This window comes from Haliotis cracherodii, unplaced genomic scaffold, assembly GCF_022045235.1.
Source record: "Haliotis cracherodii isolate W230 unplaced genomic scaffold, xgHalCrac1.p SCAF_12, whole genome shotgun sequence".
Lineage (NCBI taxonomy): Eukaryota > Metazoa > Mollusca > Gastropoda > Lepetellida > Haliotidae > Haliotis > Haliotis cracherodii.
The window spans coordinates 23,349,227-23,421,315 of record NW_027266267.1 but is presented as its reverse complement, the minus strand read 5'-3'; the positions used below and the strand labels follow the sequence as shown (position 1 = coordinate 23,421,315).

General features: G+C 37.7%; 3 protein-coding genes across 3 annotated transcripts; all 3 read right to left on the bottom strand.

Annotated features, from left to right (window-relative positions):
* Window positions 1–11,513: 11,513 nt before the first annotated feature.
* On the bottom strand, window positions 11,514–17,346 carry LOC139457669 (archaemetzincin-2-like). Its single transcript, XM_071239022.1, has 3 exons — window positions 17,235–17,346; window positions 13,751–14,267; window positions 11,514–12,086 (listed from the first exon to the last, which is right to left on the bottom strand). The coding sequence occupies exons 1-3, from the start codon at window positions 17,344–17,346 to the stop codon at window positions 11,795–11,797; spliced, it is 921 nt and encodes a 306-aa protein (XP_071095123.1). The 3' UTR covers window positions 11,514–11,794.
* Window positions 17,347–37,787: 20,441 nt separating this feature from the next.
* On the bottom strand, window positions 37,788–45,414 carry LOC139457199 (uncharacterized). The gene is made up of 13 exons (XM_071238618.1): window positions 45,345–45,414; window positions 43,826–44,140; window positions 43,221–43,553; window positions 42,555–42,884; window positions 41,562–41,885; window positions 41,409–41,459; window positions 41,084–41,134; window positions 40,798–40,848; window positions 40,482–40,580; window positions 39,800–39,901; window positions 39,489–39,599; window positions 39,002–39,017; window positions 37,788–38,068 (listed from the first exon to the last, which is right to left on the bottom strand). The coding sequence occupies exons 1-13, from the start codon at window positions 45,412–45,414 to the stop codon at window positions 37,807–37,809; spliced, it is 2,115 nt and encodes a 704-aa protein (XP_071094719.1). The 3' UTR covers window positions 37,788–37,806.
* Window positions 45,415–63,725: 18,311 nt separating this feature from the next.
* LOC139457198 (uncharacterized) lies at window positions 63,726–71,464 on the bottom strand. Its single transcript, XM_071238617.1, has 8 exons — window positions 71,389–71,464; window positions 70,080–70,394; window positions 69,460–69,792; window positions 68,763–69,092; window positions 67,770–68,093; window positions 65,276–65,380; window positions 64,597–64,833; window positions 63,726–63,838 (listed from the first exon to the last, which is right to left on the bottom strand). The coding sequence occupies exons 1-8, from the start codon at window positions 71,462–71,464 to the stop codon at window positions 63,726–63,728; spliced, it is 1,833 nt and encodes a 610-aa protein (XP_071094718.1).
* Between the last annotated feature and the right edge of the window lie 625 nt (window positions 71,465–72,089).

Genomic DNA, 72,089 nt, shown 5'->3' with positions numbered 1-72,089 from the left:
GCAACTATTATATTATGTTAGGTGGAGATTTCAATGCACGCACAGGTACTGAGCCGGATTTTGTTGAAGATGATATTCTTGAATATTTAGAAAGTGATAATTCTTCCGTGTATAGTTTTCTACTCGACCATTTCAACATGGTACGAGCGTCAGCAGATAATGTGTTAAACAACTTTGGAAAAAGTTTGATAAATTTATGCAGTATCTTAAATATACATATCTTGAATGGAAGATGTGGGTCAGACTCAGAAGTTGGAGACTATACGTTTATTGGCCATCAAGGTGCTAGCGTCATAGATTACATAATCTGTTCATCTGGGTTGTTTGACGTATGCTGTAATTTCACCATTGTATCACGCACGGAATCCTGTCATCTTCCTGTCATGGCGAGCTTGTATACTTCTGTGCAGACTAAACCCGTGCAAGCTCATGGTAATAAGAAGGCTTCCAAATTCGTTTGGGTCAATGATAAAGCTGACCAATTTATGTATAACTTGTTGAGCAGTGAATGCTACTCTTTATTAGAAAAGGCTGTTGACGAAGTGTTACACAATATAGACGAAAGTGTTAGGTACATGTCAGAGGCCTTGTGCACGGCAGCAAGCGACATGAAAAGAGTGTGTACTTCTAACGCATCTAGTCAACAGTGGTTTGACCGTGAATGTGAGCTACTCAAAAAGGAAAGATGTAAATATTTAAACAATTTTAGGAGAAAAAAGGATAATAACTCATTATATGAGTATAATTATATTAGAAATAAATATAATAGTGTATGCAGAGAAAAGAAAACGAATTTTTTCAAAGAGAAACAGGAAAAACTTGAACGTTGTATGCGCGATTCTAAACAATTTTGGGCCACTCTTAAAGGGCTAAACACTAATCGTTATACTCAAAACAATATTCCAATTGATGATTGGTTTAACTATTTCAGGGATCTGTTTTCAACTTCTACAGAGAACGAGGAAAGATGTTTTGATATCGACGAATGGAATGTATTTGATAACTCTTTTTGTCAGTTAACTTCAGATATTCTTGATTCACCTATAACAAGAAATGAAATTTCAGAAAGCATTGCAAACTTAAAAAGCAATAAAGCAGCTGGTGAAGATAATTTGATTCCTGAATTTTTTAAATATTCGTCCGATATTCTCCTCCCCTACCTTGAAATTCTTTTTAACGTTATGCTTGAAAAGACTTATTTTCCAGAACAGTGGACTCTGGGGATAGTAATTCCTTTGCACAAACAGGGATCAACTAATGTCACCAATAACTATAGGGGTATAACTCTTTTGAGTGTTTTCAGTAAGATTTTTACCAGTATTATACACAAACGTTTAGTATTTTGGACAGATTCCTTTAATAAGATAGATGAAGCACAAGCCGGTTTCAGGCATGGATACTCTACAATTGATAATGTATTTGTATTGCAGACACTTGTACAGAGATATTTAGCACGAAAAGGAGAAAAAATGTATGCTATATTTGTTGATTTTGCTAAGGCGTTTGACTCAATTAACAGAAACATGTTGTGGTCCCTTTGCAAATCTCAAGGTATCAGTAGTAAAATTGGTAAATTACTATGTTGTATATATCACAATGTGAAGGTCTGTGTTCGAAACAATAACACCTTATCTGATTCCTTCTACTGTAATATTGGGGTTAGACAAGGATGTATTCTAAGTCCATTCCTGTTTTCATTTTTCATAAATGAACTTTCGATACAAATATCTGAAAATTGTAACGAGGGTATCCAACTCCATCCAGAAACTATTAAACTTTTCCTACTCCTTTTTGCTGATGATATAGTTATGTTCTCGAGCACAGTACCTGGACTTCAAAAGTTAATAAATGAACTTGAGTATTATTGTAACAAATGGAAATTGAAGGTCAATATCGATAAGACAAAGGTTGTAGTTTTCAAAAATGGAGGGAAATTATCAAAACGAGAAAAATGGCTATACAAAGGTGAAAAACTTGAGGTTGTAAGAAGTTACAAATATTTGGGGGTACATTTTACAAATCGACTTACTTGGTCACTGCATTGCAACAAAGCCGCACTACAAGCCAAAAAGATTTTAATTGGCATTTTACAAAACCTAAAACCCCTTGGAAATATTAGCTTTGAAACATTCTCTAAGATTTTCGACACTAAGATCAGTCCTATTTTACTCTATGGTGCTGAGGTCTGGGGCCTAGAGAACTATGATACAATAGAGAAGGTACATCTATTTGCGTATAAAAGATTTTTAGGAGTAAATTCCAACACTCCAAATGTTACAGTTTACGGGGAATGTGGGAGATACCCAGTGTATATATTCAGTTACATAAAAGTAATAAAATATTGGATAAAATTGCTTAAAATGCCAAATACCAGATTCCCAAAGAAATGCTATAACATGATGATTCTTTACGATAGCAGAGGTAAAAATAACTGGGCCTCGGGTGTCAAAAAGATACTCCAATCTTGCGGGTATGAGTACATTTGGAGAGAGCAACATGTAACAGTACCAGATCGTTTCATATATGATTTAAGACAAAGGCTAAAAGATATGTATTTTCAAAAGTGGTACTCTTCACTAAACTTACATAATAAGTTAAAGCATTACACCTGTTTTAAATCATTCATTCTGACCGAAAGATATCTTTTGGATATAAATGTTAAGAAATTCCGAACAGCACTATCCCGTTTCAGATGTGGTTCTCATGACCTTCTAATAGAAAAAGGTAGACATTTAGCGATACCAAGGGAAAACAGATTGTGTAAATATTGTACTTGCAAAGAGATAGAAGATGAATACCATTTTTTGCTAGTCTGTCCATTGTATGCAAATATCAGAAAAGAATACATACATAACTATTTTTATCTGAATCCTAGAATAGACAAATTTTATATCCTCATGTCATCCCAAAATGAAACAGTCACAAAATATCTTTCAATGTATATATATCATGCAATGAACATCAGATCCTCTGCATTATAGATGTGATATTTTGTTACGATATATGTAATTCCTATTGCACCCATTGCTACTGTATGTATATATGTACTATAGGCCTATGGCCTTTTCAGTACTTGAAATAAAGATTGATTGATTGAAAGCTTGTTATATGAGTATGAATGTTTGTTGTGTAAGTTGAAAAGCTTGTTATGTGTATGAAAGCTTGTTATATGAGTATGAGAGCTTGTTATCTGTGTATGAACAATTGTTATGAGTATGAATGCTTGTTATCTGTGTATGAACACTTGTTATGAGTGTCAATGCTTGTTATATGAATATTAATGCGTGTTATATGAGTATGAAGGCTTATTATATGAGTATGAATGTGTGTTATATGATTATGAATGCTTGTTATATGATTATACATGCTTGTTGTATGAGTACAAAAGCTTGTTATATGAGTATGAAAGCGTGTTATATGAGGATGAAAGCTTGTTATATGAGTATGAAAGCTTGTTATATGAGTATGAAAGCATGTGATATGAGTATGAAAGCTTGTTATATGACTATAAATGCGTGTTGTATGAGTATCAAAGCTTGTTATATGAGTATGAAAGCGTGTTATCTGTGTATGAACACTTGTTATGAGTATGAATGCTTGTTATATGATTATAAATGCTTGTTATATGAGTACAAAAGCTTGTTATATGAGTATGAAAGCGTGTTATATGAGGATGAAAGCTTGTTATATGAGTATGAAAGCTTGTTATATGAGTATGAAAGCATGTGATATGACTATGAAAGCTTGTTATATGACTATAAATGCGTGTTGTATGAGTATCAAAGCTTGTTATATGAGTATGAAAGCGTGTTATCTGTGTATGAACACTTGTTATGAGTATGAATGCTTGTTATATCAGTATGAAAGCATGTTATATGAGTATGAAAGCGTGTTATCTGTATATGAACACTTGTTATGAGTATCAATGCTTGTTATATGAATATTAATGCGTGTTATATGAGTATGAAGGCTTGTTATATGAGTATGAATGTGTGTTATATGAGTTTGAATGTGTGTTATATGATTATGAATGCATGTTATATGATTATGAATGTGTGTTAAATGAGTTCAAAAGCTTGTTATATCAGTATGAAAGCACGTTATATGAGTATGAAAGCATGTGATATGAGTATGAAAGCTTGTTATATGAGTATAAAAGCTTGTTATATGAGTATAAATGCGTGTTGTTTGAGTATGAAAGCTTGTTATATGAGTATGAAAGCTTGTTATATGAGTATGAATGGGTGTTATGTTAGCAACAAAGCTTGTTATATGAGTATGAAAGCTTGTTATATGAGTATGAATGCGTGTTATATGCGTATCAACTTGTTATATGAGTATGAAAGCTTGTTATATGAGTATGAAAGCGTGTTATATGCGTACAAAAGCTTGTTATTTGAGTATGAAAGCTTGTTATATGAGTATGAAAATATGTTATATGAGTATGAAAGCGTGTTATATGAGTATGAAAGCGTGTTTTGTGAGCTGAAAAGCTTGTTATATTAGTATGAAAGCTTGTTATATTAGTATGAAAGCTTGTTGAATGAGCATGTTATCTTGTTTAATGCGTATGAAAGCGAGCTATATGAGTAAAAAAGCGTGTTATATCAGCATGAAAGCTTGTTACATCAGTATGAAAGCTTGTATCAGCATGAAAATTTGTTACAAGAGTATGAAAGCTTGTTATATCAGTAGGAATCCTTGCTATGTGAGTAGGAAAGCTTCTTGTGTGAGTATGAAAGCTTATTATTTGAGTATCAAAGCTTGTTATATGAGTATGAAAGCATGTTATATGAGTATTAAAGCGTGATATATGAGTATGAAAGCGTGTTATCTGAGTAAGAATGCGTGTTATATGAGTATGAAAGCTTGTTATATGAGTATGAAAGCATGTTATATGAGTATGAAAGCATGTTATATGTGTATGAAAGCATGTTATATGAGTATGAAAGCTTGTTGTCTGTGTATGAAAGCTTGTTATATGAGTAATAAAGCATGTTATATTAGTATGAATGCGTGTTATCTGAGTAAGAATGCGTGTTATATGAGTATGAAAGCATGTTATATGAGTATGAAAGCGTGTTATCTGTGTATGAACACTTGTTATATCAATATAAGTGCGTGTTTATATGTGTATGAAAGCTTTTTACATGAGTAAGAATGCATGTGATGTGAGCATGGAAACTTGTTGTATGAGCATGAAAGTTTGTTAAATGAGTATGAAAGCTGGTTGTGTGAGTATGAAAGCTTGTTATATGAATATGAAAGCTTGTTATATGAGTATGAAGGCTTGTTATATGAGTATGAATGTTTGTTGTGTAAGTTGAAAAGCTTCTTATGTGTATGAAAGCTTGTTATATGAGTATGAAAGCTTGTTATCTGTGAATGAACAATTGTTGTGAGTATGAATGCTTGTTATATGAATATTAATGCGTGTTATATGAGTATGAAGGCTTATTATATGAGTATGAATGTGTGTTATATGATTATGAATGCTTGTTATATGATTATGAATGCTTGTTATATGAGTACAAAAGCTTGTTATATGAGTATGAAAGCGTGTTATATGAGGATGAAAGCTTGTTATATGAGTATGAAAGCTTGTTATATGAGTATGAAAGCATGTGATATGAGTATGAAAGCTTGTTATATGACTATAAATGCGTGTTGTATGAGTATGAAAGCTTGTTATATGAGTATGAAAGCTTGTTATATGAGTATGAATGGGTGTTATATGAGTATCAAAGCTTGTTATATGAGTATGAAAGGTTGTTATTTGAGAATTAATGCGTGTTATATGCGTACAAAAGCTTGTTATATGAGTATGAAAGCATGTTATATGAGTATGAAAATATGTTAAATGAGTATGAAAGCGTGTTATATGAGTATGAAAGCGGGTTTTCTGAGTATGAATGCTTGTTCTATGAGCATGGAAGCTTGTTGTATGAGCCTGAAAGTTTGTTATATGAGTATGAAAGGTAGTTATATGAGTAGGAATCCTTGCTATATGAGTAGGAAAGCTTCTTGTGTGAGTATGAAAGCTTATTATTTGAGTATCAAAGCTTGTTATATGAGTATGAATGCTTGGTATCTGAGTATGAAAGCGTGTTATATGAGTATGAAAGCTTGTTATATGAGTATAAAAACGTGTTATAGAGTATGAATGCTTGTTATATGAGTATGAAAGCGTGTTATCTAAGTATGAATGCTTGTTATATGAGTAGGAATGCGTGTTATATGCGTATCAAAGCTTCTTGTAGGAGCATGAAAAATCGTTACATGAGTATGAAAGCATGTTATATCAGTATGAACGTTTGGTATATCAGTATGAAAGCTTGTTATATGAGTATGAAAGCTTAATTGTTATATGAGTATGAAAGCTCTTAATATGAGTATGAAAAAGTGTTAAGTGAGTATTAAAGCTTGTTATGTAAGTATGAAAGCTTGTTGTAGGAGTATGGAAGCTTGTTGTAGGAGCAGGAAAGCTTGTTATATGTGTATGAAAGCTTGTTTCTTGATTAAGAAAGCTTGTTATATGAGTATGAAAGCTTGTTTCTTGATCATGAAAGCTTGTTGTGTGAGTATGCAAGCTTGTTGTAGGAGTATGGAAGCTTGTTAACGAGTATGAAAGCTTGTTTCTAGATTATGAAAGCTTGTTATATGAGTATGAAAGCTTGTTCTGTGAGTATGAAAGATTGTTGTGCGAGCATGAAGGCTTGTTGTAGGAGCATTAAAGCTTGTTCTAGGAGCATGAAAGCGTGTTCTAGGAGCATGAAAGCTTGTTGTAGGAGTATGGAAGCTTGTTGTAGGAGCATGAAAGCTTGTTGTAGGAGCATGAAAGCTTGTTGTAGGAGTATGATAGCTTGTTGTAGGAGCATGAAAGCTTGTTGTAGGATTATGAAAGCTTGTTGTAGGAGCATGAAAGCTTGTTGTAGGAGCATGAAAGCCTGTTCTAGGAGCATGAAAGCTTGTTCTAGGAGCATGAAAGCTTGTTGTAGGAGTATGGAAGCTTGTTGTAGGAGCATGAAAGCTTGTTGTAGGAGTATGGAAGCTTGTTGTAGGAGCATGAAAGCTTGTTATATGAGCATGAAAGCTTGTTGTAGGAGCATGAAAGCTTGTTGTAGGAGCATGATAGCTTATTGTAGGAGCATGAAAGCTTGTTGTAGGATTATGAAAGGTTGTTGTAGGAGCATGAAAGCTTGTTGTAGGAGCATGAAAGCCTGTTCTAGGAGCATGAAAGCTTGTTCTAGGAGCATGAAAGCTTGTTGTAGGAGTATGGAAGCTTGTTGTAGGAGCATGAAAGCGTGTTGTAGGAGCATGAAAGCTTGTTATATGAGCATGAAAGCTTGTTGTAGGAGCATGAAAGCTTGTTGTAGGAGCATGAAAGCTTGTTGTAGGAGTATGAAAGCTTGTTGTAGGAGTATGAAAGCTTGTTGTAGGAGCATGAAAGCTTGTTGTAGGAGCATGAAAGCTTGTTGTAGGAGCATGAAAGCTTGTTGTAGGAGCATGAAAGCTTGTTGTAGGAGTATGAAAGCTTGTTGTAGGAGCATGAAAGCTTGTTGTAGGATTATGAAAGCTTGTTGTAGGAGCATGAAAGCTTGTTGTAGGAGCATGAAAGCTTGTTATAGGAGCATGAAAGCTTGTTGTAGGAGCATGAAAGCTTGTTGTAGGAGCATGAAAGCTTCTTGTAGGAGCATGAAAGCTTCTTGTAGGAGCATGAAAGCTTGTTGTAGGAGCATGAAAGCTTGTTGTAGGAGCATGAAAGCTTGTTATAGGAGTATAAAAGCTTGTTATAGGAGTATGGAAGCTTTTTAGGTGAGTATGAAAGTTTGTTATGAGTATGAAAGCTTGCAACAAGCTTCGTAGGTAAATGTTTCAATAATTCAATTACATGAATCGAAAACATTACCTATGGCAGATGTTTCAAAAGATTGGGGAGCTGGTACAGTCACAGTAACATCTTAAATGTGAGTGAGGTCTATTACAAACAGAATATAGATGCACAGGGTGTGATACGACGCTGTATTTGGAATATTCCACGCACCGTACAGCAGAGGGACACCAAGAGATGGCTTCAACAAACCCAAGCCTGTATTATGACAAGCCACCGCTTTATTCACAAGGCTACCGCACCGCCCTGTACATGACAAGAATAAACGAATCCAAGAAAAAAAGTCCTTGGTTAGACTATGTATTTATTGCATGATAACAAATGTATTATAATTAATTACTAATCACTCTCAAGTATTTTAGCTTCAATAGGGCAAAATGGTAAGATAATCACTGAATAAATAAACATCTAACTCCATCTCTCACTCTTTACCCGCAATCACTGGATCAACCTTTACATGTGGATTTGGGGCTCCTTTCATTCTGTGTATCTCGAAGCTAGTGACCATTTCTGTGTAATACCTTGTTCCAACTACCTTCCTTTTTTCCTGATTTACTGTATTGATTCTGTAATCCTAAATTGCATAAAGGTCCTGTATGTCCAATTTGTTTCACATTTAAACTAAGCGAGATGTGTTGGATATATACTGATGAAAATAAATAAGGCAACAGTAGAAACATTACTGATGAGTGGCATCTGCAGCCACAAACAATCACACTGATACAACACTGTATTACATATTCTGTTGATGGATTCGGGGGCACGAGTGGCCCAGTCGTCTAAGGAGCTGAAATTCTGTGTGCAGAGTTGCGTCCCTTGGGCAAGCCAGAAACCTATGATTGTGGGTTGGAATCCCGGTTCACCCCAATTATGTTTCTAGGTTTGTCAGCACCATACCCATGCTCGTGGGTTTCACTGAAAGTGGTAAACGTCTGAGACCTGCATCACTTCGGGCTTTCCTCCCACATTAAGCCGACACGCCGCGATATAACTGGAATAGTGTTAAAATTGGCATAAAACCCAACTCACTCACTCACTGTTAATGGATTCAGCCAATCAGAGTCAAATTATAAAATTAACTTGAACTCATATCTATTTTCCTCACATCTCCATTTCTGAATGATTAGAGTGAGGGAGTTTTACACTTTTAGCAATATTCCAGCAATATCACAACGGGGGACACCAGATATGGACTTCACACATTGTACCCATGTGGGGAGTCGAACCCAGCCTTTGTCTTGACGGGCCAACACATTAACCACTCAGCTACCCCACCAACCTGACTCACTCACTCACTCACTCACTCACTCACACACACTCTCTACAATTAACTCATAATGAGATCAATTTAACTTTCTCTGAAACAGTAAATGCTTGAATACATTATTATTAAAACAAAAATAACTTATTGCACTATATACAGTTATTTGTTGCTGATACACTGAAATACTGAACCTTAATCAAAATTAAAAACAAAACCAATTATTTCAATTTCAATTTCTACCAAGCTATTGGTAGGCTAAAATATAAAAGGGGGCGTGGGTGGCCCAGTCGACTAGGGTGCTGCATTTCGCAGTGCACAGTTTCGTCCCTTGGGCATGCTAGAAACCTATGATTGTGGGTTTGAATCCCAATTATGTTTCTAGGTTTGTCAGCACCATGCCTGTGTTCGTGGGTTTCACTAAGTGGTAATAATGGTCTAAGACCTGCCTCACTTCAGGCTTTCCTCCCACATTAAGCTGACATGCCGTGATATAACTGGAATACTGTTAAAAGCGGTGTTAGGCACAACTCACTAAAATATAAAAAAGATATATACTAAAAATAGTGTGTTCCAATTATGCTTTGAACAGTATGCCAGTTATATCATGGCATGCAAACTTCGTGTGGCAGGGAAGCCAAAAGTCATGCATGTCAGTGAAACCCACGAGCATGACAACAAAAGAAATTTAGGTTCGATCTGGGATTCGAACCCACAATCATAAGCAACTCTGACAGCAAGTTTCAGCAGCTTAGACTACTGGGCCACCTGTGCAGTTCATAGCTGGACTGGAAGACCTGAATGTCCACAGAAAAAGTCTGGTAATGTGGCATTGTTTGGACGTTTTCTCAAAAGTATCCCAATATATCAAAATATCGATTAATGAAAATAAGATCATCATGTATGTGTATAATCAAAATTACCAATGAAGATTAATTAATCAATTTAAATATATATGATGACACCCATTAGAGCTCCAGACAATATTTTGAGCAATTGAGTTTTTACTCTGGGGTATCTATTCTAAATTGTTTATTATATTTTTCATTGGGTAACCAATATTTATTCACTCATCTATCCATCAATCTATTGGGTTTTTCCCAAAATTAGTGATCAAGGTAAGATTTTTAAAAAAAACGAAATAATGTTTCAGATGTATACTGAACTGCAAAAGAAACATCACCATGGATAGATATATGAGAAACCTTATTTGTCCAAACACTGTAAATATACTTTGAGACAAATTAAAAAGATGAAACTTGGCCAAACTGATCATCAAGGTTGAAATTAAAGTGTCAAATGTTCTTAAAGTGAAACACAACTTTAGTCTCTGGGCAAATGGCATCACAAGTCAGTATCTTGAGCCCACACTCTGAGGAATGCCTGATGTAGTTCAGCTGCAGTTGTCGGCCTTGGTCGGACGTTATTCAGCCGTGTTTGAATCTCGTCCCACAGGTACTCAATGGGATTTAAATCGGGACTGAGGACAGCCCGCTGCATGGTTCTGATGCTATTCTGCTGAAGGAAGTCTCTTGTTGCTCTTGCAGTGTAGGCATGGTTGTTATCATGCTGAAACTTGTGGTTGCAGCAACGTGCCAAATGAGGTATGGCGTGTGGTCTCAAGACTTGATCAATGTATCGAGCTGCTGTGACACCATTGCCTTTCCCTGGACAGATGTTCTGGAAGACCACAGGGCCGACCCTCTGCGCAAGGCCAATTCCACCCCACACCATGATGCTCGGACCACCCCACGAGTCTCTCTCAACAACGTTCTCCATGGCGTCGCCAGACTCTCTCTCTGCCATCTGCTGTTGAGATACAGTAACGGCTATCGTTTGAGAAGAGGACTCTTCTCCACTGCTGGTGGCGCCAAATCATATTTCATTTTTCCAGACAGGGTAATGTTAAATTTTAGAAACTTTGACAAAAATTACCCAGATATTTAAATGACAACTTTTCCTGCAATGTTACTTGGGGTGACATGTCTTTTGCGGTTCAGTATATAACTGTTCTAAATATATATAGGCTTACTCTGAAAGTAAATTAGCCCGTAATTGTGTTTCAGAAATTAGCTCCTTTGAACGCGCGCTAAAAGAGCTTCCTTTGGTATTTACGCATGCCGTTTTTATACATTTGGGTTTTATACATGGGTTTTTTGTACGCAAGTTAATTAATTTGGGTTTGGGATATTTTTTTTGCGCGGGGGGGGGGGGGGGGGGGGGGGTATCTTACGCAATTATGCTGCTTAACTGTTGCTCTAGATCTGACTCATAGTAATGTCCTTGCTTTGATTAACAGATAATAGATTTCAAAGATGAAACAAGGTTCACTTTGTCATTGCATATTAGATTCATCACATAATTGCTTGATCTATGTAAATCAGCTGTTTGTTGATTCCATAGGTGGCTTGACCTTTCTCCAAGGCATGTCAATAGACAAGAGACATGTTGGGGTGTCGGCTGGTACCTTTCAAACTCTCATCATACCATTCCCTATCTTAATCCTCCAGGATTGAGATCCTGCGTCGTTTGTATTGATGACTTGACCTTTCTCCAAGACATGTCATTTAGGCAGTGAGTTCAAGGGACAACTTGGGGTGTTGGCCGGTACCTTTCAAACCCTCATCATACCATTCCCTATCTTAATCCTCCAGAAATGAGATCCTGCGCCTCAGCCAGCACACCTCATCTGGTGCGCTGCAGCTGGTCCAGAAGTCCAACATCTTCTCGTACCGTTGAGACATGGCAAAGTCACATGAGTAGTGGAGTTTTCTCAGACACACCGGGCAGAGGAACACTGGGGACGAGTCCAACTCCTGCAGGTGGTTAGATCCGTTCATCAGGCACTTGAAGTGGACACAGTGAGACAGGCCAAACAAGTGACCCATTTCATGGCACAGGGTCTTGCAGGTTCGGACCAGCAGCATGCTGTCACTGTCGGGAAGAAACAGCAGGAGTGAATGAGTGAATGAGAATAAGTGAGGAGGTTGAGTGAGTGGTTGTGTTTGTGAGCGAGTGACTTGTGGGCGAGTGACTGAGTGAGTGGGTGGTTAGGTGGATGTTAGTGAGTGAGAGAGTGAGTGGTTGTGTTTGTGAGTGAGTGAGTGGTTTGGTGAGTGAGTGAGTGAGTGAGTGAAGGAGTGAGTGAGTGAGTGAGTGGTTGTGTTTGTGAGTGAGTGAGTGAGTGAGTGAGTGAGTGAGTGAGTGAGTGAGTGAGTGAGTGAGTGAGAGTGGCTGTGTTTGTGAGCGAGTTACTGAGTGAGTGGGTGGTTAGGTGGATGTGAGTGAGTGAGAGAGTGAGTGGTTGTGTTTGTGAGTGAGTGAGTGAGTGAGTGAGTGAGTGAGTGAGAGTGAATAAATGAGGAGGTTGAGTGAGTGGTTGTGTTTGAGTGAGTGACTAAGTGAGTGGGTGGGTGGCTGGTTAGGTGGATGTGAGTTAGTGAGTTGTTGTGTTTGTGAGTGAGTGAGTGGTTCGGTGAGTGAGCATTAAGGGGCTAAAACAAGGACTTGTGAATGAGGTGAAATCAAGTGTTATGTTCACTGCATTTTTTTACTGGTATAGTTAGGCTTGGACCAGTACTTCAGGTGACTGCCAGTCCCTGTGGACCGGCAAATAAAGTACCTTATAAAATCTTTGTTACTAAACAAAACAAAACATTGGCAATTTTCACATAAGTATATTTTTTAACGAAGTCAGCTTGTCTGTTACCATTAGGATTTCCCTTGTTGAATTTTAGTGCAGGGTAATAACTTTTTGCTGTGCTTCAACGTTAAAAAGAAATTTGTAGTGATTTCGTCTCGAAATATTAAAATGAGTGAGTGAGTGAGTGAGTTCGGTTTTACGCCGCTTTTAGCAATATTCCAGCAATATCACGCCGGGAGACACCAGAAATGGGCTTCACACATTGTGCCCATGTCGGGATTCGGACCGGGGTCTTCGGCGTGATGTGCGAATGCTTTAACCATTAGGCTACCCGACCGCCCCTTATTAAAATGAAAGAGAAAATTGTGACTGAACTTTGCATAAATGACATGTAGATCACATGTGCATTGAATATGATGTTGAAAGAATTATGACCAGGTAAGTTTCATAAGTTTCATTCAGACTTACAAAAATTAGTGGGGACTGGTAATTTGCCAGTCCAACAGGACTGGCAGTTTCAAAAACCTACTTCATTTCAACAAACAAGTAAATGGTACAGAGAAAATGTGAGGGAAAAGTTGGGGACTTTTCCGTTAGTTTGCAATCTAAAACCAATATGGGGGGCACGGGTGGCCCAGTCCTCTAAGGGGCCGCGATGTGCTGTGCAGAGTTGCATCTCTTGAGCACGCAAGAAACCTATGATTGTGGGTTCGAATCCAGGTTCACCCCGATTATGTTTGTAGGTTGTGTCAGCACCATACCCGTGCTCGTGGGTTTCACCGAAGTGGTAAACGTCTGAGACCTGCATCACTTCAGGCTTTCCTCCCACATTAAGCTGACACGCCGTGACATAACTGGAATACTGTTAAAAGCGGCGTTAAAACCCAACTCACTCACTCACTCACTAAAGCCAATATGACAACAGAAACAGAGACGTATTCATGGTTTATCTTACCCTCTGTTGTCAAACATGCTAGTTTTCTGCATCCCGAAGTTGTCAAGGTAACGAGCCAGGGAGTGCACACCGCATCGCGCAGCGCAGCTGGATACCCCGAACACAAAGTTCCAGTCTTCCTCGGGGTAGAGATCACATAGAGTGATCCCCACCACACAGATTGCATCTTTCCTTACCAGTTTCACCAGTCTACTCAACACAACCATTGCATCTACCTGCAAGGTCCTGGAATAAGCGTTCACCCGTTCAGGAACGTCCCCCGTCAGCGAAATGGGAGTGAGGACTTCCACATCCATTCCAAAGAATATATGGGAGTATGATTGTACAGCGGTGAGTATTTCTGGTGGCACCTGCTCTTCATCAATGCTGAAAGGCTGGATGTAGATTCGATGTCTCACACAGTCTGGGGTGTAGTGGGTGGACGCGAGAAAGTCATGAAATGTCTGCTCTGATTCTTTGTGTTGGCTCAACCAATCAGAAGAGCTGGGTTGGTTCATTGCTTGAAATGACTTGACATCTGAAGGGAAAAGCTATATTTAGCTGACTGCTTTAAAAGAATATGCACAAAACATAATTTTTATTCCAAAGGCCTTTAAAAAATAATTTTCAGATTTCAACCTGCCTTCCTCACTCTTCACCTGACTCACATCATTATATTTATATTTTTTATATAACTCATATACAGTCAAGTCCAGGTAATCCGACATCGATGGTTGCATATGATTATGTCGGATTAACAAGTATGTCGGATAAACGAAATTTAGAAGTATCAAGGTTCGTGATCGAGAATCGGACAACTACACGATAGATAAGTTTCAAACACGTAATAAAAAATCTAAAATAAATATTCATATTGTTATGTTACATTGTTGGCGGAATATGTTTTCTAATCAAGCAACCTCTAAAGTTTTACACAAAACAACTGTTACGGACTGTATTACTTATTCAAAATACTTTAAAAGGCATAGTCTGGAATGGTGTCGGATAAAGCCGATTGTCGGATTAACGAGTGTCGGATAAACGAGACTTGACTGTATGTGTTCCTTCTTATATAAAGACCTACCAGAATTGTATGCCTCCTGTCAATCATCATCCTGTTGCAGATATATATTTTCTAATTTTGTGTGTGGTTGTGTGTTAGCTCTACAGCAGGCCTCAAAGTTGCAACTAAAACGGTCACCAATTCGACCTAAATTTCAATTTGTCTAGTCTAAAATTCAGAGGTAGCCAAATGAGTACCTAGAAAAATATCTTGTGGTGACTAAATTCTATTGCTTCACATTTGTAGACACAAAAATAAATAATAGCTGATTGTGGAAAACATGTCTGCTAATAATTGTACTCGCGTATAATTCCTCCTCAAGTCGACAATGAACAGAAATACAGAAATATTCATGTAATTAGTATCTTATTTCAGTTGACAATGCTCATTGGATAAGCAGGGATATACTTAAATAATCTAGTTACATAGATTGCATCATTGTTTGAGTCACAAATAACAAAAATCAAGTACTGTTTCCACTAATATACAATTCCAAGACTAGTGCTGTGACTTGTACATATCATAATAGTTATTTCATAAAAGATAATTTCAAATGCTTTTGGCTACCTTCAATATTGGCTTGACTTCTTGATTTTACCACTGGCTACCTGGAAAAAAATACTTGTAGCCATATGGCTACTTGGTAAAAACTTAAACTTTGAAGCCTGTACAGTTTGCATTAGTGAGTGTGTTAGCTGGGTTTACCGAGTGAGTAAGTTTGGCCTTACACCGCTTCTGGCATTATTTCAGCAGAAAACATCAGGAATGGGTTTCACACATTGTACGCAGGTGGGGAATAAACCAACGTCTTCGGCGTCATGACCCAGTTGGGCTTCAAGTTTTGAAATACATTTCATTTATATCGAAGCTTGTCAGCATGATGTGAAAGAAGCCTGTAGACAACGGACAACTATCAGATGCAGCCGTTTACCACTTTGTTGAAACCCTCTAGTTTGGGTATGGTTCTGACAAAATTTGACATATTACCAGGTTGAATCTAGGATTTATAACCTGGCAGAAGCCTCTGAGATTTGCCAGTTTAATTGATTTGAGCCGCATCATTTGATACCCAGAGACACTGCTCACAAGAACAGTGAGTGAGTGAGTGAGGATGGTTTTACGCCGCTTTTAGCAATATTCCAGCAATATCACAGCGGGGGACACCAGAAATGGGCTTCACACATTGTACCCATGTCGGGAATCGAACCCGAGTCTTCGGCGTGACGAGCGAACGCTTTAAACACTAGGCTACCTGACCGCCCCGCTCACAAGAAGAGGGGAAAGTGGGGTGGCCTAATTGTTATCAAAATTTTTAGTTCATCATGCCGAAGACTTGGGTTCGATACCCCACATGAGTACATTGTGAGAAGCCCATTTCTGGCGTCCCCAGCCGTGATGTTACTGAAATATTGCTAAAAGTGGTGTCAAACCATACTCACTCACCCACTTACAAGAAGGAATTATAAGGTTACAATTCTTAGTTACTACCAGAATCGTAACGATATAGTGATAAAGTATTGTATCCCGATACAAGGCCAACATCGAATTACAACCTCTGTATCGCGATAAATACAATAAATTACACTTAACGACACATATTAGTCTAAAAACGCGAATAATAACAGATTTCAAAGGCTAAACAAAACAGTTCAAAAACCAGCTGATGCAGGTTGTGTAGTATTTCACAGTTGGCTATAAATAGAATACTATTCACAGGGCCCTCTAGCCGATACTTTTCTGCCCTGCAATATCCCATTTTTGATCTCTGAAATTCAAATACAAATAATTCAGGGTTGTTATTCAACTGTGAAAAGAAAGAATATCAACTTATGAAATAAAACCTCTGTATCGGGATACAAATGGTATCACACCCATAGTATCGGGATACTGCCTTATCGTGGCCCACTGTATCATTTGCCCTCTAGAGTACTCACAGAAATGAAAAAAACCCTGTTTTTTCGACCTTTAGATCTTAAATAAATGCAGTTAATATACAAAATATGTAAATATTCAAACAACTAAATTAGTACTAATTGGGCCGTGGCACAAATACAGCGTATCAAATGTTTTTATGCCTTTTTACACGTAAAAGTGTGTTAAAAAGTGAATAAAACAGACTATTGTGAAACAGGGCATAACCAGGTGTAAGTAGATCAAGGTGACCTATAACACCTTGACGACAGGTGAGAACAGGTGCATAATGCCTATAGTCTGTTTCTGCTATGTCAATTTGGACTTAGTTTTATTTTTGAATGTTGCCGACAAATTACCTCCTGTAAAGTACATTTTGTATTGTTCACTGAGATCAAACTAGCAAATCCAGACTAGTACTTTTCGAGTTGTTTTGTTATTTCGTATTTACAGCTACGTAACACTTTGTTTCGATTTTTAAATTGAGAAAAACAGGTTTTTTTTAATTTCCGTGAGTACTTTAGTTACTACCTAGTATGAAGAACTTCACCAGGCTGTGTGTGTCCTGTGAACGCAGAACATAATGCTCTTCATACTTCAACTCATAGCTTCCAAACCGTCCTCGTTTTGTTCCATCGTCCATCTGATTGGAAAATATAAACAAGGAGGTGAAAACAACATATTTTTTTTTTATTTTAAGTGGGCTATCACGGATATTACTCAAGTTTACTGTCTCAGGATAGGTTCAAATTATTCCACTTGGGACACAAACTTGATTTGAAATGGGAATGAAAAGTGCAGCCTGTTTATTACCAAAAATCGAAAAAAAAGGGTTCAATAACAAAATCCTGTCTACATTTAGTTTTCAAAAGGGGGGGGGGGGAGTCCGGAACCCCTGGGACCCACGATGAATTATCCACAATATTATCGCATGTCCATGTGTACTTAAAGAGAGAGCAAACCGGGGCAAACCGGGATTCGAACCCACAATCATAGGTTTATGGCGTGTCCAGGGGACGCAACTCTGCACAGCGAATCGCGGCGCCTTAGACGACTGGGCCACCCGTGCCCCTCTTAAACAAAGAAAACCTAAGGCATTAATCCCATAGGTGATTAGTGTAACTTTACTCTCTAGGTACCTGGTGCAGGTCTAAAGAGTTTGGTACAAGATGTCCGATTGGGAACTGTTTAACCGGAGACCTGCCAAAAAGTATTTAGATGCATGCATTCTACTCTGTGGAAGCCTTTTAGGGCCATTTGTTGTTTTTTTGTTTTTTTAAATTTGAAGATACTAAGTTGAAATTTAAAGATACTAGGTTGAAATTTCAAGTTATTATCTTGAAATTTCAAGTAAGCATCTTGAATTTCAAATTAGCATTTTGAAATTTCAACTAGGAATTTTTAGATTTCAAGAAAAAAACAAATGGCCCTCAAAGGCTTCCGTACCCGCCCGACAGTTTGTACTGATAATCAACTGTTATGTAGTAGTTAATTATCGTATTCGACATAATAAGCGCACAGGGCGCTCTCAATAGAAACAGAGTTGAAAGATTGTAAATTTTGTGGTTTATGCTGACAGCCTGAAATGTTTATATTCGACAGATATATTTTTCCAGAATTTGATTTCCCATGATTAAGGATGCATATAACACACCCATTATACGAGAATAAATAAGCCTTGTGCACATTGATCCATTGGAAGGAGTAGTATAGGTAATGGGGGTTCTGGCTCACTTCCACTGGAGCTGGATTTATATACCTATACTGCTACTACAGGAGGATTTTTTTAAACCAAAATGATTATGCGATTCAATGACAGTCATGAGATTAAGTTAAATTGGCTCCAGCTCACCACCACCTGGAGCCAATCAATGGTTCAGATGAGCCTAAATGATAATGAAAATATTCTTTATTATTTTTATCGATAAAGCGATATTCAACATTTTTATTAAGTTCTTCGTTCATTTTACTAGGAGCCGAGACTATATAACTACACTCTTCTTGAAAATTGATAAGAAACAATTGATAACCATATTTGGTTGGCTTGACATCACTGATATAATAAAAAACCTTGTGGTAATTCTCTCCATTTAATAGCTTTTTCCATTATTATATATTTATGTAAGCATTTGTCTAAATGTGATCTAACGATAGTAAGCATTCTATTTTTAATCTCCAACCAGTTCTTTGGTTTTGGCACGGAATAATTGACGCGCTTGTTGCCTCCCCTGTTATATGAACTTTTTTTTCTCGTCTTCGCTAATACCACTGGTCTTATGAGATTTTGATCGAATCTCATGCTTCATTGCATTGTATTTGGTGAGTTCTGACAACACTAAACGAAACTCCTCCTCGGATATCTTCATCCATTGCTGTCGAAATATGATCCTCAATGCTGTTCAACTTTGCTTCGGCGAGTATCCGAATCTTATTGTGTTTTAATGCTTTCTTTTGCAACCTACGAGAAATGAATTTTATCGATATTCCTGCCAGTCCCGAGACTCCAGCGGCTTTTTCCATGCCGAGCACGATAGGCGTGGCAATTTTAGTTGATAATAAACCAACACCTGCTACACCGAGTCCCATGCCAGCCGCTACAAGCGCAGTGTCAACTCCGTCCAGAGCATTCACAGCTCTGCAATACTTTTTATACAATCCAAGTCTCAACTCCCTATCCTTCTCTATTCGATGCTTATGTCGCTTATTTGATGTAATCGAAATCCATCAACAGTATCAACGAACGCCAGATATAAACCCATAGTGTATATTACGATCATACAATAGTCTTTAATTGGTCTTGCTTAAATGTTTTGAGAGTATACATCAACCTTATTAAATGTATATTATACGGCAAGAATATCTTAGTAAGAGAAATACTACCATTTTTAATAATTTGGACCCCCTCGAGGGTTGCAACGGGTGATGCTCCGATATGAATGATACTGCAACGTCGACGCTCGTGTTTCTTGAGCCATTTAATCGATAGACCTGGTAATATTTCGAAGGCGTCTTCCGGTGCATCTCCGAGCAAGACTTCAATAATAAGAGTTGAAATATAAGGTATTGCACTCAAGTTAACTTTAATAACATATGACCTGGGTCTTCTGGCGGGGGGAGAGACTAACACACTTTTTCGTTTTGACGGGACATAAGCCGAGAGTACGATCCCACTATTTATTATCTTAGTTAAATTATGTCCCTTACCCATCATCACATAAGGTGGTAGCCATTCGATGTTTGCTTCGATCATAGTCCATTTATTATCGTCGTTGAGAATAATATTGTACGAAGTGTTTTTAATGAGTCTACTAACGTCGACATTGTTTAAATCTTCTAGATTACCCGTGAATGTAACTTCTTTCCGCTTGTATACATTATCTTGTAAGTGTAAAGCGTATAACTTACCATCGATACCGGTTGTACCGAATCCTTCTGTGTCTCCGAGATCGGAAAGCGCAATTGTATTACATTGTCTGAGCGTTCCAGGGCCTGATGCATCAACCATTATTTATAATATGGAGTGTTACACTTAAGTATCCTATATGTACAGGTTGGTGTTTTACATCTAATAAAGAAATTTTGAGGTCTGATAATAATACCACGATTTAATTTTTTATATTGTAATGTTGAGGAAGATTCCTGTTCTACCGCTATTTTATTTTTCATTTTTCATTGGAATAGATCTGAGCAGAGTTGAAGGACTTTCTAGTTGAATATTATCCGACACCACCACCAAGGCCTAAGACTCTGCGTTGGAGCTTTCGCCTCATGGACAGCTTGTATGTGGAAGCTGATGAACCTTGCGGCGAACAAAGCTTCATTGAGCTATCACTGATATACACCACTGAATTGCATTTAAATCGAACAAACCAAGCATGCAATTGTATTATCAACCCTCGGAATGAAAACCTATTTCGAAATTTGTCCAACCTGGTTCCACCCCTTGGAAATAGAATTCAACCACAAATCATGGCAAATAAAATATATCCAAATATCATATCTCCCTTCCGTCATCTGTCTACTCCTCCCTGGCAGATGGTGAAGCCAGAGGTAGACATCATTCTAACCCAGTTAAAAAACTGAAACAAATCCTTTGGTTTATCAACAAGCATACAACCAATTACGAACAAAATATAATTCTCACAGATCTATTTTTGCAGACGGGTCCATGGATGGTGGCACGATGCCAATGCAACTGGCAGTGGATCCAGAACTGTATCCTCAAGAATCCCAGGTAATAGTTCAATCTTCATGCTGGGGCCAAAGCTATCTTAAGAGCTGAACAATTTCTGTTCCTGTTTCACTTGCTGATTTAGAAATCTGAGACTCGAATCTTTTTACAGTTTTTGTTTGGAGGTGTCACAGACGAAGGTGTCGCATCGGATTTTTGCAGTAAATCAGGGGGAAGAAATTGAACATACTTGCCCATGTCAAATCAGTCTGGCAGTCGATAGTGGCGCTGGCTACAGGAGGTGCAGGCAGCAGAGTATGAAATGGTAGAGATGGTTGCAGTAAAACCTACAATCTCTTCTTAGTTTCATCGTAGGAGAGATTTAGTTTAATATTGATTTTCATTATCTGTAATTCACATTGCCACACAGGGCAGGATTTAGAAGAGGACATGTGGTTACCAATGAAGTTCCTGCAGTCAGTGTTCCCGTGCTTGTCATCGCAGTGGTAACAAACAGAAGAGGCATGGTAGGACTTGGATCCATGTCTAAATGCCTGGCAGGTGTAGCACCGGATTGGGGATGTACACCTACATTCCAGTGCTACAATAACCACCTTTGATAGATAGTGGAATTATGGAAATTATCGGCATGTATAACGCAGGAATGTCTTGTAATGCCCTTGGTAGCAATTTGAGGCATAATCACACTGTCGTAATCAAAGTCGAGAAATATGCTCCGACTGGTGATGTACAGGACCGTCCCAAATCCTGAAGACCTCCCGTGATGACACATCGCGATGACAGGGAACTTCTTCGTCTCATACGCCGAGAACCTTTTTTTAACTTGTACTCGTCTGAAACAGCAGTGGTTGCCCAATCGTCGTTTCAGCACCAGAACCGCCAGGAACCGGTTGAAAGCAGCAGGACCGAGGGCTAGACGAGTCATAAAGCGTCCCTTTTTTATTGATCACCACAAAGCTGCTCGTTTAGCATGGTGTATTGCGCGACAGAACTGGAATCTGAGAACTTGGAGACGGATCCATTGGTCAGACGAAAGTCGCTTTCTGCTCCACGTCAATGATGGAAGAAGGAGAGTTTAGAGGCACCGGAACATTAAGCCGACTGTTGCATACGACAGGGGTTCGGTAATGGTTTGGTGGGGGGTCGGGGTGGGTGGATGGGTTTGTATCTCTCATGTTTCCATGTTGGATTTTGTCACCATGAGGGTCAACTTAAAGGGTACATCCGGGACGTTTTGAGGCCAGCCGTCGTTCCTCATTTTGACAACAACCCTCTTGCCACTCGACCTCTATACATGGATGACAATGCCAGGTATCATCGTTCACATGCAATCGTGGATTACATGAGTGACTCTACCCTGGCCAGCAATGAGCCCAGATTTGAACCCCCCTTGAACATTTTTGGGACATTCTGGGGCGGCGCATACAGGCACGAGATCCTTCTGTACAATATTACAATAATTACGCCAACTGGAAGCTGCATTGCATCAAGCGGTCAGTTTTTGTAGACGTGCGTGGGTACATGGTGGTGTGTATGAGTACATTGTAGTGTGTGCGTGCGTGCGTGCGTGCGTGCGTGCGTGCGTGTGTGTGTGTGTGTGAATATATGCAGATGCGTGCGTGCTAACATGATGTTCATCCAGATGGAGTGCGTGCGTGCGTGCGTGTGTGCACGCGTGCGTGTGTATGTGTGTGTGTGAATATATGCAGATGCGTACGTGATAACATAATGTTCATCCAGATGGTGCGTGCGTGCGTGCGTGCGTGCGTGCGTGCGTGCGTGCGTGGGTGCGTGCGTGCGTGCGTGCGTGCGTGTGACGCATGGAGATTTGTCTTTGAATACCGGTTTGTGTGTTAGAGAGATTATAAATGTGCGTAGATGTACATTTCCCGGTTCTCTCAAACAAATGCTTACACATATAAGTCTTACTGCAGCAGCTTTAAGAAAACAATCTATTGAATTCTGTACGTTGAAAAAAGATCATGCCTATTTTGAAACAGAGTTGTTTCCCCTGGCCTGTGCGCGCTGATGATATATAACAAAACCAACGGGTTAAATGTGGACATGTGAGTAACGTCCACGTCACAATGAAACGCAAAAGAAAAAACGAAACACGTTTCTAACATTAGTTAATCCGGAAATAAATCTTCTTTCATTCACAATACTGATACGACTCAGTTTCCGTATTGCCTTGACATATTCAGAAGTCCTATATTTAATATTTAGCCATTTGGGTTTTTCGATGCAGTTTAGTTTTCACGTCAGCACCGTTAACCTCATGTCTCCTGTAGCTACAATAGCTTGAATACATGTGATATAATTGTAGGACATTCAGCACTTCATACGAATTGTATGTGTATTATACGTATTTATTCGAGTCATGTACAGTTTTTTAATAGTGAGGGGCGGTCGTGTAGGATGGTAGTTAAAGCGTTCGCTTGTCACGCCGAAGACTTGGGTTCGATTCCCGACATGGGTACAATGTGTGAAGCCCATTTCTGGTGTCCCCCGCCGCGATATTGCTGGAAGATTGCTAAAAGCGGCGTAAAACCGTACTCACTCACTTTAAATGCTTCGGTTACCACAACTTTGAAAACGTGCGAGTTACGTTGTCTTGTTGTTAAGAATAGTTGGTCGTGCGTTCCGAGAGTCTCCAATTGCGATCCTTGGCGTGTCATCCATACTGTCATACAGCTACCTTTTCGGAGATACCTTTACACCTAATACAGATCACATAATTAAGTACGTACTTCTGTAAATGCACTGACTATCATGTATAAAACTGTACCACTCTCCGTGTTATAAAGACACGCTTTACAGAAAGACTTAGTACTTATGTCTCATACGCGATTCCCTGTCGCCAGTTAGGAGGTGATTATTCCTTACTTAATACTTATATATGGCGATCCCCTAACAATCAATTAGTCAGTGACAATCACATGGCTCGGTGCTCATGATGTCAACCACTGGATTGTCTGGTCCAGACTCGATTATTTACAGATCGACGTCATATTGCTAGAATATTGCTGACAGCGGCGTTAAATAGCACATAAACAATCAAAGCGAAAGAATATATACTTCACAGGCATAGTATCAATATCATTCAGATGATGGTGTGGGGGTAGCCTGGTGGTTAAAGCCTCACCCTGACTATAAATAACCCGCAAGGTGGCGGTGTTTCAGTTTCGAACAGTGACTGACAATGTAAACACAACCGAGAAGCTGTTTGAAAACAGTACGCAAACAAAATTACCATCGACCGTCAAACTTCGTATCAACTTGAGTGGCAAACCCTGGATATCACAAATGGCTCCATATCTAGATATAAGTCAATACATGTTCTGCAGTTTTATCATAAAAAATCGAATCGATCGTGTTTGGCGTCTCGGTATTAGAAATATCCATCTATCAATTTGACAAAATAACTTTCATTTTCTTTCGAAACGACACAAACGAGAAAAAGTAAGGGAATAGCAAGGATGTAGTTTATCTCGCTCATAACGTCCACGTTTTACGTGTGTTTATTACGTTTATAATTCTCGAAACTGCCTTTACAATATTTAATCGTATACTTCCTCTTAGATCTCATTCAAAATAAAAAATTGATTTCCAGGATCAATGTCCGCAAAAGTAGCGTACTGGTTTTAGCGTTAGCTCGTCCCGCCACATGGCTACAACAGATGGTTGCTTTATCCCCTGATGTGAAACCTTTGAAATACGTTGGTAAGGCTATTCAATATTTTACTACCTAAAAGCAGGTAATATCCAACAATGACAAGTTGTACGTTGTCACACTAGTACTGTCCTGTGACGATGTGTAAAGGCGTTGTTGCCAACATGCTTATGCCAGCGACTACCATCAGTAAACCGCCGCATACCTATAATTCTTGCAGGCAATGACGCCGGTGTTGCGATGATTGTCACGTGTTCACACGGAAATCGTTTCAATGACACAAGGCGGTCGCTCAGTTGGTTTTTATGTCCTGCCTACCTGAATTACTGTGAATATGTTTGTGTTTTAATCACACCAAGTCACCCATACCCCATCCCAAAGCTTTTATAACGCGTCAAGTTCACCTCAGACGTGTTATGTTAATAGGCCAGGAGTCACTACATCGTCATGTTTCATATAATAATGTCCGCATAGGAAATATTCGTGGTGAAGTCAGATATGTATTTGAAACGTTTGCATTTAAACAAACATTTCGAATTTGTGTAAATGAACAGAAATCCTTTTTTTGTGTGTGTGGCACGCAAATCGTTACTATCACTATTGCTATAAAAGTAATCTGCAAACTACTCAATGTGCGTTAGCTATGGATAGGCCATGCAGTTGTGTCAACGACAATGTTACATTTTTATCTGCTGCACATCTACTAATCATCTGACTTTCATATGTAAACCCAGAGGCCGGATATTAGAGCATAACGAGGCAAAATCATCAACAGATAACTATGGCCACAGATACTCAAAGTAAAATACATACCCATATATTTATATTTATTTTAGCTCCTAAAAATATATATATAAGTAAGAGACAGATACAAACTTTATAGGAAAGCAAGTTTTGAACAATATGTACATAAACATTTGCAGATATAAATTGATAACGAGTAAATTAGATGATTATTCAATAAAGTTTGACCCTTTAGTATCAGTTAAAAAGTTAAAAGCATGAGCAGGTTTTGAATAACTGAGATACATTTTTTTCTTGTCGGAAGCATTATGGTAAAGAGTGAGTGAGTGAGTATGGTTTTACGCCGCTTTTAGCAATTTTCCAGCAATATCGCGGCGGGGGACACCAGAAATGAGCTTCACACAATGTACCCATGTCGGGAATCGAACCCGGGTCTTCGGCATGACGAGAGAACGCTTTAACCACTAGGCTACCCTACCGACCCTTTATGGTAAAGAGGGTCCCGAGTACGAATCAGTACATGGGTATTGGTGTCTCCTGTCGTCATATTTCTGGAGTATTGTCACAATCGGCGTTAAACATTATTCTTCCTTATTAGGACGGTCGGGTAGCCTAGTGGTTAAAGCGTTCGCTCGTCACGCCGAAAACCTGGGTTCGATTCCCGACATGGGTACAATGTGTGAAGCCCATTTCTGGTGTCCCCCGCCGTGATATTGCTGGAATATTGCTAAAAGCGGCGTAAAATCAAACTCACTCACTCACTCATTCTTCCTTATTACTGGGATAGCTTGTCATCATCCTGAGACTACAAAGGACTCCCTGTCTCTTCCACAGTGGCACACATGTTCTGATTCTGAGTGCTAGTTTCATCTTCCTCAATTTCCCCTTTCCTTGAATGTGACTCCCCTGCCGGTGGTGGCTTCATCGGTGTGACCTCATCATAGTCAGTGCAATTAGGATTACTGGAAGCACCATTGTTCTTTCTGGACGTCATACCGTCATACACAAGACCAGAGTTATTGATGTCATGATAACCATCTGTGCAGGCAGTGACATCAAAGTGTTGTCTGTATTCTAAAAGTCTTGAATCATCAATGTCAGAATACCTTGATCAGTCCGCCGCGTTGCAGTTTCGAGAGACGCGTTTGTGTGTTCTGTCATGGCTGTAGTGAACCTGGAAAGGATAACAACTTTTGCAAATTAGAGCATCCAGTGTTGTACGTTAAATATTCTTTATAAAGAAATGTGACACCGTTTATAAACATATGTCGAGATGCTGCGTATCTTCGTATTACAAAATAAATACTTAATTACTTAATTTCAAAATACGCCCATAGGCAGGTAATCGAGACTCATTATTCTCTGGTGTTGACTCTTTGAATTAACATCGAAGGCAATATCAACCGACATACAAAACCAAGCACTGAGTCTTACCTGGAAGCCCGGGTATCTGAAACAAGACACAAAATTGCCTTCTTAAAACAAGGGAATATAGGATGCGATATGTAACTCAAATATAACGGATATAACGAACTTACTTTTTGGTCCCAACTATTTGCTGTAGTTATGCTGTATATATGCTTATAACGAACTGCGGTTATAACAAACTAAAATTAGTGGTCCCTTTGAGTTCGTTATAACCGTAGTTCGTAATTCAATCACTTGATTTGTCTCTAATTCTTATTTGATAACAAGCAACAGTCAAAACTCGGAAATATAGGATGTTATATGTAATTGGAATACATCAACTTAAGTGAACCAACATGTAAACATGTAATTTACTCACTCGACATATCTCTAATTCTTATTTGGTAACAAGCAACAGTGATGGACACCGCCAGCACAACCGCAATGATGGCGACCGGAATGGTAACGGAATTGGAAATTGATGTCGTAGAATCTGGAAAAAAATATTTTTAATTATGTGGAAGATACATACAGTTACACTATATTTGTGATTGTGACAGATATACATCCGATCATATTGTTGATGGTTTGAAAACAAATGACTTAAACAATTGACACAAAAGAGGCCCTCGAACTTGAAAAGTAATCGTCCTTGTAATAATTGTTTATAAATCATATAAAAGACTTATTCGCATTCAGGTACCTTCCATGTAGCATAGGGGCGGTCGGGTAGCCTTGTGGTTAAAGCGTTAGCTCGTCACGCCGAAGATCCGGGTTCGATTTCCAACATGGGTACAATGTGTAAAGCCCTCTTCTGGTGTCCTCCGCCGTGATATTGCTGGAATATTGCTAAAAGCGGCGTAAAACCATACTCACTCACTCACTTCATGTAGCATAGCTAGCTAATATATAGCTGATATATACCTCCTGGCAAGGAAACGCTGATGTCGACGTCAGTTGTTTCTTCCCCACATCTCACGTTAAATGTGTAGACACCAAAATCTTCTTGTGTAATGTCATTATGGTAAACGTGAACTCCGTGACGTTGTCTGTTAGTCCCGTGGAGGAGAGACTGTACTTCGTGTCTCCTGTTACATCTCGGCGCTTTCCTTCTTTGACAGAATACCATTTACTGATGGTAGGTGGCGGGTAGTAGTAAACAGTGAAGGAAACATTGGCAGAAAGAGATTTTCCGCTGATAACTATAATGCCATCTGTATGTGACAGATACTGTCTTTGCTTGGCTGAAATAGATAAGAGATTAAAAATCTAGTTTTCAGGGTATAGTTCATATATATTTATTGTTATAAAAGTATCATACAAAGTAAGCGTTAACGGAGTACAAAAGCAACAGCACTTCATGATGTTCATTTTCGAATCATTTCCTAGATCACTTTTCTTCAAAATACAAATGTGACATGAGTCACAAGGGACGTTAAGGTTCAGCACATAAAAGCAGAAGTTCCTAACGTTGGTGCATTTAGATTATCGTTATCACTCAGATTCAGGCGGAAGTTCAGAGCTAAAACAATGGTGTCTGTTAGGTACAGAATAAGAACGTACCCATCACTTCAACATGTAAAGGGCTACTCCACTCTGATGTTAACCCCTCCTCTTCAGCCTGACAGGAGTAAGTTCCCTCATCACTTCTACAAACATCTGGAAAGTTCAAACGTTGGGAATTTTTACCAGCCCCCACTGGGTTACCATTTTTCCTCCAGACGTAGGACATGGACAGGTTATTGTTTTCCGGGAGACTCTTGGAGGTTGCAGAACATGACAGGGTCAACGTGTGCCCTTCTTCTACTGTAGCAGGGGCTTGTAAGTTTGGTTTTGCTGGTTCTCCTGACAATTGTTGATAAGGTAAATGTATCATGCAATAAAATAAACTAACAAAGAGTCAAACACTAATACACCATTCTTATATAGGTTTAATTATTATATGAAGTCACAATGAAGTTATACATGAAGACAACTTTGGGAAACCTTTGATAGACACTAGTTTAGCTTTCACAGGTTTTTGGTAGTTTTGCATCAATCACGTTTATCCTATTCGTCCTATAAGTTATCAAAGGCTCACTTACGTGACATTAACAACAATAAAACTCAATTGTGCACCCGTTATTCTTATTACTTTAGGGTTTCTATAACATGATTTATTTAGCCACTTAAAATTATAAAAAATAAAGATTTCGTGGATTTCATAGCTTAGAAAATCAGATGGTACTTACGTAAGACTATAAGAAGATGACTACATTCACGCCTGGAAGATCCAACGCTACAGTAGTATTCGCCTGCATCAGCAGCTGTTACATTGTAGAGAAGGAAGCTGAGAGTGTCAAGGGTGAGTGATCTGATCTTCACCCTTAACCAGTAGCCTTCATATGTGTAGATTTTGCCAGAGGAGTCCAGGGCCAAAACGTCTTGATCTTTTGGAGATTTAACATAGAATATCTGATCAAGGTGATCATGAGGTACCGTGAGTGCCATAGTGGTGTTCTCTCTTTGACGGACTATGGTGTACGTCTTGTTCTCATCTTGCTGCCCTGAGTGATGGATAAACACATTACATCTTAGTTGATGTTTATTGCAACCAATCTCTTGGTCGTCTCTGATAATATACTTTACAATTATGTTCATCTTATATGTTAATCCTATTTCGTGGAAATTTCAGATTAGTATGCCTTCAGTGTTCCGGTCATCAATCAGTTATATGTTATTTTACTTTTATGTTTAAAGATGTAAACTTGTCATACATACGACCTATCCATAGAGGATATTCCTCACTCCAGTCAGATTTGATTCCCTCCAGGTCGACCTGACACGTGTACCTATCTGTTCCTCGGATTGCATCTGTAAGAGTAAGTTCGCTGGTGTGGTATATCCATGCACTCCATTGTCCACGACGTTCAGTCATCTTGTATGTGCCCTTATTTCCCAGTTTGATGTCATTCCTCATCCACGTAAACGATACATTCATGTCGCCACGAGTAGCCGGTTTTATGATGGTAAAGCATTTCAATTTGGGCGAATTTTGTCCTTCTTCTTTTTCTGGGGCTGAGATCAAGGGATTCTGGATATCTGTAAAGAAATATGAGAATGCATGTTAAAACAAATATGAGCAAAGCCATTGTTCTGGTCCGTTGTACACAGAACATTAGTGAATATTACTGAATGATCTGCTTGTCGGTGACCGCTTTTTTTTAAGTAAACATATTCAGTAATTAAATGCTCCTCTAAGTCCGCGTGGCGTTTCTTTACAAGCATTACAGAGAACGTCATCAGTACATCACATGCATTGGAAACCAAAGAAATAGACGTTTCGAGATGTAATATGTACACTCAATAAGAGGCAGGAGGCGTCTGATACCAATTTTTGCAACTGTAGTATTTTTTACGTTTACGTAGTACGCAATGCTAGGCTTTAACGTTCATCTTGGACTAGTATCTGATACATGCAGATGATGAAATGTTTAAAATAGTTTCTGATGATCTTACACGTCACAACAAGCTCCTGCTCACATCCAGGAATTTCTGAGCCGACTGAATCTGGCGATCCATTGTAACACTTATACAGGCCAGCATCTGCCATGGTGACGTTACACACTTCGGCAATGACCCCAGCAGATCCGGTAGGGATTTTGTCGTTGAGGATAACAGTTCTCGATTTATAAGGACCAAGGATTCTTATGGCAGTGTAGTTTACCACATGTATCACGTTAATCCTATTTGACGATGTCCTTATAGTAGTCTCTTCTATTCCTGGCGGAAACCCGTTCCACATCAGCGTCACACAAGCTCCATAGCGAGCCTGAACAGAGGCACCTTTTGAAATTAACTCCCATAAACTAGTAGGCCATGCATATACAATATTGAAGAAAATTAAAACCGTACAGCTTGCATTACCTGAAAATATTTCGGTCTTGTTTTGTGCAGGACAAATGGGTAACTCTTTTCTTTGGAATAAAAGGCACAAATTTTATAATTACAGTATTCATAAATAACACCTGTAAGTCTATTAGTACATCTGTGTGTGGGCGTGTGTGTGTGTGTGTGTATGTTTATGTAAATACCCATAACGATATACGGTGATAAAGATCGCGATGATTCGAAACAGCTAATTAAATGGCAATTGAATGATGTGGATATATAGTACAAAAACTACCATCACGATATTATATCGTAGTAGAATGGACATAGAAATAATTTCCCTCTTCAAAATAAATCAGTCAGACTTGTCTTTGAAGTAGCAGTCAAATCACTGATGGATGACTCATGTGTTTGTTTCCTTTCTGAATTATGCATGTTTCTAATATTCCTAACAGATACTGCTAGTGAAAATAAAAACTAGCGACAAACGAGCCCCTCACATGCCCCCAAATGTGTCCACGTGCTATGAATAACTGACATTGATATTCGACAACAAAGGAACTTTTCCACTTACAAATCCGTCAGAGTTACATACAGTTTTGAAACAGATAGATAAATCGATAAATACTAGAGTTTATCGCTGCAAGTATAGAAAATGTAAAATGTCTTCCTATTCTTAATGAGAACAATCAGTGTAACATTGATATAATATTCACTACGATCAAACATCACTTTCTTCACAACTACTATTGGAATCGCCTATATTTAACCTCAGGGAAATGATTTTTTTTATTCGAAAGGATTCGACAAATTGGGTATTTGTTTATCCCAATGTTTTCACTGCGAAATGCACCATCTGTATCAACGGGGTTCCGCTGTATCTTCATTTATCAATGATGCACTCTAGAAACACATTTCAAAGCAGCTTACCGTCAGTATGATGGGGTTGTCCAATTAGGATACAGGAGATAATACACACACTTAACATTCCAAGACAAGTGTCATGACCCCTTCTGCTCATCATCATTCTCATCAGCGTCATCTGCAGCATTGCTAGGTGTCCCAGAGGTGATTGTGAGTCCGATGTGCTGACCTGATCCTATCAATCCAACACACAGGAATGATCCATCCTGATGTGTCATTTATTTCCGGGTAACATTTATTTGGACAACTCTTTTTCTTGCAGATATGATTTCCTGCTTGTAGGTAGCGTTGGTGTGGATGCACAGAAATATGTTTACATGGCAAAGCTGATTAACAAAGGAGTAACAGGAAAATGCCTTTTGCAAAATGCCACACCATTTGGGAGAAACTTGAACGGCAGACATGTCATTTGACCCCACCTCCCACCTCCCACCACACAGCCACCCACACAGCCTCCCACACACATCCAGGCATCCATAAACCCATGAACCCGAACCCCGTGCTGCTAAACTTCCGGGTTGAATACTTTCATGTAAACAACTCTGTGTGGTTAACGATTCATGCATTTTGTGCAAATAAGTTGCATACATGAATAATGAACAACTCAGCAACACGACACACGAATACACGAACTACACGAACAAATTGCGGTTTGTAGCCGTGCTATTTAGTTTGATTTTGAAACATTATGTGGTGTTGTTTTTTTATTTGTATCATGTTTAGTATGCTTGTTCCCCTGCATAGTGCTTTCTACCCCACCCACCCCTACACACACACACACACGCACCTCCCCGATAGTGTGACCCGCGTTGTTTTATCAACTTAATACTCCTTGTAAAACCTTGTCCCCAGGGGCTGTCATGGTATCAAGCTAGTGTGTGTGTGTGTGTGTGTGTGTGTGTGTGTGTGTGTGTGTGTGTGTGTGTGTGTGTGTGTGTATGTGTGTGTGTGTGTGTGTGTGTCTGTGTGTGTGTAAATATATATATATATATATATATATATATATACTGAACCAAATTAAAAATTTCACAATCCTAAAATTTTAACATTTTGACGGCTTATCATTGTGAGCCCTTATTGTGTATTTAATCAGTAATGGCCACGTATTGTCTTCAAATAACACCCGTTTTGTGCAGGTGAATTGATCAAAATCATGTGCACAGCACTATAGTGGCAAAAGTGTTTTTTCACGTGCAACTGGTCACGTGGCCATAATACCGCACGTGTTTTCAGCCATACTTGTTAGCAGTCATTAACAAAAAAAGAAAAACACAAGAAAACAAAAGTCTTTACGGCCATTTGTCATGCCACGCCTTTCAAATGTTGCAGACAGGAACGTCCGTAGCTGAAGTCGCAAGGACGATGGGTTGTAGTCGACGGACTGTTTATTATTTACAGACGCGTCTACAGCAAACGGGTACCACCGCTGATCGCCCTCGGCCAGGTCGACAACGTGTGACGTCACAAGCAGAGGATCGTCAGATTGTCTTACGTCACCTCCGTAACCGATTTTTGACGGCTTCATCAACCAGAAATGAACTGTTTAGGTGTAGACTGAGTGCGCAAACTGTTCGATAGAGAACTGCTCACCTTCAAGCACAACGGCCATACTGCGGGCCGATTCTGACTCAATTACACAGACGTCAACGTCAATTGTGGGCACAGCGACACTTACGATGGACTCTTCGTCTTCAGTGATGAATCCCGATTTAATCTTCGATTTGCTGATGGTAGGGCGAGGGTGTGGAGGCGCCGTCATGAACGTTACGCCCAGCATTGTGTACAGGAAGTTGACAGATTTCGAGGCAGAAGTGTCATGGTGTGGGGTGCTTTCTGTGGCAATGCACGTTCCAGGCTTCTTGTCATCAGTGGCAACCTCAACGCTGCTGCTTACCACGACCAGGTACTTGCACCAGAATTTCGAGAGAGAGAGAGAGAGAGAGAGAGAGAGAGAGAGAGAGAGAGAGAGAGAGAGAGAGAGAGAGAGAGAGAGGAAAAGTTCTAACTCACGGGCACAATATGGTTAGTAATACTATTGAATAATAGTAGTCAGTTGAACACAGTTTAAACAAGTACTACGAATGCCTCTCATCAGGTCATAACTGAATGACGGATTTGCTGACAGTTTTTTATAGGTGGTTTGTTTGTTTGTTTGTTGTTTAATGCCACACTCAGAAATATTCCAGCTATATGACGGCGGTCTGTATATAATCGAGTCTGGACCAGACAATCCAGTAACGATCATGAGCATCCAATGGACATGCATCAACCAAGTCAGTGAGCCTGACCACCCGATCCCGTTAGTCGGCTCTTGCGACAAGCATTGGTTGCTTAAGACCTATTCTAACCCGGATCGTCAAGGATACTTGGTCCCGTCTATCAAAGTTAGCTTCGGCGGATGCGCATTTCGAAAGCAGAAGTAGTTCATGAGTTAAACTTGTCACCGGAATACTGATACCGGAAGTAGCGCTTCGCCATACTCTTTGATCCTACAGCTCGTGCTCATTACGATTCTGTGGCCAAACAGACGAGCGCGTCCGTAGCGAAAATGTCTCTTGGAGAAGTGGAAGTAAAGCTAAGAGAAAATATACATCAGTATATTATGGACAGTTAGATGAAATACTGTGATAATCTAAACACATAAAATCGATATTTGACTTTTGGCCGCAATAACTTTCAATATACCTGATTGATTCAACGATTATAACGCTAAGTCAGGCAAAGCCAATGAAACAATGCATTATAAATGGAAAGCTGAGCTTTTCTTGTCCTATAGCATGTATATCTCTTGTTGTGTGCCACTTATAAACACTTTGTTTTTCAGATCATTAGATCAAAAAAACATGTTCTCAAATAGAAATCAAATCTTGTGCAGGTTAACCACTTCTGTGTTTACCAGAAAGCCACATAATCTACTCAGTAGGACTTGGGCACAAGTTCCATGAACATGGAAACTAAAGGACAAACTTAATCCTATGAAGAAGGCACACATCCATAGTCAGCCAATTCAATTGTCGGGTCGACGTTTTACTTTACAACGTTTCTCGGTAACGTCAAGATCGTCTTGACTGGGCGCCACCGTTTTGTGTGGAGCAAATCCAAGTGATACGAGAGGTAGAATCTGATTGGTAAACAGGAGAGGCATAGAAAAGAACATTACTCGTAATAGTCACTGGAGGCGCTACGATCGAGCCAAGGAAGTGCAGCCAAGTTCGGCAAGGGTAGAAACTGAACTGAAGTCAGTTAACTCTCTTGCCTCGGGAAGGTTGGTAACGTCACGCTGGTAGGCCTTTCGACATAATATCAGTTCTACTGGTACACCAAATTCCTGTCTAATGATAGTTATTTTTCTTTTTTTTCCAGTCTGCCTTCTAGATATCCTTTGCTCGCAACGAATTCGTCTTGAATGAATAGAAATAGAAATATTTGTTCGGAAAGTAGCTGATGGTATACGTTTGTGCTTTGTTTTTTATGAGCGAGTGATTTGGGTTTAATATTCCAGTTCATGGCGTGTCAGCTTAAAATGAGAGGAGAGTCCGAAGTTATGTGAAACCAACGACCACAGGTAATGGAGCTGACAAACCTAGAAACATATTCGGGGCGAACCAGGATTTGAACAAACAATTATATGTTTCTGGCTTGCCCACGGGGCACAACAATTGTGACACCTTAGACGACTCGGCCACCATTGAATTATTGTAAGGGACATTCTCGTGATCTCGCATTCTCGTGTTATGGGTACATAGAACTTTTTGTCAAAAGTCGACAACGCTAGTATGCGACATTTGGACATGATGCAAAATCTCGCAATCTCACAATCACGCAATATCACAATCTCAAATTGGGCCAGGATTGAGGAAATCCCGAGAACGCGAGAATGCAACATGTATTGTGTTTAGGGCATATTAATCTCGTTCCTAAAAGTCGAGATCGCGAGAATGTCACTTACAGTATTCCATAGCTACGTGTGCCACCTTTTTTATTTATTTTTTTTATTTTTTTGTAAATTGATAATTAAATGAAATGTGCAATCGTAAATTTATTTATTTACTAACATTAACCTTACATTACTTTCTTAACATTAACACCTGCGCGCTCGTTGCTGTCAAGAGAAAATGTACCACACGAGCGAAATCGACAAGTAGCCGGTCGAATCCCGTTTCCGGATGGGGACAAACAACTTAAAATATTTTCACAAGCTATTGCGACGTATTTTGACCCATGATAACAAAATGTAGGCTTCAGAAAGACCAAAATGTAATCCTGTCTGAATGTGATGATTCACACAAAAATGTTTATTAATGGTGGTATCGACAACGGAAGAGAAGTAAAACTTTAAGCAATACATTACAATATTAAAGCTAAGCCCAATACATATTGAGGAAAAAGTAAGTGGCGTGTTTTCCACTTCCCGTCGTCAGTTTATGTAGCGAAAAAATAGCCGATCCAAAACATGTTTATGTTTGTGTGAAGTTATACAGCTGAGTGTCGATTTTGGCAGGCGCAGTTGTTAGGGTTTGAATACTTCAGGAAATATTTAACACATTTAGTTCAATGCGTAATGACGCTCCCCGAAAGTACGCGACGATATGGAAATAGAGAGGCAATGTGTTAGTTTCCTTGACAGCCAATGTGAAAGCGATACAAGGTCATGGCTAGTGCATGCATCTGGTACGTTTTTCTTTTTACAATATTCAGCTTGCATATTTGTATTTATGAAAAAATCAGATCAGTGACTCGTAAAACTGTGAGTGAGTGAGTGAGTGAGTGACTGAGCTCACATCAGTATTTCACTTACAGCGCGGCTGATCAGATTCGGGACGTTGTCAACGACTGGCAAACAACCATTTAATATTTAGGAGGAGACAACGTTCATTGTCCCTAATCCTGCTCTCATGAACGCCTCTTTGTTAAACGCCGCTTAAAACAGTGACGGCACCTTGCAAACCTGGTCCAGAAGTGTCACACCGAATGTCTCATAAATCACATATCACTGGCAAACCATGTCCGACAAAGTGAGTGAGTTGGGTTTAACGCCGCATTTAACAGTAGTCCAGTAATATCACGGCGTGTCTGCTGAATGTGGGAGGAAAGCCCGAAGTCATGCAGGTGTCATACGTTTACCACTTTGGTGAAACCAACCAGCACGGATATGGTGCTGACAAACCTAGAAACATAATCGGGGCGAACCAGGATTCGAACCCACAATCATAGGTTTCTGGCGTGTCCAAGGGACGCAACTCTGCACAGCGAATCGCGGCACCTCAGTGAATGGGTGCCCGGTAGGATACGATGGCAGTGTGTCACAGAGAATGTCTCATGAATGACATATCACTCGCAAACCATATCCGACACAGATGTGATCAGAAATTAAATTAAAAACATAAATGTAATGGAACGAAGATGGCAAGTACATCCACATAAAGCCTTTAATTCAAATGCAGTTCATATTAATGGCAGATGCCAGCAATACAATGCTATATATGTATAGACAACCTTCTTTATTCTAACAAGTACTTTCTGTTTCCGTGATCAACTAATCACCACTACACCATTCAGATATTCTTTTACAAATACTAATAATAGTAACAACAACAATAATAATAATAATGATAACAACAACAACAACAACAACAATAATAATAATAATAATAATAATAATAATAATACAGATCACTTAAGGACTGATTAATCAATATTTATTACACGAATCCTGCACAGAGCAAACGAATGTAATAACACTGGCAAACATTAATCTGTTTATAGACAATGACGAATGTACAATGGACGTAAGTATCTTGATCACTATCTACAGTATACATATAATTAAAATGATAAACATCAAGTTTGACATAATAATGGTTAAAACAATAATAGCAAAAATAAATTTATACAGGACTTTGCGCGTGGACTGTGTCCGTCTCAAAGCGTATATGAATGAGTTTCGTTGAACAAACTGGATCTCGAATGAATCCCTTTTTATGCAAGTATACTGTCAAGTTCCTCACAAATCCAACATCATAACGACGATGCATCGAGAATTCGAGGCCACTTCCAAACGAACACTGTTGCCAAGAAATACAACTGTAGCATGTTAAACGATTAATTATTTAACGCCAACACTATAGAATAAAAAGCTTTGATTATCTGCTGGAACCGATTTCAAAATGGTAGTGAAAAATAATTGAAAGGATCCCTGAAAATGACTGATGACACCAGGGGTCCTTGGAAAGAGTTAGCAAGTCCTGCCCCACCGAAAGACACGTTTCACAGCACTACAGCTAGCCGACTATTTAGATCCATGGTTCATCATAATGATTCACGGTGGACACCGACCGTAAACTACAGCAGTCGTCCATGTTAGTTCCGGTCATGCGCATCACGCTGTCTTTCTGAAGTCGTAAGTGTCGGAGCTCGTGGTAACCGCAACTATTCACGTATTCGGGTCTGAGATTGACTCCTTCCTCTCTTCTCTGACTGGAGTCTTGCTGCGGTGGCCGGACATCTTCAATTTCGAAGTAGATGCGATTGTCGGCCTGAGCGAGAGCAGGGGGCCTGTGACAATGGGGTAAATGTGGATGTACATCATTAAGCTGACATTCATAGGAAGTACATCTACATTCTAAGTATCGAAATACATATATATAAAAGCTCGCTAAAACGATATACAAGTGTTATGGTAACAATATATAAGTCTCTTGGTAAATTCTCTAAAATACATGTGAGTATTTCAGAGCTAGTCTGTAAAGAAATCTGACAGTTAAATGTTTCAGCCGACATCTTGTTTGTTTGTTTGTTTGTTTATGTTTAACATCGCATTCAGCACTATTCTTGCTATATGATGGTGGACTGGACCAGACAATCCAGTGGTTGACATCATGAGCATCAACCCGCGCAATATCAACCCGCGGGATATGATGACGTGCATCAATTAAGTCAGCGAGTCTGGCCACCCGATCCCGTTAGTCGCCTTTAACGACAAGCATAGTGGTCTCAGTATTTTGGCCATCCTAGTCCTGGACACCTTTGTAAACCAACACCTGCATGTTCTGTCAGTTATCCCAACTGACCCCCAAGTGTCAATCTGGCAACCTATGTGATGGCATACCATCTAATTCTACACTGTGTTTGCTCGTATCCATTGCAAACACACATTGGTCTAGTTGTCTGATCAACCTTAGAGGGCTCTGAACGCCTTTATACCTGACATATTAAAGGTAAATTGACTACAGTGGCACCCAAGCGTTCAAGAACATTTCATGTTTGTTTTGATGCTTAAGTATTCGTGAAATCCTGACACATTCCGAGTAATTTTGCCATGATATATTAAAAAAACACGTTAATGAAATAATCGAAAAACACGGATACAACATAGTATGTGAAACTACATAATACGGATACCTTTAGTCAAGACACGTACTCTGGGATTTGGGTCTTTTGCCTTTATATAAACATTCATCTCATAGTGATTAACACATCAAAACCTACCTTGCGTTAGAGGTTTCTGTGAAAAAGAAAGAAAGGTTGACATTCACGCAGAGGGGCAATTCATCACAATTCATCGCCTGTTAAATGTAACTGATATAAGTCTGAACATAATTCTAATCCTAATGATGTCGTTATATTTACGTTATGTGTTGTGCTACACACACACATTAATAAGTAGAATGTATATTCAATGTTGCAAAACATCACGAATCCTGAGCTATTGATAATCACAGCAATTCCGAATACTAAAACAAACGCTTGTTCCGATCCTGGCCTAGACACAAACGATTGAGTGAATTGGCTTCTGTTGGGCCCATTTGGGTAATCAGACAATATTCTTTGGAGAAGTATTATGACAAGTAACTGTATTAGTTCAACTGCCCTGACATTACACTGGTGCTATTTAGATTTTGACTTCCGATTCATTCCTCAATTACAATTCAACTAATGCATATCATGACGTATTTCAACACAGAACAAATCCCACCTTTTCGTCGTTTGAATGTTCTGCGACAAAGCAAGAGAGCGATGACGGAGATGATCACCGTCGTTGCAACCGAGAATCCAATACTGACTACAACAAGGGTCTCCAGCCCTCCTGGAAAAAATGGATTTTAACTGAATTAATTGAAACATTGAACACTGTTTTACAAGCGGTTTTTGTATAAGACTTGTTTTGCGAGATACGATATCATCTATCAATCTATCTATCTATCTATCTATCTATCTATCTATCTATCTATCTATCTATCTATCATCTATCCATCCATCCATCCATCCATCCATCCATTTACACACCTTTCACGGCAGATGCTTCAGTCGTTGTGGTCAGCTCTTTGCGCGAGTGTGTCGATCCATCCGGTAAGGTGGGCATTCCAGAAGACATGCTGTCTTCACTTGCTGAAATAGGCCACGTGAGAGTAACGATATCAGTTACAAAAAGTAACGCAGATATCAGAGTAAAGCAATTATGATAAGGAGAATATCGAGTGGTCAACAGTACCCGTACCCAAGCCTGACAACATTTACAGCAAACCTTCACAAAAGTATATGTTCTCGTTACTTAAGGATTAATAGGAATGCATTTTTAATTTGTGAGTGAGTGAGTTGGTTTTAACGCCGCTTTCAACAGTAGTCCAGTTGTATCATGGCCTGTCAGCTTTATGTGGGAGGAAAGCCCCAAGTGATGCAGGTTTCAGACGTTTCCACATCGGTGAAACCCACGAGCACGGGTATGGTGCTGACAAACCTAGAAACATAATCGGGGCGAACCGGGATTCGAGCCCACAATCATAGGTTTCTGGCATGCCCAAGGGACGCAACCCTGCACAGCGAATCGCGGCCCCCTAGACAACTGGCCCACCCGTGCCCCCCTTTAATTTGTGTTAGCATATTTATGTTTGAAGACAAAGACGATTTGTAATTTAATCGAGGAAATGTCATACTTGACACATGTCAACACATGGAAATATAAACATACCAGGTGTTGTATCATCATGATCACTAGTTGAGTCGCTGAATGTGATTGGCTCAAATGTGGTTTGATCTTCTGTCACAGTCGAAACATACGTCGTATGAACTGTGTTAATGATATTCAAATACGTTGAATCAAAATATAGGTGGTGGATTATTTTTTAATAACGAAATATATGTATAGAATTACACTACGCAGCATGCATAAAGACAAATGTGTCAACATTTAACTTTGGTTCTTTTGCTGAGTGACTGCGTTTAGGAAATACTCTAGTATATGGAATTAAATCTAAACGATTTAATTATATGAATCATATACTTACCTACAGTTGAGGTTTCGTCAACTTCTGAAACCGGTACAGTCACAGTGTCATCTAAAATATATGTGATGTTTATTAAAAAAAATAACAATAATTCTGAATATTTTACTTTTGACTTAACGTGTTTACGTATTCTGATGTATTTATAGAACCATTCATTTACTTGTTGCCAAGAGACGAATGTCAATGAATTATTCTCAAATGCTTATATGAGTAAGAAGATTTGCTACAAGCGTGGAGGGGACATTTTGAGAGATTCAGTAGTACGAATCATATGCATATACTTTACCTGTAGTAGATGTTGCGACAGATGGTGAAGCCGACCCAGTCACAGAGTCATCTAAAATATATGTGATGTTTATTGAAATAATAATGACAAAAATTCTGAATATTTTCCTCTTTCATCCACCTTTCACCAAACAATGTTTACATACTGTTGACTTAACGTGTTTACGTATTCTGATGTATTTATAGGATCATTCATTCACTTCTTACAAAGAGACAAAAGTCAATGAATTATTCACAAATGCTTATATCAGTAATTAGAATTGCTACAAGCGTGGAGGGGACATTTTGAGAGATTCAGTATTATGAATCATATGCATATACTTTACCTGTAGTAGATGTTGCGACAGATGGTGAAGCCGATACAGTCCCAGAGTCATCTTAAATATGAGTTTTTAAAAAAAATAATTAAATATTCACACACCAAATAAACACAAAACACACAACACATACATGTAATGGAACAAGGCAGGTTGACCTACTGAAAACGACCAGCACGGGTTCCCAGTCACAGCCTGCATGTCCGCCCTTCTCCAGGCTACAGTGGTACCTCCCAGCATCAGCTGATGTGACGTCAGAGAGTTGGAACTGTACAGTGACTTCATCCGTCGATGTGATGACTTTCACGATCTTGATCCTGGTCCAGTAGGTTTCCAATATGTAGACTTCAGCAGAGTCCATTTCAAACACATTTCTATCATTAGGGTCTTTAAGGTATATTCTTGACTGATGTTGGGGTGTCCTCATGGAAAGCAACACAGTGTCTCCCTCGTGCACTTCCGTGTTCTGAGGAGACTCAGGCACATCTACAACATAGTCAGTTTTCTACTATTAACAATATCGACAGATACAATGACATGAGTAGGTGAGGTGTGTTTTACACCGTATTTCTGTAATACTGTATTTCTACACAAACACCGTTATTGTGGGTCTGACTTAATTTGAGGGTGAGAGGAGAGCTTGCCAGACATTGATGCGGATCTAAGTATCTAAGTACAACTAAAGTTCATCTTACTCGAACGTATAAACACTTAACAGCCAAAGAACTTCTATCACTTTCTCAAAATCAATGGGTAAATAGCAAAATCTAATCAAAACGAAAACAGAACTTTTATCAGTAAAAAAGCTCCCAGTAGAGTGTGTAGCTACTCTCACACACATGAGTCCCAAAAAGGGACGGGTCAACCCAAATTGCTACATGAGAAGGCCACTTCTTAAACACTTAAAGCAACAACAACATCGGTGTTATCGGCATGGTTTGCTTATGCAAAGCAGAATATACTACGTCTCAGACAGGAACACACTTGTATGGAGCCATGTTATTCTCAAACTGGGATGTTCCATTACTCATCTGAGGTAACAGTTGCCTTCTTAGTTGTGAATCCATTTTGAAATTTAAGTTTTTAAGCTGTGTAACAACAACTGGCTGTCTAACAAATGGGAGGTTACCCGTGGCACTTGTAATGAATACATACATTCTACGCTAAGGACATAGTCCATACTGTGGTCTGTGAGTATATTGTCCCCGACTACTGTCTGACAAGTGTATCTGTGTGCTCTGTTCTTCCTTGTCACGCCACTGATACTCAGATTGCTGTTCATGTATCGCCCGCCTCTCCATCTCCTGCTACCAGACACCAACTGATGCCTGCCTTCATTCTCCACTCTTACTCCGTTCCTCCTCCAGTCAAAGTTCATGGACAGGTTCCAACTGGGGTAACTGTTCAGGAAGGAGTTGCATGTCAGATTAACAGAACCGCCAAAGGATGCCTTTTCCTGGCCCTCGATATAAGGTTCTTGAACTCCTGTTGAAAAAAATAACCATTATGCAAATGGAGTGGCTACTCAAATAGGTATGTAAGTGTATTGTAAATGCTGTCATGATAGGGTTCAATACCGACATCGGTTTGATGATCTCACCAACTTAAATATACATCGTCGATGCAAAAGAAACACCAGTCTAGATTATCCGCGGAAACATTTGGCGAAAAAGGCAAAATATCTGTGAAATATATATGAATGGACATACTCTTAAAAATACCCTGTTACAGCTGCTCTGGTCTGAGACTTCTTGATAAATTCTGTAGACTTAGTTACCATACTCAAATTCCGGATAGTGTTTCTGTAAATGAACTACTTACGTATCACAACCAGCTGTTGCCCACAATTGGGAATATTTGTTCCTGGACGTTGTGGTGAACCAAGGTAGCAGCTGTACTGACCAAAGTCATGGTCGTCAGCGCTACTGAGCACGAAGCTGAAGAGACCAGTTCCTGAGGATGTTATATTTCCAGTGAATTCCAGTCTTGATTTCAGTTTCTCATTGGCAATGTTGCATTTGTTATAGTTCGTTATGTGAAACACTGTTTCCTTCCAAAAATCGTTTCTGATAAAAAAGTCTTTGTTTCCAGATCCATGCAAATTCCAAGCCAGAGTTGCTGTTTCTCCAAAACGATTATAAACAGTTGACGCAGCTGAAAGATAAATGCGTCAAATATAACATTTCCAAACGACTACACATTTACTGAAACGCCAATTTAATTACTTGTAAAATAGTTACAGAACACCCGCAATTGGAAGATTATGTGTTGTAATACCTACCAGCCATGACAAATTAACTAAAGGAATATGAAAAAATGGGTGTTCTTAAACCTATTTTGCGTGGTATATTTATGTATTTACATCGCATGTAGTAGCAAAGTTACATCTACTAAGGGAGTATCCATACTATTTGCCTAATACATACCCATCACGATAAGTGTCTGTCCGCAATTAGCAATTGTGAATCCTCTGTTATCAGGCGACTGCGAGTAACAATCATACCGGCCTTCGTCATGAAACTTGACATCTCTGATGAATAATCTGAACAATCCTGTTCCAGAAGTTGATATGTTCCCTGTAAATGTGATCCTAGATTCTGAGTTCACGTCAGTGACATTATTGTAGTTGGTTATATGGAATATGGCTTTCCCTGCGCGTGTGTTCCAAACAGTGAACTCGCTGTTTCCAGGGCTGGGTAGAGACCATGACAGTGTAGCATTTTCTTCAACGGTTACGTTTACTGAAACGCATGAAGGATAGTTTTAGCTATAGAATGCTATTGTAAATGGAAGTATAAAGATACAATCACGCGTGTACGTTCCTGCAGATTGTTTCTAACAAGCATATCCACGACGTGTATTGTGTACTTGACATTTTGACTATGACAATGTTTGGGTTCCCTACAGTGAATGAGAGGTGTCCCGTGTCATTGATCGTGGCGTATCTTTTTTTTCTGTTTAGTTCTTGATGTTTTAACTTGTCTCATATTAACTGAGTTTTTGTATGAACATTTATCTGTTGAGTCTTTATGTTGGACCCCCGTCTACATATAAGCCTAAGATTAAATTTTCCATTTTTTTCGTGAGTGAGTGCATTGGGTTTAATGCCGCTTTTAACATTATTCCAGTTATATCACGGAGTGTCAGCTTAATGTGGGAGGAAAGCTCGAAGTGATGCGGGTCTCAAGTGTTTAACACTTCTACCCCCCACGAGCACCGGTATGGTGCTGACAAACCTAAGAAAATAATCGAGGAGAACAGGGATTCGAACCCACAATCCTAGGTTTGTCCCAGGGACGCAACTCTGCACAGAGAATCACGGCGCCTTAAATGACTGGGCCACCCGTGGCCCCTGAATGAATGAATGCCCCCCATTCATCACGTATATAACAGAAACACCAATGATGTGAAACGTACTGTTCCACTATTTCGTGTTTCATCTTGTAACGGGGGCACGGATGGCCCAGTTTACTAAGGCGCCGCGATTGGCTAGGCAGGGTTCCGTCCCTTTTACACGCCAGAAACCAATGATTGTGGGTTCGAATCCCCCAATTATGTTTTTAGGTTTGTCAGCACCTGCACTTCGGGCTTTCCTCCCACATTAAGTTGTCACGTCGCGATATGACTGGAATACTGTTAAAAGCGGCGTTAAACCCAACATACTCACTCACTCACTCATCTTGAAACTGCCTAACAACTGTTACAGCTATCAAAATTCAACTCAGTCACAAGTGGTTTACATATCTGGATGTATATACATTCTATAAAACTCGTGCCAAGTTATGAATTTAAAGTGGATTTTCGTGTAAATTGCTTAGTTGACCCCTCTAGTATTAATACAAACACAGACGCGCGTTCACTCAATAATCTTGAACATGACGTTAAATTACATTTCACCTCACCTCATCCCTTGAGTTATGTATATTTTTATTGTATCAGTCTTACCTGTCGGCGCCCCTCCTATACAACTATGGGAAAACAACAAAACGCAAATGACAGTAGTCCAACTGCACATCATCCCGCTGTGGTTCTGACTGATTATATCAATAACTAACTCGTCAGTGTACCACGCTCGCTACAAATACTTCCTGTGTACTACCCTTCAGGCATAACACAGGCCGTGGTCAAATAATCAAACCAAGTCATGTGATGTACACTGTTTCCGTCACGCTTGTACACACCTTCCTGGTGATGCATTTATTCTTAGAAATTGTACACTGTGACCACACTCTGCGAAATTTATCGTCACAATATGGTTGCAATATTGCCGATGTGACGTTTAATTTTAACTCACTCACTCACTGTCAAAATTCAACTGGCGACTGCTTCCCACGACTATGTAATAAACATGGACACTGTAATGTCCTGCGGGAAATCGAGACTTTGGCGTGTGAGCTTTCAAGTGAATCTATATAATCAGTTTTAATTAAATGAAAACCAAAGTAACATCTGAATGATTTGAGTCAAATTTTCCTTTGCCTTTCAATTTACTAAACCCATTTGCCTTTAAGTCTCAAATAAATCGTTGTTTTTCTTCAGAAACGTATTCATGCCAGACAGAAAACTGATTAAAACCTGAAGATAGTTCACTATACAACATTGCTCAGAGCCTACCTCAACAGGAAACAGATTTTCTATGAACGATTCGTTTCATGTTTGAAGGTTATGTTGTATAACACGGCTGTTTAGCCCTGCTTTCTTCTGTGCGATTTAACTACAGAGCTCGCCTGGTATTGATAAAATAGCTGATATACTGACTCAGCACTTCGCGCCTGCGCAGATGGCTGTTGCTGAGGTGTGAAATGTTTTAAAAAATGGCGACTACCTTGACAACAGTAGCTACCAGCACTAAACGCTTCTCTGTGGTAGCTTAATTTAACACTATCTCAATAAACCAGATATTTTGATGGTTCAAGTTTCATTACACTGTATTTAGTATTATTTATGTAAAGGTATAGGGGCTCTCTTTACATCTTTTGAGTATTAACCTCGGGAGAATCGATATGGGATTTTGGAATATTTGCAAATGAGTTCGTTTCACAGGTGGGGATATCAGTGAAAGGTAAATGGCTATTTGACAATTATTGAACGATATCACTGATGGATCGTCTCTCTTTGGTCAAATTCTCTTGTTCTAATTTTGTAAATCAGAGTAGTTTTATATGCTTTGTATTATATTGTTAAGCAATGATTGTAACTGTGTTGCAATGTTTCTGTTGTGATTCGGCAGATGCTCTTTGCATTGTGTTTAGGCAGTGATCAGGCGTTAGCAAATAACTATATCACTATATTTAGATGCCAGAGTGGTGTTTAAACTTCCGGTCCGGTTTACCGGGGACGGTGGTAGTATGTTTTCAAAACATGTGAACTTTCCAGTATCTTGTTAGGTCGTATAACGGGGCATTAGCATGTATGCGTATCACTCACGCATTTCATCGCTTTGGAACAAACATTCATGTGAGGATCGCTCATCATCCCCGATTCCCTGCCTAGCCCATCTCGGAAGCTTGACACTCTCGCCGCTTCTGTATAGCTATCTCGGTTAATGTATTGTTTCAATTTGTGAATTGACAAGTAACAGAAACGAATCCGATTTATTTGCACAAAGAAAGAGACAGGCAAGGATGGTGCTACAAATAGTACCCACCAGAATGACAAGTTCTTGCCAACATGTCATATCCCAAATTCCATATTGATGTTATCTATGGGGAAGTATAGCATTTTATATTTTGTTTCCGCAGTAAATTTCAGATGGCATTTTACCAGTTAATATCCAAGTTAGACATTTACAGCAACCCATGCTTGTCGTAAGAGGCGCCTAACTGGATCGGGTGGTCAGACTCGCAGACTTTGTTGATGCATGTCATCAAATCCCAATTACGTTGATCAATGCACATGATGTCAATCACTGGATTGCCTGGTCAAGACTTATTTACAGACCGCCGTCATATAGCTAGAATTCTGATGAGTTCGGCGTTAAACATCAAAGAAACAAACAAAGTATGATAATATATACTTCACGTGATTCAGATGATGGTGGAGGGATATCCATCATATTATCTGAAATATTGCTGGGTGCGGCTTTAAACAACAAACATACAAACTACAGATGACATTGGCTTTCATGTCTGAACCTGGAAAGATCGTGTAAATATATTTATCATATAATGGGTAGGTTTCTCGGCAGGATAACGCTAACGGGGGAAAAACGATATCCGTTGGGGTCATATGCAGATAGAGATGCAAATATCATAGGTCAAGTAGGGACTACTTTCCGTGTTTATAAACAAACATGGCGTCGCCCTTTTCATTCGGCAATCGAGTCAGAATTAACCATCAGGGATAATTGCTATCATTATCAAAAGGACAGTCTAATATACTGAAAATAAGTGTCTAACCGTGACGTAGCTAAGGCAATCTATAAGTTTTGGCAACTTTGGAGATATTAATTACGAAACAATTTTGCGAGTGCACCAGCCCTATCCAAGCGGGATCAGAAATATGTCTGAAATATTTGAAATATGTTTGAATTGTTACCTTGTTTCGTTTTGTCGCTGTGTGTACATCTGATTGCACTTCTTAACGTTATGACAGGACAGGCCGACTGTCAACAACGTCTGGCCGTGGCCGTGACGTCTCATAGACTAGGGTTAGAGTAGCTTCCCTTTGACAAAGGGCAGTTACTCAAGCGGACAGACCGATGGATTGCCACGAAATGCAAGTAAAAACAACTGTTGTTTTGCGTATATGTTGCTTCGCCACTGTATAAGAACGAGATTTCAACTATATTGGCTACTGTCATTGTCCAAGTAACACATCACTTACACTGTGACGTAATAAAAATTAATGCGCGCATTCCAGGAAAACTCGCAATGTTCCGGTAATGTTTGTGACAGAGGGAAAGAGATTTTCGAACACAGAATTAAAGAATGCCAAGGCTCGCGAAATACAATGTTTATTCCTAATGCAGGATATTTACCATCCCCAAACACACTCGCGTGATAACCGCTATATATTGTCAACACGTAACTTATAGAATATTTATTTAAACATAAAATAACCTATCTTCAAAACTGCAGTGTGGCCTTGCTTTTAGTGAAGTCCTCCATTGCTGCCGCGGTAATACAAAACGTGGTCTATACAGGTTTCATGCTATTCTGCCTAACATAATTTTTACTATCTGAAGTCACCCTACACACATTATCAACTTGAATGAGTGAAGTAGTAGGAAACACAGGCGATAACTGTTTCGCTTGTCTGCAGTTTGACGTGAAGTTATTCCTGGTTTTATTTGTCTGCTTCCTATGTAATATCAGATTGTCTTTTCCTTTCTCTAATCAAGTCGTCCAGCGGAATGATCAATGTGTCACTTACTTTATATCTTAACTAACTTCAAATATAAGACTTCAATGAGACATGTCAGGTCAGGTGGGCATGTCAGAAGCCCTGGTATCCTCCCTTGCAGAAATAAGCCGAGTAAGAGCACAAATATCAGGTCAAAACGGGTAAAGCAGTCGTGATGAAGAGAATACCTTGTGGTCTGTAATATCTGTAGCCAAGTCTGACAACGTTATAATAACCACACACAAACATATATTCCGGTTACTTAACATGTCTAGAAATACATCTTTATTTTCTCTCTGTAGAACGTTATTGATACAATAAATTAGCTGTCACATTCATGTTTTTGAAGACAAAGACGATTTGTAGTCGAATCGAGGAACCAAGTGTTGACATGTAAATGCGTGCATACGAGGTGTTGCATTGGCATGATCGTCATTTGGAACATACGTAGATGTGTTGCTGACTGTGACGGGCCGAACTGTTGTCCCGTCCTCTCTCAAATCAAATAGGGGCGGTCGGGTAGCCTAGTGGTTAAAGCGTTCGCTCGTCGTGCCAAAGACCCGGGTTCGATTCCCGACATGGGTACAATGTGTGAAGCCCATTTCTGGTGTCCCCCGCCGTGATATTGCTGGAATATTGCTAAAAGCGGCGTAAAACCAAACTCACTCACTCACTCACACAGTCAAATCGTATGACTTACTTACTTATATTGGAGATTTTACGTGCGCTTTCCGACTGCAGAGTATTTTGCGTAGTATGATCTGTGTTGTTATTCATATACGTTGACGGGTAATCAATTTTGCATAGCGAAACAATTACACAGACAAGAATAACACACTGTGCATCTGCATTAATTATTTCTGCTTTGTCTATCAGTATTATTCAGTACATCAAATTGATGATGTTATCGAAGTTCTAACTGTTAATTGCAATATATGAAAAAAAACGTGTCACAATTTCACCTTGTTCGATTGAATGAAGACATCCAAGAAATGTAAATCATAAGGAAATATTCAGGTGCCCGTCCAGGGTTGTCACCCGTAGATGTTTGTGTTGTTTCCTCGTTTACTAAATGAAACACAATTTACATACTGTTAAATGAACACAGCATGATTAACATATAGACTTGCTTGTTCACTTATAACTTACATACGGTTGACCGGAAATTATTGTTACATTTGGATAGAGTTTCCTGCCAGGATTCACTGATATGAATCACACACGTTACCTACAAAAGGAAGAAACCCATCTATATATTTTCCTGTTGTTTGTGCTTTCATCAAATGAAACAATATTTACATATTGTTTACTTAACATAGTTACTTATTCTGATATATTCACAGGATTTTTCTTCACTTAGAATTAATCTGTTGTATGCGTATCAATGCTTGTTATATGAGTATGAAAGTTTGTTATATGAGTATGAAAGCTTGTTATATGAGTATGAAAGCGTGCTATATGATTATGAAAGCTTGTTATATGAGTATGGAAGCGTGTTATATAAGTAAAAAAGCTTGTTTTGTGAGTATGAAAGCTTATTGTAGGAGAATATGTATGTGTACCAAAGCTTGTTACATGAACATGAAAGCGTGTTATATCAGTATAAAAGCGTGTTACATGCGTATGAAAGTTTGTTATAGGGGTATGAAAGTTTGTTATAGCAGTGTGAAAGCTTGTTACATGACTATGAAAGCTTGTTATAGGAGTATGAAAGCGTGTTATAGGAGTATGAAAGCTTGTTAAAGGAGTATGAAAGCTTCTTGTAGGAGTATGAAAGCTTCTTGTAGGAGTATCAAAGTTTATTATATGAGCATGAAAGTTTGTTATATGAGTGTGAAAGCTTGTTATATGAGCATGAAAGCTTGTTATTTGAGTATGAAAAACTGTTGTGTGAGCATGAAAATGTGTTACATGAGCATGAAAACTTGTTATATGAGTATGAAAGACTGTTCTGTGAGTATGAAAGATTGTTATATGAGTATGAAAGCTTGTTATATGAGTATGGAAGTTTGTTATATGAGTATGAAAGTTTGTTATATGAGCATGAAAGCTTGTTTTGTGAGCATGAAAGCTTGTTATTTAAGTATGAAAGCTTGTTATATGAGTATAAAAACTTGTTATATAAGTATGAAAGCTTGTTATATGAGTATGAAAGCTTGTTATATGAGTATGAAAGCTTCTTATTTAAGTATGAAAGACTGTTGTGTGAGTATGAAAGTTTGTTAATTGAGTACGAAAGCTTGTTATATGAAAATGAAAGCTTGTTATCTGAGTATTAAAGCTTGTTATATGAGTATGAAGGCTTGTTATTTAAGTATGAAAGACTGTTATATGAGTATGAACGTTTCTTATTTGAGTATGAAAGCTTCTTATATGTGTATGAAAGCTTGTTATATGAGCATGAAAGATTGTTTCATGAGTATGAAATTTTATTATATGAGTATTAAAGCTTGTTATATGAGTATGAAAGCTTGTTATATGAGTATGAAAGCTTGTTATATGTGTATTAAAGTTTGTTTTATGAGTATGAAAGCTTGTTATATGAGCATGAAAGATTGTTTCATGAGTATGAAATTTTATTATGTGAGTATGAAAGCTTGTTATATGAGCATGAAAGCTTGTTATTTAAGTATGAAACACTGTTGTGTGAGTATGAAAGTTTGTTATTTAAGTATGAAAGACAGTTGTGTGAGCATGAAAGTTTTTTATATGAGTATAAAAGCTTGTTATATGTGTATGAAAGTTTGTTTTATGAGTATGAAAGCTTGTTATATGAATATGAAAGCTTGTTATATGTGTATGAAAGCTTGTTATATGAGTATGAAAGACTGTTGTGTGAGTATGAAAGCTTGTTATATGAGTATAAAAGCTTGTTATATGTGTATGAAAGTTTGTTATATGAGTATGAAAGCTTGTTATATGAGAATGAAAGCTTGTTATATGAGTATGAAAGCTTGTTATATCAATATGAAAGCTTGTTATATGAGTATGAAACATTGTTATATGAGTATGAAAGCTTATTATATGAGTATGAAAGCTTGTTATATGAGTATGAAAGCTTATTATATGAGTATGAAAGCTTGTTATATGAGTATGAAAGCTTATTATATGAGTATGAAAGCTTGTTATATGTGTATGAAAGCTTGTTATTTGAGTATGAAAGACTGTTGTGTGAGTATGAAAGCTTGTTATATGTGTATGAAAGTTTGTTACATGAGTATGAAAGTTTGTTATATATGCATAAAAGCTTGTTATATGAGCATGAAAGATTGATATTTGAGTATTAAAGCTTGTTATATAAGTATAAAAGCCACTTGTCTGAGTATGAAAGTTTGTTATTTAAGTATGAAAGACTATTTTGTGAGCATGGAATTTTTTATATGAGTATAAAAGCTTCTTATATGGGTGAAAATTTTGTTATATGAGTATGGAAGTTTGTTATATGGGTATGAAATGCTTGTTATATGAGTATGAAAGCTTGTTATATGAGCATGAAAGCTTGTTATTTGAGTATGAAAGACTGTCGTGTGAGTATGAAAGCTTGTTATATGAGTATGAAATCTTGTTATATGAGCATGAAAGCTTGTTATATGAGCAGGAATCTTGTTATTTAAGTATGAAAGACTGTTATATGAGTATGAGAGCTTGTTATATGAGTATGAAAGCTTGTTATATGAGTATGAAAGCTTGTTATATGAGCATGAAAGCTTGTTATATGAGTATGAAAGCTTGTTATATGAGCATGAAAGCTTGTTATATGAGTATGAAAGCTTGTTATATGAGTATGAAAGCTTGTTATATGAGTATGAAAGCTTCTTATTTAAGTATGAAAGACTGTTGTGTGAGTATTAAAGTTTGTTATATGAGTACGAAAGCTTGTTATATGAGTATGAAAGCTTGTTATATGAGTATGAAAGCTTGTTATATGAGTATGAAAGCTTGTTATTTAAGTATGAAAGACTGTTATATGAATATGAACGTTTCTTATTTGAGTATGAAAGCTTGTTATATGTGTATGAAAGCTTGTTATATGAGCATGAAAGATTGTTTCATGAGTATGAAATTTTATTATATGAGTATTAAAGCTTGTTATATGAGTATGAAAGCTTATTATATGAGTATGAAAGCTTGTTATATGTGTATGAAAGCTTGTTATTTGAGTATGAAAGACTGTTGTGTGAGTATGAAAGCTTGTTATATGTGTATGAAAGTTTGTTACATGAGTATGAAAGTTTGTTATATATGCATAAAAGCTTGTTATATGAGCATGAAAGATTGATATTTGAGTATTAAAGCTTGTTATATAAGTATAAAAGCCACTTGTCTGAGTATGAAAGTTTGTTATTTAAGTATGAAAGACTATTTTGTGAGCATGGAATTTTTTATATGAGTATAAAAGCTTCTTATATGGGTGAAAATTTTGTTATATGAGTATGGAAGTTTGTTATATGGGTATGAAATGCTTGTTATATGAGTATGAAAGCTTGTTATATGAGCATGAAAGCTTGTTATTTGAGTATGAAAGACTGTCGTGTGAGTATGAAAGCTTGTTATATGAGTATGAAATCTTGTTATATGAGCATGAAAGCTTGTTATATGAGCAGGAATCTTGTTATTTAAGTATGAAAGACTGTTATATGAGTATGAGAGCTTGTTATATGAGTATGAAAGCTTGTTATATGAGTATGAAAGCTTGTAATATGAGCATGAAAGCTTGTTATATGAGTATGAAAGCTTGTTATATGAGCATGAAAGCTTGTTATATGAGTATGAAAGCTTGTTATATGAGTATGAAAGCTTGTTATATGAGTATGAAAGCTTCTTATTTAAGTATGAAAGACTGTTGTGTGAGTATTAAAGTTTGTTATATGAGTACGAAAGCTTGTTATATGAGTATGAAAGCTTGTTATATGAGTATGAAAGCTTGTTATATGAGTATGAAAGCTTGTTATTTAAGTATGAAAGACTGTTATATGAATATGAACGTTTCTTATTTGAGTATGAAAGCTTGTTATATGTGTATGAAAGCTTGTTATATGAGCATGAAAGATTGTTTCATGAGTATGAAATTTTATTATATGAGTATTAAAGCTTGTTATATGAGTATGAAAGCTTATTATATGAGTATGAAAGCTTGTTATATGTGTATGAAAGCTTGTTATTTGAGTATGAAAGACTGTTGTGTGAGTATGAAAGCTTGTTATATGTGTATGAAAGTTTGTTACATGAGTATGAAAGTTTGTTATATATGCATAAAAGCTTGTTATATGAGCATGAAAGATTGATATTTGAGTATTAAAGCTTGTTATATAAGTATAAAAGCCACTTGTCTGAGTATGAAAGTTTGTTATTTAAGTATGAAAGACTATTTTGTGAGCATGAAATTTTTTATATGAGTATAAAAGCTTCTTATATGGGTGAAAATTTTGTTATATGAGTATGGAAGTTTGTTATATGGGTATGAAATGCTTGTTATATGAGTATGAAAGCTTGTTATATGAGCATGAAAGATTGTTTCATGAGTATGAAATTTTATTATGTGAGTATGAAAGCTTGTTATATGAGCATGAAAGCTTGTTATTTAAGTATGAAACACTGTTGTGTGAGTATGAAAGTTTGTTATTTAAGTATGAAAGACAGTTGTGTGAGCATGAAAGTTTTTTATATGAGTATAAAAGCTTGTTATATGTGTATGAAAGTTTGTTTTATGAGTATGAAAGCTTGTTATATGAATATGAAAGCTTGTTATATGTGTATGAAAGCTTGTTATATGAGTATGAAAGACTGTTGTGTGAGTATGAAAGCTTGTTATATGAGTATAAAAGCTTGTTATATGTGTATGAAAGTTTGTTATATGAGTATGAAAGCTTGTTATATGAGAATGAAAGCTTGTTATATGAGTATGAAAGCTTGTTATATCAATATGAAAGCTTGTTATATGAGTATGAAACATTGTTATATGAGTATGAAAGCTTATTATATGAGTATGAAAGCTTGTTATATGAGTATGAAAGCTTATTATATGAGTATGAAAGCTTGTTATATGAGTATGAAAGCTTATTATATGAGTATGAAAGCTTGTTATATGTGTATGAAAGCTTGTTATTTGAGTATGAAAGACTGTTGTGTGAGTATGAAAGCTTGTTATATGTGTATGAAAGTTTGTTACATGAGTATGAAAGTTTGTTATATATGCATAAAAGCTTGTTATATGAGCATGAAAGATTGATATTTGAGTATTAAAGCTTGTTATATAAGTATAAAAGCCACTTGTCTGAGTATGAAAGTTTGTTATTTAAGTATGAAAGACTATTTTGTGAGCATGGAATTTTTTATATGAGTATAAAAGCTTCTTATATGGGTGAAAATTTTGTTATATGAGTATGGAAGTTTGTTATATGGGTATGAAATGCTTGTTATATGAGTATGAAAGCTTGTTATATGAGCATGAAAGCTTGTTATTTGAGTATGAAAGACTGTCGTGTGAGTATGAAAGCTTGTTATATGAGTATGAAATCTTGTTATATGAGCATGAAAGCTTGTTATATGAGCAGGAATCTTGTTATTTAAGTATGAAAGACTGTTATATGAGTATGAGAGCTTGTTATATGAGTATGAAAGCTTGTTATATGAGTATGAAAGCTTGTTATATGAGCATGAAAGCTTGTTATATGAGTATGAAAGCTTGTTATATGAGCATGAAAGCTTGTTATATGAGTATGAAAGCTTGTTATATGAGTATGAAAGCTTGTTATATGAGTATGAAAGCTTCTTATTTAAGTATGAAAGACTGTTGTGTGAGTATTAAAGTTTGTTATATGAGTACGAAAGCTTGTTATATGAGTATGAAAGCTTGTTATATGAGTATGAAAGCTTGTTATATGAGTATGAAAGCTTGTTATTTAAGTATGAAAGACTGTTATATGAATATGAACGTTTCTTAATTGAGTATGAAAGCTTGTTATATGTGTATGAAAGCTTGTTACATGAGCATGAAAGATTGTTTCATGAGTATGAAATTTTATTATATGAGTATTAAAGCTTGTTATATGAGTATGAAAGCTTATTATATGAGTATGAAAGCTTGTTATATGTGTATGAAAGCTTGTTATATGAGCATGAAAGCTTGTTATTTGAGTATGAAAGACTGTCGTGTGAGTATGAAAGCTTGTTATATGAGTATGAAATCTTGTTATATGAGCATGAAAGCTTGTTATATGAGCAGGAATCTTGTTATTTAAGTATGAAAGACTGTTATATGAGTATGAGAGCTTGTTATATGAGTATGAAAGCTTGTTATATGAGTATGAAAGCTTGTTATATGAGCATGAAAGCTTGTTATATGAGTATGAAAGCTTGTTATATGAGCATGAAAGCTTGTTATATGAGTATGAAAGCTTGTTATATGAGTATGAAAGCTTGTTATATGAGTATGAAAGCTTCTTATTTAAGTATGAAAGACTGTTGTGTGAGTATTAAAGTTTGTTATATGAGTACGAAAGCTTGTTATATGAGTATGAAAGCTTGTTATATGAGTATGAAAGCTTGTTATATGAGTATGAAAGCTTGTTATTTAAGTATGAAAGACTGTTATATGAATATGAACGTTTCTTAATTGAGTATGAAAGCTTGTTATATGTGTATGAAAGCTTGTTACATGAGCATGAAAGATTGTTTCATGAGTATGAAATTTTATTATATGAGTATTAAAGCTTGTTATATGAGTATGAAAGCTTATTATATGAGTATGAAAGCTTGTTATATGTGTATGAAAGCTTGTTATTTGAGTATGAAAGACTGTTGTGTGAGTATGAAAGCTTGTTATATGTGTATGAAAGTTTGTTACATGAGTATGAAAGTTTGTTATATATGCATAAAAGCTTGTTATATGAGCATGAAAGATTGATATTTGAGTATTAAAGCTTGTTATATAAGTATAAAAGCCACTTGTCTGAGTATGAAAGTTTGTTATTTAAGTATGAAAGACTATTTTGTGAGCATGAAATTTTTTATATGAGTATAAAAGCTTCTTATATGGGTGAAAATTTTGTTATATGAGTATGGAAGTTTGTTATATGGGTATGAAATGCTTGTTATATGAGTATGAAAGCTTGTTATATGAGCATGAAAGCTTGTTATTTGAGTATGAAAGACTGTCGTGTGAGTATGAAAGCTTGTTATATGAGTATGAAATCTTGTTATATGAGCATGAAAGCTTGTTATATGAGCATGAAAGCTTGTTATTTAAGTATGAAAGACTGTTATATGAGTATGAGAGCTTGTTATATGAGTATGAAAGCTTGTTATATGAGTATGAAAGCTTGTTATATGAGCATGAAAGCTTGTTATATGAGTATGAAAGCTTGTTATATGAGCATGAAAGCTTGTTATATGAGTATGAAAGCTTGTTATATGAGTATGAAAGCTTGTTATATGAGTATGAAAGCTTCTTATTTAAGTATGAAAGACTGTTGTGTGAGTATTAAAGTTTGTTATATGAGTACGAAAGCTTGTTATATGAGTATGAAAGCTTGTTATATGAGTATGAAAGCTTGTTATATGAGTATGAAAGCTTGTTATTTAAGTATGAAAGACTGTTATATGAATATGAACGTTTCTTATTTGAGTATGAAAGCTTGTTATATGTGTATGAAAGCTTGTTATATGAGCATGAATGATTGTTTCATGAGTATGAAATTTTATTATATGAGTATTAAAGCTTGTTATATGAGTATGAAAGCTTGTTATATGAGTATGAAAGCTTGTTATATGAGTATGAAAGTTTGTTATATGAGTATGAAAGCTTGTTATATGAGTATGAAAGCTTGTTATATGTGTATGAAAGTTTGTTTTATGAGTATGAAAGCTTGTTATATGAGCATGAAAGATTGTTTCATGAGTATGAAATTTATTATATGAGTATTAAAGCTTGTTATATTAGAATGAAAGCTTGTTATTTAAGTATGAAAGACTGTTGTTTGAGCATGAAAGTTTTTTATATGAGTGTAAAAGCTTGTTATATGTGTATGAAAGTTTGTTATATGAGTATGAAAGCTTGTTATATGAGCATGAAAGCTCGTTATATGAGTATGAAAGCTTGTTATATGAGCATGAAAGCTTGTTATATGAGTATGAAAGCTTGTTATATGAGTATGAAAGCTTGTTATATGAGTATGAAAGCTTCTTATTTAAGTATGAAAGACTGTTGTGTGAGTATTAAAGTTTGTTATATGAGTACGAAAGCTTGTTATATGAGTATGAAAGCTTGTTATATGAGTATGAAAGCTTGTTATATGAGTATGAAAGCTTGTTATTTAAGTATGAAAGACTGTTATATGAATATGAACGTTTCTTATTTGAGTATGAAAGCTTGTTATATGTGTATGAAAGCTTGTTATATGAGCATGAATGATTGTTTCATGAGTATGAAATTTTATTATATGAGTATTAAAGCTTGTTATATGAGTATGAAAGCTTGTTATATGAGTATGAAAGCTTGTTATATGAGTATGAAAGTTTGTTATATGAGTATGAAAGCTTGTTATATGAGTATGAAAGCTTGTTATATGTGTATGAAAGTTTGTTTTATGAGTATGAAAGCTTGTTATATGAGCATGAAAGATTGTTTCATGAGTATGAAATTTATTATATGAGTATTAAAGCTTGTTATATTAGAATGAAAGCTTGTTATTTAAGTATGAAAGACTGTTGTTTGAGCATGAAAGTTTTTTATATGAGTGTAAAAGCTTGTTATATGTGTATGAAAGTTTGTTATATGAGTATGAAAGCTTGTTATATGAGTATGAAAGCTTGTTATTTAAGTATGAAAGACTAATTTGTGAGCATGAAAGATTGTTATATGAGTATGAAAGCTTATTATATGAGTATGAAAGCTTGTTATATGAGTATGAAAGCTTGTTATTTAAGTATGAAAGACTGTTGTGTGAGTGTGAAAGTTTGTTATATGAGTATGAAAGCTTGTTATATGAGTATGAAAGTTTGTTACATGAGTATGAAAGCTTGTTATATGTGTATAAAAGCTTGTTATATGAGCATGAAAGATTGATATTTGAGTATGTAATTATAAGCTTGTTATATAAGTATGAAAGCCTCTTGTGTGAGTATGAAAGTTTGTTATTTAAGTATGAAAGACTATTTTGTGAGCATGAATTTTTTTATATGAGTATAAAAGCTTGTTATATGTGTGAAAGTTTATTATATGAGTATGAAAGCTTGTTATATGAGCATGAAAGCTTGTTATATGAGTATGAAAGCTTGTTATATGAGCATGAAAGCTTGTTATTTGAGTATGAAAGACTGTTGTGTGAGTATGAAAGCTTGTTATATGAGTATGAAAGCTTGTTATATGAGTATGAAAGCTTGTTATATGAGCATGAAAGCTTATTATTTGAGCATGAAAGCTTGTTATATGAGTATGAAAGCTTGTTATTTGTGTATGAAAGTTTGTAATATGATTATAAAGGCGTGTTATATGAGTATTAAAGCTTGTTATTAAAGTATGAAATCGTGTTGTGTGAGTATGAAAGCTTGTTATATGAGTATGAAAGTTTGTTACATGAGTATGAAATCGTGTTGTATTAGTATGAATGCGTGTTATATGATTTTGAAATCATGTTCTGTGTGTATGTCATCACGTGACTTATAGAATAAAAATTGAAACATTCACAATGGTCTTCAAAACTGCAGTGTGACCTGCAACAGGTAGTTTCCCCCTTTCTCTGATCATGCTTAAGTTGTCCAATGGAATGATGAATGTCACTTCATTTACGTGTAAACTCATGTTAAAAGTAAGGCTTCAATGAAAATAAGACAGGTCACGCATCGGTTAACGACTGTCATCACCATTGTGTTGGAAGTTATCCAATAACATATATTTACATTTCATATTTTGGTAACATCTAGATGGTCGCCGCATGTACACAGTAATAGGAACATGAAAGTTCAGTGTTTCTGAAAGTACGAACTCAATGCACAGTGCAGCCATGACCTGTCCGACTGCTGTATTCTGTTAATCATTCATTTCACTGGCAACGAAAACACCTTCTTCAATGATAAAAGTTGCTGATTCTTAAAGAATCCAGTTGAATTACCTGGTTAGTCATAGGTTGAACACTATAACAATATCGCGGTCAAATTGGAACTGGACATATCTATATATTTACGAAAATATGAGCATTAAATCAATCTTCTAAATTAACAAATATATATAAATATCTGTGTGCCCAGAGTTGTTTCATTCTCACACTGTGAATAGCCATGTGACCACTAACCAAAAGCTTCTTAAAGGGCAACTTTTTCAATGAGCTATAGTATTTGAAACACTCATACACAATCGTGTGTTCTCCTCTGAACAATTGCATCATGCATAAGAAATATAATAGTATAATGTGTAATGTATCTGGGCCTTACAGTTTGTTATTGCTCTTTGTCATTATTGTTTATGTATGAGCAGTTCAGTTCCTGAAGAAAATAAGTTCACGAAGTAAGAAAATCGAAGTCTTTATACGTATCTTTTCTGTTTCCGTAATAAGGTTTCAGACAAGGGACATATTATTTAATTATTCAAGTGGGATCTCTACAACTGTTAAGTTAAGTTAATACGAAAGTTTGAATATTTTAAAGTTAAATTCAAAATATTATTCAAGTAGCTTGTTCCTTATTTATTTATTTATTTTTTAACCAAATAGGTATTCGTCCGAGCCATATCAATTCCAACTTAACTATGACACGTAGCTAACACGTAACTGAAATACTCATTTATTTGCTTCCATGTCCATTCTCTCTTTATTTTGTATTCCTGGTTATGAAGAGGAAGTTATTGTCATTGTAAAATAATGACGAGGTAGAATATCTAGGCACAGCAATTATTGAAAAATAGAGCTCTTTATCAAGTCAACAGGAAATCATATGTTTACATATATAACCAGCTTTTCACGGGCATATTTCATGTTTTGCTTCTCCGAGGTTCTGTAGGCTACAACGGATGACTACAACAAGGAATTGGCAGAATCAGCTGTACCAATTCAGTCGACTTGATCACACCCTGCTCCGGGGCGGTCGGGTAGCTTGTGGTTAAAGCGTTTGCTCGTCACGCCGACCCGGGTTCGATTCCCGACATGGGTACAATATGTGAAGACCATTTCTGGTGTCCCCGCTGTGATATTGCTGGAATATTGCTAAAAGCGGCGTAAAACCATACTCACTCACTCACTGGTCACCTTGAAGACCCGGGTTCGATTCCCGACATGGGTACAATAGGTGGAGCCCATTTCTGGTGTCCCTGCCGTGACATTGCTGGAATATTGTTAAAAACGGCGTAAAACCATACTCACTCACTCACTCACACCCTGCTCCATTAGAGGAATAAGAAGAGAAAACTGCTAAGCATGTAAATGTCATTACATTACATTTGTGCCCCCTATTTTTTATATCCTGGAATATGATTGCGGGTAAAGTTTTAATTTATTTGGAAAATTGTTATTACACGTTGACATAAAGCAGTAGAGCTGATGGGCCATTACGAAATGTGCAAACCTGGACACACCTGTAAATATAGATTTGTCAAAAACGTAGTACTGACAAAGTAGAAACTTTACCTTGTGTATGCCAAACATAGAGAAACACATATTATAAATAATATTCTTCTTGCAGGGTTACATTGCTACATGTCGTTTACATAATCATGAATCATACATAAACAAAATCTTTGTGAACGAGCCTTCTCATATACAAGGAAAGTATCGGAGCACAAGGAGTATACATAATGAGGGCCTGTGAGTGGCTTATGTCCTTGTGTGTAGTTTCCATATGGTATAGGCTTGCAGCCATCCAACACTTCGCCCAACACACAATACAGCAAACACCACACACAAAGACATTTGTGAAAACAATAGCTTGTTTCAATGTAATAAATTTAATGAACCGTCCAAAATATTAGTTTTTCCTTGCGATCTAACAACACGTTCAATGCTTTAGTTTCCTCAAGAAATTACAAACTGAAATGTTGTTTTCTTAAGATAAAGAGGAAATAACCTGGAGAATTATTGTATTTTCGCAATGTATGTATGTCAGTGACCATTGAAATGTATGGGAAAAGTATTGTGTGGTATTTGCCATGAACTTTATCTCCAGACCATCATGCAGGAAGTTTGAAGTGTGTTTAATTTAAAATGTCCTGTGCCATACATTTCTGTGGATATCTATTGTTCATCGTACATAACAAGTCCTTATGACATGGACTTTCTTCAGTCGGTATAACATGGACATTTCTTTCGTTGGAGTCATCACAAATATCCGGCTCATGAATAAGCCTGTTACGACTAAACAGAAGCACTGTCTCTACACATACATGCAGCTTATACGTCTGTTTTATGACCCATTGTGTTCATTCAAGAACTTACGGTTGTGTAGTCATCACATATGTCTCGTAACATAGCATACACCGTTTGCTTGTCTGGTTTGTGCACCTTAGCGACATCATCACTGAACAGCTTAAAATATAGTCATTATTTTTTTCCCGGCGGGCGTAGTCTTTTTCGTATTACCCATTCATAAAGTCTTACCTACCGTCAAAATATATGAAGATATGTAGTTACGATCAGTCCAATGAAAGACTGAACGTCAATAAAAGCCAATTTCAGCCAATGATGGCGAGCTTGTGTTCCAAATATATCTAAATGGATCTGATGTTTTCAGTTCCTCTGTGAGCTGATTAGGGCTGTTATTAAACAAGAATAAAGTAATAATGAAAAAGGCGGTAATAGGTTCAAAGGTTTATTAATGAGATAATTGTACTAATAGATGACAATAAAAGATCAGAATAACCCAATCTACGCTGAGAAAGATCACTGATTATTTATATCAGAGCAAATACACAAGCGGCTTATCTAAGCAAAAGTATTACAGCTATAAAATGAGTGTAGCTAAAGCAATACTTTGACAAGATACTGACCAGATGCGTAGACAGCCAATTAAGTCAGCTGCGACCAATTATCACCTGAGTCAATTAACTCGACAATCTGATGAGTGAGTAATCTCTGCTGGGTTCAATAACAGGAAATAAACACAAAGGGCCTTTCCCTAAAATATGTCACTAAAGTCACAAAATAGACGAGTACGTCTTAATATCAAACTAGTCTGATCGAGTAAATATTCAGTCACATTGACTGAACAAGGAAACACTAAAATTCCTAAATAGCTAGACAATCACGGGAGGGTTGGTTATCCATGGATTACTTGAAAAACTGAGTATTACAAACCCTAGCTACTAAGTTTCGCGCAGTACAACCAGACTGAGTCAGAGCTTAGAACAAACAGTGTCCCATAACAAGTTACTAATGAAACATGAGAATCGAACGTGACCATCCCAGTAGTAAGACAATCGTAAACGATTTAACGAAACCTGGGGAGTCAAGACACAGGATCCGAAAGAAGTATAAATATGCTGCGCGCAGGCCTCAGAGAGGTCAATCTCTCCTGGACAGCTGGAATACACAACAGACTAGGGCGCTTAGCCAAACTGTGTTTCTAAACACAGGGAAAACACGAATAGCATATACTGAAGTTGTAAGTATCAATATAAAGCACTGAACATGAGCTACCCAACGATATCATTAAGGACATAGCACAAGCTAGGTACAATAATTGAAGAGGCAAAATGATCACAAATAAATGAGAAATATGTGAGTGTACATATAAAGTCCCTTAACGTTTGAAAAATCATAGTTACAAAGACATTTTCAATACAAGAATAAGATAGCGAACATATTTATAGATAACATACATCACTTCAATATATATTATGAGTGTGCCATTAAATCACAATTAACTAATTCCCTAACACAGAATGTAATGACACTGGACACTGACGACCGCCGGACTTAACTGAGCGGTGTCGTAAAATAATTCCAGGAAGAGGAGAAGTCACAAGACTTACACAAGCAAAATAACGACCCGGTTACACTATGTCCGCACGGGCATTGTCACTTTAATCATGCCCAGATTCTTAGCTATTGTCAACAGTGGCATATCCTTCATTCCTGTCGTAAATCGGAGTGATATACGATACTTGAAGCCTGTGGACAAGAACAGATCCTTTTTTATCAGCACACAATTTTCATTGATACATCATTGAATAACAATTGATATGAAGAATCAAATAGCCGGTTTAAGTTTGTTGGTAATGCTTACCTTCTGTTCCCGATCCCTGAAATTGAGACACTAATTTTAGTTTAGATAAACAATGGCCGATTGACAATAAGTGATCAGCCAAGCTTCTAGTGGAACGTTTATTACAAATGCTGAATTATCGGAATAAACGTACGTTTGAAAAAACAAAATAAAATAATAATATTTGATTTAAAATCATTTTTTTTTAAATCATAGCCTTTACATTTCTCACAAAAGTAACTTTTCCCGCTTGACTTGTGATCTCATCTGAGGCATATACATGTGAGTGTGTTCTGCAGGTGTAATTTCAGTAAATCACAGTACGTGCTGAGATTTTATGGTGTTGTTTGTTTGTTGTTTTATGCCTTACTCAGCAAAATTTCAGCCACATTACGACGGTCTACATAATCGAGGATGCAGAAAATTCATAGACTGCGTCATAGACATCGATCAGAAGGGACACGATGACAAGCAATCAATCAAATCACTGAGCCTGACCACGCAATCCACTAAGTAGCCTCTTACAAGCATTGGTTGCTATATTCTTCTTGGGGCAGGTGAAAGAGAATGATGTACGTTCCTATTGAAAGAATCACAAGAGGTTTTATTGCGGAGCTTATTGATATCCAGTTCAATTATAATTGTTATAGCTTCGTTCCCTCACCTTTCTGTCGTTTGCGTCTCACAAGACAAATTATGGCTGTGACGATGATGCTGACAACTGAGCTCGAAGCCGAATACCCGACAATGGTGATGACAGAAGTTCCTTTCCTTGTTTCATTCTTGTTGGGTTCAGGAGGGGATGAAGCGTGGACCGTCTGCGTGATGGTGGTAACATTTCCTTGCACAATCCCTGTCGGGATAATATTTTCTGTGACGTTCTGTGTATCTCCTTGTATTTCTAGAACAAATATGTGCATGTACAATAAATATATACAACGGTGTACATTTAGTTTTGCATATGAAATGGATCATTACAGTAACATTTGAGGATATTAAAATTACGTATTAAGGTTTCATCATAAATGCAAATGAGACCAAAGAGATTTGGGATGTTACAATGTATAACCTTCAGCTATGCCTTGTTGTTTTTGTTGCGTCAGCACAATTACAGCAATATCACAGCTGTCGGTATGTAATCGAGTCTTGGCCACACAAACTGACGGGAGAAGCACTGACGGAAGAAGCAATGACCCACGCCGTTCGCTTACATGCAATCAATGAAGTCACAGGGGCTGACTACGAAATACTCCTTAGGTTTTCTGGGACATCCAACTCAAACACAGATCCCCACGGCGTGCCCACAGTACAGTAGTGATCGTTATCAAATAAATTAAGTATACCTGTATATTCATCGGATACAAATGTTGCTGTGGTAGATGTATCCAAGTTTGAGTGAATGGTAGAAGTCAACAATTCATCGCTTGCTATTTCGACCCTTGAAAGAGCTGCAACACAAACATAGTCTACAGAACACTTAATGAATATCTACTTATCTTGTAAAATTATATTTCATTGTAAAACTGTAACTGGTTATGCTCAATCAATAAGGTGTCTTAGTTCCACACAAGTCTTCTTCATAATGTGTACAATAGTCTATTCCTGGCCAAAAGATATGGCAAAATTTTATGAGTGAGTGAGTGAGCTGGGTTTTACACCGTTTTTAACATTATTCCGGTTATATCACGGCGTGTCAGCTTAATGTAGGAGGAAATTCCGAAGTGATGCAGAAACTCACGAGCATGTTTATGGTGCTGACAAACCTAGAAACATAATCGGGGCGAACCGGGATTCGAACCCAAAATCATACGTTTCTGGCGTACTAAAAGGACGCAACTCTGCACAGCGAATTCCGGCCCCTTAGACGACTCGGCCACCCTGCCCCCGCAAAAATTAATGAAGATGCACGGTGCCCCAGCTATCAATTATCTGCTCAAATTGACAATTTGGAGTAACATAACATGCAAGCTAAATATACTTATGGCAATACTAGTTGCTGACAGTATGAATCATAATAAATACATAAATACAACATCAACCTCTCAGCAAGGAGATTTAAGAATGAGCGAAATAAGGTTACGTTTTCCATTTAGGCAGACTTCCGTTACTTTTTATTTTTCAAGATTCAAGATTCTTTATTTCAGTATTAGAGGCCTCGTGGCCCAGAGTACAATACATTTACATCTAATTTATTTGTGGATCTCACACAGTTGACTTACAATGTTTCCATGATATGTGACGTAATACATAATACATACAAAAATTATTTAGGCAGACTTCCATTACTGTCATATATGATAGCAATTGCAAACGGTATGTAGACAGTCAGTTTAGTTGGTTGTCACAAATGATTTTAACGTAAGCTGATGTTTAAAAACTTGAAATGTAAAACAGATTCTCACAGTATAATCGCAAGCATTTCACCAGTGCTTCACTGCATCAGCTTTGAACTTCTGAACAGTCACAGTATCATGTGAAATTTTCAAAAAAAATTTTTAAGATAAATCAAGTATCGCGTGTATGATATATGGATCACAGATATAACTACCTGTTTTCTATTGTCTGTTATATCTTTAATGTTGTAATTGTGTGTATTCAGCAAATAAATTCGACAAAACCGTTTCCATGTTCATAAATAAATCTCGATTGTACGATTCCGACTATATCATCAGCATGCGTTAATAATCACTACCAAACAGTGGACCCGTGAAGATCCGGGGTAGAATTGGTCTTCAGCAACCCATGCTTGCCGTAAAAAGCGGCTATGCGTGTCGTAAGAGGCGACTAACGGTATCGGGTGCTAGGCTCGCTGACTTGGTTGATGCATGTCATCAGTCCAAATTGTGTGGATCGATGGTCATGATGTCAATCACTGGATTGTCTTGGTCCAGACTCGATTACTTACAGACTGCCGTCATATAGCTGGAATATTGCTGACTGCAGCGTTAACCAACAAACCAAACAGTGATGACACCAGGTGTTTTGGAAAAGAAATGCTAATGTCAAACAGAACAGGGTAGTTAATTCAGGGTAGTTAAGTCCCTACATCTACAACCAACATGAAATACTCATATTCCCACCAATAGTGCAAGACTCAAGCCCCTGACCACAAAAGTAGCATGGGACTTAACTAATGTTTTACCAAAATTCCTAAACAGAAAAAGGCAGTTCATGTTGTTACTGATATATGTGCAAGGTTTGATAAATAAATACTAAATGGATTTTGAGTTATGCTCCAAAAACAAAACGTGGCGGAAGGGCGGAGAGCACACATTCCCATATTTCCCTTTCAACTTCCTGGCGTTGGATCATAATGACATGTTTTGTCTCACCACACACGTCATGGCAAAATGCTTATTATTGAATGAGAGGAATTGGTTACATTACCTGTGGTAGATATTTTGACAGGTCGTGTATCTTGTCTGGTCGTAGTGTCATCTAAAATAATTAATGTATGTCAAAATTATAATCATGAGGGGTGATTTTAGCGGGGGTTAACTGTTACAAAATTACATATTAAGATGGATGAACGGACGACAACGCACCACGACATGAGACGATTAGGTGAGATAACCATTACCAATAATTGGCAAGAATGTAAAAATGAACATGAGAGCAAGACAAACTTCAATGGGAATTACGTTCACAAAAAACGTTATTAAATATGCCTTCCTACCGGAAACGGTAAGGGCGTGTTCCCAGTCACAGCTTGCATGACCCTCCAGGCTACAGTGGTACCTCCCATACATACACGCACACGCACACGCACACGCACACGCACACACGCACGCACGCACGCATGCACATACATACATGTAACAAGGCAGGTTGACCTACTGAAAACGACCAGCACGTGTTCCCAGTCACAGCCTGCATGTCCGCCCTTCTCCAGGCTACAGTGGTACCTCCCAGCATCAGCTGATGTGACGTCAGAGAGCTGGAACTGTACAGCGACTTCATCCGTTGATGTGATGACTTTCACGATCTTGATCCTGGTCCAGTAGGTTTCCAATATGTAGACTTCAGCAGAGTCCATTTCAAACACATTTCTATCATTAGGGTCTTTAAGGTATATTCTTGACTGATCTTGGGGTGTCCTCATGGAAAGCAACACAGTGTCTCCCTCGTGCACTTCCGTGTTCTGAGGAGACTCAGGCACATCTACAACATAGTCAGTTTTCTACCATTAACAATATCGACAGTTACAATGACATGAGTAGGTGAGGTGTGTTTTACACCGTATTTCTGTAATACTGTATTTCTACACAAACACAGTTATTGTGGGTCTGTCTTAATTTGAGGATGAGAGGAGAGCTTGTCAGAAATTGATGCATATCTAAGTATCTAAGTACAACTAAAGTTCATCGTACTCGAACGTATAAACACTGAACAGCCAAAGAACTTCTATCACTTTCTCAAAATCAATGGGTAAATAGCAAAATCTAATCAAAACGAAAACAGAACTTTTATCCGTAAAAAAGCTCCCAATAGAGTGTGTAGCTACTCTCACACACATGAGTCCCAAAGAGGGACGGGTCAACTGAAATTGCTACAACAGAAGGCGACTTCTTAAACACTTAAAGCAACAACAACATCGATGTTATCGGCATGGTTTGCTTATGCAAATGAGAATATACTACGTCTCAGAGAGGAACATACTTGTATGGAGCTATGTTATTCTCAAACTGGGATGTTCCATTACTGATCTGAGGTAACAGTTGGCTTCTTAGTTATGCATCCATTTTGAAATTTGATTTTTTAAGCTGTGTAACAACAACTGGCTGTCTAACAAATTGGGAGTTATGCATGACACTTATAATGAATACATACATTCTACGCTAAGGACATAGTCCACACTGTGGTCTGTAAGTATATTGTCCCCGACTACTGTCTGACAAGTGTATCTGTCTGCTCTGTCCTTCCTTGTCACGCCACCGATAGTCAGAGTGCTGTTCATGTATTGCCCGCCTCTCCATCTCCTGCTACCAGACGCCAACTGATGCCTGCCTCCATTCTCCACACTCGTTCTGTTCCTCCTCCAGACAAAGTTCATAGACAGGTTCAAACTGGGGTAACTTTTCAGGAAGGAGTTGCATGTCAGATTAACAGAACCGCCAAAGGATGCCTTTTCCGGGCCCTCGATATAAGGTTCTTGAACTCCTGTTGAAAAAAATAACCATATATGCAAAATGGAGTGGCTTATCCAATATATTTGTAAGTGTGTTGTAAATGCTTTCATAATAGGGTTCAATACCGACATCAGTATGATGATATCACCAACATAAATATACATTGTCAATGCAAAGGAAACACCAGTCCAGATTATACGCGGAAACATTTGGCGAAAAGGGCGAAATATCTGGGAAATTAATATGAATGGACATACATTTTTTCTGGAAACATGAACGTTATCCCTCTTCAAAATACCCTGTTACAGCTGCCCTGGTCAGTGACATGTTGACATATTGCGTAGACTTAGTTACCATACTCAAATACCGGATAGTGTTTCTGTAAATCAACTACTTACGTATTACAACCAGCTGTTGCCCACAGTTGGGAATCTTTGTTCCTGGACGTTGTGGTGAAACAAGGTAGCAGCTGTACTGACCAAAGTCATGGTCGTCAGCGCTACTGATCACGAAGCTGAACAGACCAGTTCCTGAGGAATTTATATTTCCAGTGAACTCCAGTCTTGATTTCAGTTTCTCATTGGCAATGTTGCATTTGTTATAGTTCGTTATGTGAAATACTGTTTCTTTCCAAAAATCGTTTCTGATAATAAAGTCTTTGTTTCCAGATCCATGCAAATTCCAAGCCAGAGTTGCTGTTTCTCCAAAACGAATATAAACATTTGACGCAGCTGAAAGATAAATGCGTCAAATATAACATTTACAATTCAATTGCTTTTCCAAACGACTACACATTTACTGAAACATCAATTTGATTACTTGTAAAATAGTTACAGAACACCCGCAATTGGAAGATTACAGTTGTAATATCTACCAGCCATGACAAATTAACTATAGCCATATGAAAATCGGGTGTTCTTACACCTATTTTGTGTGGTATATTTATGTATTTACATCGCAAAAAGTAGCAAAGTTACATCTACTAAGGGAGCTTCCATACTATTTGCCTCATACATACCCATCACGATAAGTGTCTGTCCACAATTAGCAATTGGGAATCCTCTGTTATCCGGCGACCGCGAATAACACTCATACCGGCCTTCGTCATGAAACTGGACATCTCTGATGATAAATCTGAACAATCCTGTTCCAGAAGGTGATATGTTCCCTGTAAATGTGATCCTAGATTCTGAGTTCACGTCATTGACATTATTGTAGTTGGTTATATAGAATATAGCTTTCTCTGCGCGTGTGTTCCAAACGGTGAACTCACTGTTTCTAGGTCTTGGTAGAGACCACGACAGTGTAGCAATTTCTTCAACGTTAACGTTAGCTGAAAGGCAACATGAATAGTTTTAGCTAAAGAATGCTATTGTAAATGGAAGTGTAAAGATACAATCACTCGTGTACATTCCTGCAGATTGTTTCTAACAAGCATATCCACGACAAATTCAATTCCATGAATGATCAAAGTCAAGACATCGTGTATTGTGTACTTGACATTTTGACTATGACAATATTTGGGTTCCTTACAGTGAATGAGAGGTGTCCCGTGTCATTGATCGTGGCGTATTGTTTATTTCTGTTAATTGCTTGATGTTATAACTTGTCACATATTACCTGAGTTTTTGTATGAACATTTATCTGTTGAGTTTTTATGTTGGACCCCCGTCTACATATAAATCTAAGATTAATTTTTCCATTTTCTTCGTGAGTGAGTGAGTTGGGTTTAATGCCACTTTTATCATTATTCCGTTTATATCACAGTGTGTCAGCTTAATGTGGGAGGAAAGCCCGAAAGTGTTGCGGGTCTCAGGCGTTTTACACTTTTACCACCCACGAGCACCGGTATGGTGCTGACAAACCTAGAAACATAATTGAGGCGAACCGGGATTTGAACCAAAAATCCCAGGTTTGCCCCATGGACCCAACTCTGCACAATCGCGGCGCCTTAGACGACTGGACCACCCGTGCCCCCGGAATGAATGAATGTCCCCCATTCATCACGTATATAACGCAAACAGAGTGAATGATTCATACTAAATTTTACACCAATTATTGGAAAAAACGTACTGTCCGACTATTTCGTGCTTCACCTTGAAACGGGGTCTTCTAAGGGGCCGCGATTGGCTATGCAGGGTTGCGTCCCTTGGACATGCCAGAAACCTATGATTGTGGGTTCAAATCCCCCAATTATGTTTCTAGGTTTGTCAGCACCATACCCGTGAACCCGCGCGTTCACTCAATAATCTTGAGCATGACGTAAAACTACATTTCACGTCAACTCATCCCTTGAGTTATGTATGTTTTTATTGTTTCAGTCTTACCTGTCGACGCTCCTCCTATACAACTATGGGAAAACAACAAAACACAAATGACAGTAGTCCAACTCCAACTGCACATCATCCCGCTGTGGTTTCTTACTGATTATATAAGTAACTAACTCGTCAGTGTACCACGCTCGCTACAAATACTTCCTGTGTACTCTACCCTTTATGCATAACACAGGCCATGGTCAAATAATCAAACCAAGTCCGTCATATCATACACTTTGAGACCCGTCAATAAATAATAGCAATGCTAATGTTTTCAATATTCTTAATTATACACGTATTTCAATCGTCTCAGCAACTTCTACCAGGGACAAGTCACTGTCCTGTTAGGTATATTTATACAATGCTACGTTTTGTACAGACTGTCATGTACATTTATTCCGTCAAGCTTGTACACACCTTCCTGGTGATGCCTTTATTCTTAGAAACTGTACAATGTGACCACACTCTGTTGAAAGTCTCGTCACAATATGGTTGCAATATTGCCGTTGCAATAGTGACGTTAAATTTGAACTCACTCACTCACTGTCAAATTTCAATGGGCGACTGCGTCCCCCGAATTTGTAATGAACATGGACACTGTAATAAGTGTCATGCGGGAAATCGAGACTTTGGCGTGTGAACTATCAGATATATCTATATAATCAATTTTACTTAAATGAAAACCAAAGTAACATCTGAATGATTTGAGTCAA

What these genes read in the sequence shown, in the direction of transcription:
- LOC139457669 (XM_071239022.1), bottom strand. Translation starts at nt 17,346, where the DNA reads ATGGACGATGGAACAAAACGAGGACGGTTTGGAAGCTATGAGTTGAAG. An exon ending in GGTGAAGTTCTTCATACTAG is followed by an intron (nt 14,268 to 17,234) that starts GTAGTAACTAAA and finishes TTTTCCCTTCAG; the next exon opens with ATGTCAAGTCATTTCAAGCA. An exon ending in AGCATGTTTGACAACAGAGG is followed by an intron (nt 12,087 to 13,750) that starts GTAAGATAAACC and finishes TCTTCCCGACAG; the next exon opens with TGACAGCATGCTGCTGGTCC.
- LOC139457199 (XM_071238618.1), bottom strand. Translation starts at nt 45,414, where the DNA reads ATGTGCAGTTGGACTACTGTCATTTGCGTTTTGTTGTTTTCCCATAGT. An exon ending in GCAACAGCTGGTTGTGATAC is followed by an intron (nt 42,885 to 43,220) that starts GTAAGTAGTTCA and finishes TTTTTTCAACAG; the next exon opens with GAGTTCAAGAACCTTATATC. An exon ending in TGACGAAACCTCAACTGTAG is followed by an intron (nt 40,581 to 40,797) that starts GTAAGTATATGA and finishes TCATTAACACAG; the next exon opens with TTCATACGACGTATGTTTCG.
- LOC139457198 (XM_071238617.1), bottom strand. Translation starts at nt 71,464, where the DNA reads ATGTGCAGTTGGAGTTGGACTACTGTCATTTGTGTTTTGTTGTTTTCC. An exon ending in ACAGACACTTATCGTGATGG is followed by an intron (nt 69,793 to 70,079) that starts GTATGTATGAGG and finishes TTTATCTTTCAG; the next exon opens with CTGCGTCAAATGTTTATATT. An exon ending in TGTATCCGATGAATATACAG is followed by an intron (nt 64,834 to 65,275) that starts GTATACTTAATT and finishes TATTTGTTCTAG; the next exon opens with AAATACAAGGAGATACACAG.